The sequence below is a fragment of the Heterodontus francisci genome, unplaced genomic scaffold (genome assembly GCF_036365525.1).
Source record: "Heterodontus francisci isolate sHetFra1 unplaced genomic scaffold, sHetFra1.hap1 HAP1_SCAFFOLD_52, whole genome shotgun sequence".
Taxonomy (NCBI): domain Eukaryota; kingdom Metazoa; phylum Chordata; class Chondrichthyes; order Heterodontiformes; family Heterodontidae; genus Heterodontus; species Heterodontus francisci.
In genome coordinates, this window is record NW_027141175.1 from 4,163,572 (window position 1) to 4,235,660 (window position 72,089).

General features: G+C 45.5%; 3 non-coding genes across 3 annotated transcripts; all 3 read right to left on the bottom strand.

Moving 5' to 3' along the window:
* Positions 1 to 3,257: 3,257 nt before the first annotated feature.
* Positions 3,258 to 3,339, bottom strand: trnas-gcu (transfer RNA serine (anticodon GCU)). Its single transcript has one exon. It is a non-coding gene; the product is annotated as a tRNA-Ser (tRNA).
* Positions 3,340 to 29,130: 25,791 nt separating this feature from the next.
* On the bottom strand, positions 29,131 to 29,203 carry trnaf-gaa (transfer RNA phenylalanine (anticodon GAA)). Its single transcript has one exon. It is a non-coding gene; the product is annotated as a tRNA-Phe (tRNA).
* A 37,498-nt stretch (positions 29,204 to 66,701) lies between these two features.
* On the bottom strand, positions 66,702 to 66,775 carry trnat-agu (transfer RNA threonine (anticodon AGU)). Its single transcript has one exon. It is a non-coding gene; the product is annotated as a tRNA-Thr (tRNA).
* Between the last annotated feature and the right edge of the window lie 5,314 nt (positions 66,776 to 72,089).

The window sequence follows — 72,089 nt, forward strand, 5'->3', positions numbered from 1 at the left end:
TATCTCTATTAGGTGTACGTTCCTGAGTGTTTCGTGCAGTCTGCAGCTACATCAAGTAGTAGCAGTTCACGAAGATAAGAGGGGCCGAGCACTCCTTATCACTCACACAGGGATGGACATCATTTGATTCACAGGGGTCCATTTGTTCCAAACCACAGGGAGTCACACAATCAGGCCATAAAGAACAGATATCTTTGCAATTACCAGTGTCGGCTAGTCTTTACAGTCTCACTCGCTCTGCCTTTACTTTTAACTATTTCATTGTGGTTTCTGCCACTTAAAATCAAAGCTCAGCAAAGCTACTATTCCTAACTTGGCTATATTTCCCATTAAGCATCGTGCCATGCCTTTCTGCTCACTTCCACACTCGTACTGAAGACTTGTGCTCCAGAACTAGCTGCGCTCTCAGCCAAGCTGTTCCAGTAGAGCTACAACACGGGCATCTACTTGACAATGTGGAAAATTACCCAAGTGTGCCCTCTCCATAAAAAAAATGCAGGACAAATCCAATCTGACCAATTGCCGCCCCATCAGTCTACTATCAATCATCAGCAAAGTGATGGAAGATGTCACCAACAGTGCTATCAAGCACCACACACTTAGCAATAATCTGCTCATCGATGCTCAATTTAGGTTCTACCAGGGTCTCTCAACTCCAGGAAATAATTTGGCAGATAGAGTAGAATGTGGGAAAATGTGAGGTTATCCACTTTGGTAGGAAGAATAGAAAAGGAAAATATTATTTAAATTGTGAGAGATTACAGAATGCTGCGGTGTAGAAGGATCTGGGTGTCCTCGTACATGAATCACAAAACGTTACCATGCAGGTACACCAAATAATTAGGAAGGCAAATGGAATGTTAACCTTTATTGCAAAGGGGATGGAGTATAAAAGTAGAGAAGTCTTGCGACAAATGTACATGGTGCTGGTGAAACCACACCTAGAGTACTGTGTACAGTTTTGGTCTCCTTATTTAAGGAGGGGTATACATGCATTGGAGGCAGTTCAGAGAAGGTTCATTGGATTAATTCCTGTGATGAAGGTGTTGTCTCATGAGGAAAGTTGAGCAGGTTGGACCGATACTCATTGGAGTTGAGAAAAATGAAAGGAGAACGTATTGAGACATATAAGATTCTGAGGGAGCTTGACAGGGTAGATGCTGAGAGGATGTTTTCTCTCGTGGTGGAATCTAGAACTAGGGGACACAGTTTCAGATTTAGGGGGTTTTCATTTAAGAAGGAATTTCTTCTCTCAGAGGGTCATTAATCTTTGGAATTCTTTACCGCAGAGAGCAGTGGAGGCTGGGTCATTGAATGGCTTCAAGATTTTTATCTACAAGAGAGCCAAGGGTTATGTGGGCAGGCAAGAAAGTGGGGTTGAGGTCATGATCAGGTCAGCCATGATCCTATTGAATGGCGGAGCAAGCTCGAGGGGCCAAATGGCCTACTCCTGCTACTAGTTCATCTGATCTTATGTTCGTATGACCTCATTGCAGCTTGGTCCAAACAGAGATGAAAGACTGGAATTCCAGAGGAGAGGTGAGAGTGATTGCCCTTGAGTGAGTGTGGCATCAAGGATCCCGAGCAAAATTGAAGTCAATGGGAATCAGGGGGAAACTCTCCACTTGTTGAAGTCATACCTCGCACAAAACAAGATGTTGTGGTTAGTGGAGGCCAATCATCTCAGCCCAGGACATTGCCTCAGGAGTTTCTCAGGGTAGTGTCGCAGACCCAAACATCCCAGCTGTTTCATTGACGACTTTCTCTTCAACATCAGTCAGAAGTGGGAATGTTAGATGATGACTCACAACTCTTCAGATACTGAAGCAGTCTGTGCCTGCAAGCAGCAAGACCTGAACAACATTCAGGCTTGAGCTGATAAGTGACAAGCAACCTTCTGGCCACACAAGTGCCAAGCAGTGAACATCTCCAATGAGAGAGAAAAAAAATCTACCTTTGGATATTCAGAAGCATTATCATCGTTAAATCCCCCACCATCAACATCTTGACCAGAAACGTAACTGGACCAGTCACATCTATGCTGTGGCTATAAGCGCAGGTCAGAGATTACGAATTCTGCAGCAAGTATCTCACCTCCTGACACCCCAAATCCTGTCCACCATCTACAAGGCACAAGTCAGGAGTGTGATGGAATACATCCCACTCAACAACACTCAAGAAGCTCAACACCATCCAGGACAAAGCAGCACACTTGATCGGCACCTAACCCGCCACCTTAAACATTCAATCCCTCCACAACCAGTAAACAGCGGCTGCAGTGTGTACCATCTCCATATGCACTGCAGCAACTCGCCAAGTATCCTTCAACAGCACCTTCCAAACTCGTGACCACTATCACCTCGAAGGACAAGGGCAGCAGATGCATGGGAACTCACTACCTGCAGGTTCCCCTCCAAGTCACTCACCATCCTGACTTGGAACGATATCGCCATTTCTTCACTGTTGTTGGGTCACAATCCTGGAACTCCCTCCCCAATAGCACTGTGGGTGTTCCTGCACCATATGGACTGCATCAGTTCAAGAAGGCAGCTCTCCACCACTTTCTCAACGGCAATAGGAATGGGGAATAAATGCTCGCCTTATCAGCGATACTCACACCCAAGAATGAATAAAAACCAAATCACTCTCCACAGATTCCCCACAATCTGGGCTTGGACATTTACTTCAGGAGCACAGAGCTTTATATCACTGCAACATGAGTTCCAATCTTCATATTCTGTTCACTTTTTACATTATTTTCTACCAGTCCACTAGCTTTTATTAATTCAGTATTCGGGTCTCTGCTCCTCCGCCGTTTCTAACATCTCACCTCTTCCAAAAAAACACTCTGATCTATCTTTCGTAGGTCCTAGATGACCCCTCATTTCAAACTCCATCTGCCAAAGCATTGCTCACTCAATTAATCTATCAAGAAGATATGAAAATAAATTTCTTGCCAAAGGATAATTTTCTGCATCTGCTCCCTCGCCATTTGCTTTTCCCATTTGTCTTTCACTTGGTGCAAAGCCAGAGAAAGTAAAGATGGAAGGAAGGAGGGGAAGAAAAATCCTGCTCCGTTTCGTGATCCCTATTTGATCTTCATTCCAGTGCAGTTTGGGTGAAGAATTCCAATTGTCTGTCTCAATTTTAATAAAGTATAACCAATTCTGGAATCACTGTCTGGACACAGACAAAAACGGGTTTTGAGGCTGACTTGACACATAAACTCCCCCAAAAATAAATAGTTCATAAACTAGCAACAAGTATGGGATTTGAACCCACGCATGCAAAGCTCAATGGATTAGCAGTCCATCGCCTTAACCTCTCAGCCACCTTGTCAGTTGCATAAGCATGGCTGTCACCTTCAGCACAGCTTCTAGCTGTGCAGCGAGCTGTGTCATGATGGAAATATATCTTCTGCAAGTAAATGAAGTTGGGAATGGAGCGGTGTGAAACATTTTCAGACCATGTCCAACACATTTCTACTCAGTGTGAAAACCCACCACGGAAAGACTGGAACATACAATCATTTCATCACATCATGATTAACATCACTCAGACACCTGAACCATGAGGTCACTGACGAAGTCATGATGACCGAATTTCTCATGAAATGACAACTGAACGAACTGACTGGAAGAATTGCTTTAACTCCACATGATCAGAGAGACACAGCCTCAGACCAACTTGTCGTGTGGTGTAAACAGATATCACTGCTTCTGATCTTCACCAGAACAGAGAGTGAGCTGTAACATTGATCATCAAACAGACTGTGAGAGAATACAACAGAATAAAACACATGGAGAGACACTGTGGAATAACAAATAGATTTGATTGGAATGTTGAATTCTGGTTGGAATGGATAAAACACCAGAAACAGCAGATTAAAGTGGGATTCTCATCATTATATTGATCTGGGACAGAAAAGAGAAACTGATGGAAAGAAGAGAAGAAGGAAGAAAAGAAAGGATGGAACAGTTCCATTTTTTCAGTTTTTTCACTCGCCCATCAAAGCTGATAAAAAAAGTTGCAAATAACAGAGAATTTCACCAAAAAGGGAGATTAAATGTTGCTGAAACCTTGGATCGAAGGATGCCCCAACAGATCACCTGTTTAACTGTCTCCTCACGGGGGGATTTCAATCAGTGAGCAATATTATTCTCTACTTTTTTTGTTAATTGGTCCCAGAACTGTCACTTGGAATTAATATCTGTGTTCTGACTCCTGAATAATAAAATTGTGAGTTTCTCGATATTTTCTGGACACAGTTCCTGCTGAAAGAACTAAGAACTCTTTCTAATTTACACAGTACTATATACACACTCATCAAGCCTGCTAAGCTAGCATCCTTGGTGCTGCTCTCTCTTCTCCCAAACCTCATCTCATGTGACTGTTACATCATCACTCTGACAGTGGGAGGGGTTGATCCCACTATCTTCAGCATTAACCCTTCACATCCTTCTGCCACACTGTCCAAAAAAAATGGGTGGAGGGAACTTCCTTCATTTATCAAAGCACCAACAGCAGCACAGTGGCGCAATGGTTAGCACCACAGCCTCACAGCTCCAGTGACCAGGATTCAGTTCTGGGTACTGCCTGTGTGGGGTTTGCAAGTTCTCCCTGTGTCTGTGTGGGTTTCCGCCGGGTGCTCTGGTTTCCTCCCACCTCCAAAAGACTTGCAGGTTGATAGGTAAATTGGCCATTGTAAATTGTCCCCAGTGTAGGTACGTGGTTGGAGAATGGTGGGGATGTGGTAGAGAATTTGGGATTAATGTAGGATTAGTATAAATGGGTGGTTGCTGGTTGGCACAGACTCGGTGGGCCGAAGGGCCTGTTTCAGTGCTGTATCTCTAAATAAGAAAAGTAAAATAAAAGCTACCAGTCGTAAATCAACTCAAACCCATTAGAGAGATAGAGGGAGACTGTCAGAGAACTTCCTGCATCCAGTCCTGACCCTGTCACACTCAGCAGCTTCTCACCCAGACCCCACTCTCATCAACACTGAACATTGTTACCGAGACCCTTCAAATACTGTTTATAAAAGGTCGAAAAATTCAAACTTCATCACAGCTAGATTGAATAGAACAAAGTTTAATATCTTCTCGTCGTCACTCGGTAACCACATGAGACAGTCCTTAAATCAGTAGCATAAATTATCAGCTGTAAGAATGTTTGTCATTGGGTTGAATCATTTCTGTGTGAGGAATGTTCCAGCATCATAAACCAGGGGAACGTGTTGACTGAGCTGTGTCTTCATCTCTTCTGGACAGTTCACCCTTCATTCTGCTCTGATTCACTTTCCCAAAGCGAATCTACAGATTCTCAAATCTGGAGACTGGGTTTTCTTATTTGGTTCCTGTTGATTTTTCTAAGTCCTGAATGATAATATATTCCAACCTCGGATCAACCTTGCCCTGTGTCCCAGTCTCAGTTAAAAGCGACAAATAACGTCACCAACATTCTGAAACATACAACACGGTCACATTCTGCTTCAGTGAGATGAATGCTGAGGCAGTTTCCGTGTCGAATGCGATTGTGAACAAATTTCTCTCAAGGAACTTGTAAGTGATCAAGTATTTGCACTGAATTTCTGTGCAAGAAGGGACAGTTTCAAACAACCATTCCCAAATCACTTCCTTCACAAAGACAAAGATTGTGCTGTCTTAACGTGTGAATCAACTTCACAAACAAATTTGAACTCGAAGTTCAGGAGAAGACAGAGATGTGAATGAATGACAGTGTAATCTTTAAATCATAATTTTCCGTTTCTTTGTTGAAGTGAGGCTCAACCCGAATCCACTAGAGATCGCGGAAAGCTACAAACTTGGATCCAGAAATCAGAAAAGTAGTGAAACAGTTGGTGAGTGCATTGTGACACTGAAGAATTTATCACCACATTGCAACATTGGCACATTCTTAGACCGTACATTATGAGACAGATTTGTGCTTATATTGGTGGATGAGGAAAGATACCAAACACACAAAATCCCAAATTGAGCTCGTGTGTAAGATTGCTCTTTCCACGGAGATAGCATCAAAGAATGCTCGTGAATTTCGTCCTATGCCAGTGACAGTAACACACTTCAGAGGAACTTAAACACACTGGTAAAATGGGCTTTCACACAACAGATAAAATTTTACACAGAGAATTGTGAAGTGATACAGTTTGGGAGGAAGAATGAGACAATGTACATCAATCTTTTTTGATCAAGGTTTGAAAAGGTTGCTAAGAGCAAACAGGACACTTGGCTTTATTAATAGAGGCATAGAGTAAAAGCAAATAAGTTATGCTAAAAATTTATAAAACACTGGGGCTGAATGCCTACTCCTGCACCTCCACAGAAAGCTTCCACTCCAGGCTCGGTCACCCTCTTCATGATCACTCTCCATACATCCCGTCACTCCACACATGGATATCTCCCTCAGGATCAGATCACAGCTCCACAGTCCTGCCACATCCAGTCGTGAATGGCGGTGGATAATTAAATAACTAACAAGATGAGGAGGCTCCAAAAACATTCACATCCTCAATGATGGTGGTGCTGAGCACGTCAGTGCAAAAGATGAAGCTGAAGCATTTGCAACCATCTTCAGTCAGAAAAATTAAGTGGATTTGATCTGTGCTAATTTCAGCTCTTCATGCTCGCTGGTGCCTTGGTTCTCTGGTGCTAATTTCAGAGTAAATCATGCAGCTTGACAATTGGAGCCAAAGAAAAAGACACAGGAGAGGTTGAAAGTACCAAAACCTGGTATTGAACCAAGAACTGTTGAACTGTTAGTACAGCACGAACTCCACAAAGCTCTTTCAACAACACACTGAAGCCACCATTCTGTCACTGCTTTGGAAGACAATATATACATTAAAGTGTTCGTAAAAAGTTACAGAACACAACATGTGAGTAATATTCCCCATTGTTTTCTTAGTACTGATGGACTGTGAAGTGGGAGACAGCCAGAAGTCCCACTGTGCCACACTGACCCTGAGTTGTGAGTGAAATGAGATAAAGTTCAATCTTTAGCAGAGAGATTCTGGAGAGAGGTATGAGTCCTGAATCAAGGAAAGACTTTCTGACACAATAAAAGCAAAATACTGCAGATGCTGGAAAGCCGAAATAAAAACAAAAAGTGCTGGAAATACTCAATAGCTCTGGCAGCATCTGTGGTGAGAGAAACGGAGTTAACGTTTCTGGTCTGTGACCTTTCATCAGAACTGACACAGGTTAGAAAAGAATTAGGTTTTAAACAAGTGAAGGGGAGGGGCATGTGGGAGAGAACAAAGGGGAATTTGTTTGATAGTGCAGAGGGCAGGAGAGATTAAATAACAAAGCTGTCCTGGGACAAAGGCAAAGAGTGTGTTAATGCTTGTGGTTGCCTGACACCAGTCATGCTCTGATGTTATTGAACACAATGTTCAATCCACAAGGCTGTAGAGTGCCGAATCAAAAGGTCAGGTGCTGCTCCTCAAGCTTGGGTTGATTTTCACTGGAACACTGGAACACTGGAACAGGCCAAAGACAGAAATGTTGACATGAGAGCAGGGGGGAGTGTTGAAATGGCAAGCAACCAGAAGCTCAGGATCATGCTTTTGGCCTGAACAGAGGTGTTCCACCTAATCTGCGTTTGGTCTCCCCAGTTTAGAGGAGACCGCATTGTGAGCAGTGAATACAGTATACATAATTGAAAGAAGTACAAGTAAATCGCTGCTTTACCTAAAAGGAGTGTTTGGGGCTTTAGATAATGAGCAGAGAGGAGGGAAAAGGGCAAGTATTATTTCCCCTGCGATTGCATGGGAAGGTGCCTTGGGAAGGGGACAAGGTATCGGGGGTAATGGAGGAGTGGACCAGGGTGTCGCGGAGGGAACAATCCCTTCAGAATGTTGACAGGGGAGGGGAGGATGCGTTTGGTGGTGGCATCACGCTGGAGGTGGCGGAAATGGTGGAGGATGATCCTTTGGATGTGGAGGCAGGTGGGGTGGAAAGTGAGGACAAGGGGAACCCTGTCGCAGTTCTGGGAGGGAGGGGAAGGGGGAAGGCAGAGGTTGAGAGTCCTGTCAACTACACTGGGAGGGGGGCGGGGGGGGAGTAGTTGAAATCTGGTGATGTTGTTGAATTTAATTTCAAACACTCCTTGAACTCTCTGCTGATGAAGACTGAAAAACGGAAGAACAACCACACAACAAGGGTCTCAAATCCAAGACCCTGAGATTAAAAGTCTCATGCTCTACCAACTGAGCTAACAAGGCCTGAAACAGTACTTCTCCTCTGCCTGTTATTGGACAGATGCAGCTGTTGGCTCCTCCCAAAGGGCAGGAATTTGTTCCACCAACCATGAAGCAGTTTCCTATCAATTCCCCAGATTATCAGTAAATCCACTTCCAGAAGCCCCAAAGTGTGATATATTCCTCTCACTCATCAATAATAAAACTGAAATCTTTTTACCTTCCAAATGCTGCCATCTATTTTGTCAGTATTTATTTCTCTCTCCTTTTTATTTAGTTCATGCATTTCTTCAGAATTTTTTTTTCAATTATATCTGAGGGAAGAAATGAACAGATCTGGCAGCTCAAAACTGGGCATCCATGAGGCACTGTGGGCCATCAGCAGCAGCAGAATTGTATTTAAACACAATATGTTACCTCATGGCCTGACATATCCCTCACTCTACCATTACCATCAAGCCAAGGGAGCAATAGTGGTTCAATGAAGTGTGCAGGAGGGCATGTCAGGAGCAGCACCAAGCAGACCTAAAAATGAGTGAAGCTACAACACAGGATTACTTGCATGTCAAATAGCGGAAGCAGCATGCAATAGACAAAGCTGAGTGATCTCACAACCAACAGATCAGATCAAAGCTCTGCAGTCCTGCCACATCCAGTCCTGAATGGTGGTGGATAATTAAACAATTAACAGGAGGACGAGGCTCCACAAATATCCCCATCATTAATGATAAGGGAGACCAGTATATCAGTGCAAAATACAAGGTTGAATCATTTGCAACCATCTTCAGCCAGAACTGCCAAGTAGATGATCAATCTCGGCCTCCTCCTGAGGTCCCCAGCATCACAGGTGCCAATCTTCAGCTAAATCCACTTCACTCCACATGATATCAAGAAATGGCTGAAGGCTCTGGATACTGACAACATCCTGGCTGCAGTGCTGAAGACTTGTGCTCCAGAACTAGCCACACTGCCCGCCAAGCTACAACACTGGCATCTACCCAGCAATGTAGAAAATTTCCCAGGTATGTTCTGTGTACAAAAGGCAGGACAAATCCAACCCGGTCAATTCCTGCCCGATCAGCCTCCTCTTGATCATCAGTAAAGTGATGGAAGGTGTCTTTGACAGTGCCATCAAGCAGCACTTACACAGTCATAACCTACTCACCAATGCTCATTTTGGGTTCTGCCAGGGCCACTTAGTTCCTGACCTCATTATGGCCTTGGCCCAAATATGGACAGAAGAGCTGAATTCAGGAGGTGAGGTGAGGTGACAGTGACTGCTCTTGCCAAGGGCATCAAGGAGCCCTTGCAAAATTGAAGTCAATGGCAATCAAGGAGAAAAATCACCACTGGTTGGAGTCATACCTTGCGCAAAGGAATATGGTGCTGGTTGTTGGTGGCCAATCATCTCAGTACCAGACATCGCTCAGGGTAGTGTCCTTGGTCCCAACCATCTTCAGTTGCTTCATCAATAAACTTTCTTCCATCATAAGGTCAGAAGTGGAAATGTTCACCGATGATTGCAAAATGTTCAGTTGCATTAGTAACTCCTCAGATACTGAAGCAGTCCGTGTCCACATGTAGAGAGACCTGGGCAAGATTGGGCTTGGACTGATAAGTGGCAAGTCACATGCACGCCACAAAAATGCCAGGCAATGACCATTTCCAACACGAGTGAATCTAACCATCTTCCCTTGACAGTCAATGACATTACCATTGCTGAATCCTTCACTATCAACATCCGGGGGGTTACCAATGAGCAGAAACTGAATTGGATCAGTCATATAAATACCGTAGCTACAAGAGCAGGTCAGAGGCTGGGAATTCTGCTGCAAGTAACTCACCTCCTGTCCACCATCTACAAGGCACAAGTCAGGAGTGTGATGCAATAGTCCCCACTTGCCTGGATGAGTGGAGCTCCAACAACACCAAAGAAACTCAACATCATCCAGGACAAAGCAGATCATTTGATCAGCACTCCATTCACTACTTTAAATATTCACTTCCTGCACCACCAGTGAACAGTGGCAGCAGTGTGTACCATCTACAAGATGCACTGCAGCAACTCACCAAGCCTCCTTCGACAGCACCTTCCAAACCCCCAATCTCGACCACCTAGAAGGACATTGGATCAATGGGAACACCACCATCTGCAAGCTCCCCTCCAAGTTATACACTGTCCTGACTGGGAATTATATCACCATTCCTTCACTGTCACTGGATCAAAATCTTGGAACTCACTTCCTAACAGCATTGTGGGTTTACGAACAACACATGGACTTCAGCAGCTCCAAAAAGGCGACTCACCACCACCTTCTCAAGGGCAATTAAGGATGGTCAATAAAGGCTGCGTTTGCTGACAACGCAACCACTAGGTGGCACAACTCGCTTTCTCCTCCTTTTTGCCGTTTGGATTTTTGCCGGGTGCTCCGGTTTCCTGCCTTGCAGGTGATAGGTAAATTGGCTGTTGTAAATTGCTGTTGATTTTTCAAAGATAAGGTTAATCAAGTCTTTCTTTATGAAATCCATGCTGACTGTGTTTTATTATTTTTCATTTCCATCTGTATTTTCTACTTTGGAGGATTACAGGATATTATCATTTTTTTTATTCATTCATGGGGGGTGGGTGTCGCTGGCTAGGCCAGCATTTATTATCCATCCCTAATTGCCTTGAGAGGTGGTGCTGAGCTGCCTTCTTGAACCACTGCAGTCCATGTGCTGCTGTTATGAACAGAGTTCCAGGATTTTGACCCAGCAACAGTGAAGGAACGGTGATACAGTTACAATTCAGGATGGTGTGTGGCTTGGAGGGGAACTTGCAGGTTGTGGTGTTCCCATGCATCTGCTGCCCTTGTCCTTCGAGGTGATAAAGGTCATGGGTTTGGAAGGTGCTGTCTCAGGAGCCTTGGCACATTGCTGCAGTGCATCTTGTGGATGGTACACACTGCTGCCACTGTGTGCCAGTGATGGAGGGCATGAATGTTGTAAATGGGGTGCCAATCAAGCGGGCTGCTTTGTCCTGTTGAGTTTCTTGAGTATTGTTGGAGCTGCACCCAGCCAGACAAGTGGAGAGTATTCCATCACACTCCTGACTTGTGGTCAGGCTTTGGGGAGTCAGGAGGTGAGTTACTTGCCGCAGGATTCCAAGTCTCTGACCTGCTCTTGTAGCCATAATATTTATATGGCTACTGCAGTTCAGTTTCTGTTCAATGGTAACCCCCAGGTTGTTGATAGTGGGGGATTCAGCGATGGTAATGCCATTGTATGTCAAAGGGAGATGGTTAGATTCTCTCTTGTTTGGGATGGTCATCGTCTGGCAGTTGTGTGGTGGGAATCTTATACATCTTTATTGTAGAGTACTCTATTGTACTGTTGAGTGACTACACTTGAAAAGTCATGAAATGAAAGTCTTGCTTTTTACATTGTTATCAGTGTCATTGTGATCAAAAGATAGGATTCATGAGCACAAAGTATAAATCAATTTTGATTAAAATAATGTAAAAGCATCTATATTTTTGCACTGTACTTAATAATCTCCATTTTCCTATTCTTACCAAGTACAATGTCTTTGACCCTGAAATTGATTCCACAATCTCAGTCCCTCAGACAATTTCAGCTCAGTTCTGATGAAAGGTCACAGATCTGAAACGTTAACTCTGTCTCTCTCTCCACAGATGCTGCCAGACCTGCTGAATATTTGCAGCATTTTCTGTTTTTATTTCAGATTTCCAGTATCTGCAGTATTTTGCTTCTGTGTTACTTTGAAAGTTAAAACTGGCCCACCTGTCGACAATTCACACTGGGGTCTCCCATGAAATGATTCTGTATAATGTTGATGTAATGAATACAGACTCCGAGCACAAAGGTTCCTGTGGGGAATTGGGGATATGAAAAACAGCAGACTCTGCAGGAATTTCCACTGGGAGCACAAATTCACAAAATCTACCTTTTATATATGAATTCATTTTGATTGTCCTTCTGGAAAATCATTTTGAAACAATTTAAACATCAACCCACAGCTCCATGACTGTGTCAATTATGAGGTCATCCTCTGACAGGTCATGTGACAGCTGGAGCCGCAAGACATCAGAACCAAATTTGTGACTGGATTAAAACCCGGAATCCTGTCCCAATGGCTTTTCAAATAAAGCTGTTGCTGTTTGATAACACAGCAGTTAAACTTTCTGCCTGACCATGAGGGGAGCTGGGGAGAAATTTACAAAACTAAATCCTTTTACAAAATAGTTCAAGAACCATTCACTGAGAAATCATGTGAGGATTCATCTGCAGTAGAGAAACAAGCAGAATACAGAAAGTACAGAGCAGAGCTGAAAAAGGAAATGAGATCAGCAAGATGTATGAGAAAAGATTAGCAGGTCACATAACTGGGAACACTGAAGTCTTTTACCAAACATATGGACAGTCAATGAAAGGGTGGGTCAATTAGGAGATCCTGTGGAGGCAGAGGGTGTGGCTGAAGTACTAATTAAGTACATTTCATCTGTCATCACAAAACAAACGGATGCTGCAAATGTCACAGTAAAGGAGGAGGAAGTGGAGAATTTGGAGGGGATGAAAATAGATAAAGAGGAGACAATTACAAGGTTAGCAGTGCTCACAGTAGAAAGGTCACCCGGTCTGGATGGGCTGCATCCTGGGTTGCTGAGGGAAGTCAGGGTGGAAATAGCGGAGACTCGAACCACAATCTTTCAATCCTCCTTGAATATGGGAATGATGCCAGAGGACTGGAGGATGGAGGTAAGCTTGGGTAGTTCGATCTTAGTTTAACTTGACCATTTTTATAATGTATCCATTGTCATATAACAACGTTACGAAAGCCATTTTATAATGAACACATGACCAAAGGAACCATTTTGTGTTCAATACTAACGTTTGTATCCTGCATAATTAATGAGTAGCTACCCATCATGAAACAGATGCTTGTAAAAGTAATGAACCTTGATTGAGTTATAATTAATGAATCAATAAACATTTTAGAGAGAATGGGTTTTCATTTAAAGTTTGTTCAATCTAATTACTGTGAGTTTCTGTGTCTTTGTGGGAAAGGGCAGTTTCAGCTAAATTTATTCAAACAATGGACCTTTCTAGGACACCTGATAAAACCCATGGTCTGGTACATCGTGACCTTCAAGAGTCTCGATTTAATGAATAGGAAACTTGTTTCAGATCAGATTGGGAGACAGTGTGAAACCACTCCATTGTACTCATGTCTGAGATTCTGAGGACAGGTGACTGTTCGTGGAAGACATCATTAAGAACTAATTAAATGTACCTAGCAACAGCTGGGACCAATTATTATTTTACATGGTGGTGTGATGGCCATCCAGGGGTTAAAAGTAGGGATCTTGTAAGGTTTCAGTGTGCAGGAACACTAGAAGATCTCAGGGGTAAAGGCTCAGATCATCAACCAAGTTCTCCACCTGATGAGGGATCTAGACTGGACAAAGAGGACCGTGACACTCTGAGACCAAGCTCGACCAGTCCCCAGAGCTGTAAAGTTATATTCCCCAAGTTTGTTAAGTATAATTTTACTTTCAATTATTAAGTACTATTTTACTCTCAATAAAAGTTCTGGACTTATTAATCAAGTATCCTGTTGCTTTAATTGGTTCATGTCATTCCCAAAGTGATTGTCTGCAATAGACTTTCCAGAATTAAAAGATAAGTCTGCAAGGGTTGTGAATATTACAGCCCTGTTTAAAAAGAGAGATAAACCCAGGAACTACAGACCAATTAGTCTAATGTCGGTGGTGGGGAAACTTTTAGAGACAATTATCCAGGAGGAAATTAACTGTCACTTGGTAGAACATGGGCTAATAAACGACAGCCAGTACAGATTGGTTAACAGAAGATTGTGTCTGAAATAATTAATGAATTAATTTCTTTGATGAAGTTTCAGAGAGAGTTGACGAGGGTGGTGAGGTTGATGGTACGTGTCTGGACATCAAAATTGTGTTTGAAAAGGTACCATAAACTAGACTTGGGGCAGCACAATGGCACAGTAGTTGGCACTGCAACCTCACAGCTCTCGCAACCCAGGTTCAGTTCTGGGTGCTGCCTGTGCAGAGTTTGCAAGTTCTCCCTGTGACTGGGTGTGTTTCTGCTGGGTGCTCCGGTTTCCTCCCACAAGCAAAGACTGCAGGTTGATAGGTAAATTGGCTGTTGTAAATTGCTCCTAGTGTAGGTAAGAGAATGGTGGGGATGTGGTAGGGAATATGGGATTGGTGTAGGATTACTAAAAATGTGTGGTGGTTTGTCAGCACAGACTCAGTGGGCCGGATGGCCTGTTTCAGTTTTGCATCTCTCTATGACTTGTTAACAAAATTCAAACAGAAGGGATTAAAGGGGCAGTGGCAGTGTGGATCCAAAATTGGCTGCAGGGTAAAAAGTAGGGTGAATGCTTGTTTTTCAGAATGGAGGGAGTTATACAGTAATGTCCTTGTTGTTGCAATATGTTCAATGTCAGACCCCGAGCTGTCCGAGGGATGGGGCAATTTGTGACGTTCCTGTGGTTGCAATATTTGCAGTGTCTGACCTTGATCTGTCACAGGGACGTGGCATTTCTGAGGTCCCTGTGGGGTGCTGTTTGTTTGGTGTATCACACTGACCTGTCCCAGAGAGCGGGAAGGTTGTGATGTCCTTGTGTGTTGCAATCTGTTCAGTGCCTGACTCTGATCTGTACCAGGGATGGGGCAGTGTGTGATATCCTTGTGCATGTCATACAGGCCCACTGGTGTGTGGTTCCATCCTGATGCCAAGAAACAGAGCCCCATCTCTGGGCAAAAGGTCTCACTTCTCAATGGGTGTCTCGAGAAGACACAGTGGCGCAGTGGTTAGCACCGCAGCCTCACACCTCCAGTGACCCGCGTTCGATTCTGGGTACTACCTGTGCGGAGTTTGCAAGTTCTCCCTGTGACCGCGTGGGTTTTCGCTGGGTGCTCCGGTTTCCTCCCACAGCCAAAGACTTGCAGGTTGATAGGTAAATTGGCCATTGTAAATTGCCCCTAGTGTAGGTAGGTGGTAGGGGAATTGAGGGGATGTGGTAGGAATATGGGATTAATGTAGGATTAATATAAATGGGTGGTTGATGGTCGGTACAGACTCGGTGGGCTGGAAGGGCCTGCTTCGGTACTGAATCTCTAAATAAATAAATAAGAAGGCTGAGGGAGTAAACCTGGACAGTATATCCGGAGTGGAGTCCTGGAGGCGGTTACCTGTGACTTATCAGGCAGTTTTCCAGCAACTCCTACATCAGAGCTGGTAACAAACAGTACTGGTTTTTCCTTTCCTTTGGACAATACGAGCAATGCTGAGAGGGGGTCCTGATGCTCAGGGTCTCCATACTGTTTGCCCAGGCCTGTGCCCCAGAGAGGACACTCCAGCTTCGTGGTTAAACATGAGCACAACCCGGGAATAAACAGTTACTGATTATAAGCTCTCATTCAATTGGTGTAGAGTATGAGCGCTAGGGGTTACTTCGGACAATGGGAGAGCTGTTAGTGTCTCATTGGATAGCTACCATTCACTCCAAGCTGGGCAGCCCCCAGTCAGTTAGGTGCTGTGAAGCCATGACCTGCTTGCTTCAATGGGTGCTTGGAGCTTAGAGAGTCATCTCTCAACAGGCGCATTGATAATCTATGCACCAAGAAAAACAAACTCAACACAGAAGACACCAGTCCTTCGCATCACAAGCTGGAATGTGAGGACCATGTGTCCTGGCCTTACCGACAACCTTCTGCAGGTTGATGACACACACAAGACAGCTGTGACCGACAAGGAACTCACAAGACTCAATGTGGACATTGCTGTGCTGCAAGAAACTAGACTCGTTCAAAGTGGATCCCTCAAAGAGAAACACTACACCTTCTTCTGGCAGGGGAAAGCCCAAGAGGCAACTCATGAGCATGGAGTGGGTTTCACAGTAAAATACACGCTACTTGAGATGAGTGAACCACCCACAGTAGGCTCAGGGAGACTTCTTACCCTTCACTTGTCAACAAGCGTGGGCCCAGTTAATCTCATGTGCATCTATGTCCCGACACTCACCTCCACCCCAGATGTCAAGGATCAATTCTATGTGACACTTGACACTGCCATCAGTAGAATTCCCAGCACTGAGGGACTGTACCTTCTCGGAGACTTCAACACAAGCTTGGATACTGACTACACAGCTTTGCCAATGTGCATAGAGCACCAGGGGATTTGCAAGATGAACAAAAATGTACAGAGGTTGCTGGAGCTATGCTGTCACCATGGATTCTGTGTGATGAACAGCTACTTCCAGGTCAAGCAGTGCCACAAGGTGTCCTGGAGACGTCCGAGATCATGCCATTGGCACCAGCTAGACCTTATCATCACCAGACATACCACCCTCAGCAGTGTCCTCATCACTCGCAGCTATCACAGCGCTGACTGTGACACTGACCACTCCCTGGTGTGTAACAAGGTCAGGCTTCAGCCAAGGAAGCTTCATCCATCCATGAAGTAAGGTCGTCTTCTGATCAACACTTGCCGAACCACTGACCCAGAAAGGACCCAGGAGTTCCTCAACATCCTCGATCAGGCTCTTTCAGACAACAATGCTCAAGGTCTTAGTGCAGTGTCAAAGTGGAATCATCTGCACGCCACCATCTATAACTCTGCACTCACTGTGTATGGGAAAAGAGATGGGAGGAATGCTGACTGGTTTGAGGCTTATCGGACTGAAATGGAGTCAGTTACTGCAACTAAGAGGAGAGCTCTCATGAACTACAAACAAGTCTCCAGCAAACAGCATCTAGACCGTCGATCCTCACAGCGGAGCCGCTCTTCATGCTTCCGTCACAACGGGACCGGGTGGTGACGATTCACCTCTACAACCCCCATGTTCCGGTGGTGGATGTACTCACCTTTCTCGCCAGGTCCGTCGAGGTGGCCGGCAGCAGCACTGATGTCAAGGACCCCTTTGGGATCTGGACCAGCAAGCGGCAGGTCAAGGTGACCTTGAAGGTAGATCCCAGTGGAGCCATCATCCACCCTCCCTCCAGCTTCGCTATCGGGGGAAGTCGAGGCTTCTTGGTCTACGCTGGGCAGCCCAGAGTTTGCCGCACCTGTGGCAAATCTGGTCACATGGCAGCCAACTGCAGCACGGTTGTTTGCAAGAACTGCAAAGAGGAAGGCCATCAGACCAAGGACTGTTAGCAGACTAAGTGTTGCAACTTGTGCGGTGCGGCAGGCCATCTCTACAAGACCTGCCCCAAACGTTGCCTCAGCTATGCTCAGGCGGCAAGGTCCAAGGAGAGGCCGGGAGAAGGTTCGACGAAGGCGTCCGCTGTTCGAAAGGAGACCAGCAACCTTCTCTGCAGTGAGGAACTTCAACCTGAGAAGGAAGGGGAGGCGGCTGAAACCAACGACCCAGCACCTACCCAGCGCCCGGAAACCCCGACTCCACAGACAGAATCAATGGAGGAGGAGGCAGCAGATGGACAAACAGGTCAGTGGCAAGTTGTCCAGAGGAAAACCACAAAGAAAAAACATCCCAAAGCCACCACCCAAACCAGTGGCAAGAGGATGCTCTCTTCTGCATCAGACTGCAACAACTCCTCTTCACTGGACGGGGAAATGCTGGAACGACAGCCCCTTCAAAAGAGGCGGCAGAACTCCGAGATGGATGATAAAGCATCCCAGCCCCCGAGCACTGGAAACTGTGATGGGCCCGGCGTGCCCCAACCCCAATGCCCCACACGTAACGAAGTGGCCAACGCATCTCAGCTCTGCGACACCGGGAGCAAAGACACGTCTGGCGCACCTGGGCTCCGGGAGACCGGGAGCTGTGATGTTTTCGAGGAGGAACAGATGGAAGCAGCTGAGGACAACCCAATCCTCTCTGCCTACAAGACCCCCCCGATGTCACCCGAGCGGCACAAACCCTGCATGAAAAATCAGGAGGGGTTTTTGAGCCCAACCAACGTGAAACTGCTTGCGCATACGATGGGTATGCAGGAACATCAAACCTTCAGAAAACCTGCAGACGGAGCGCAGCGCAGATACACATGGTCAAGATCGGACGGGTCTGCCCATTCCAGGATTGACTTCCTGTTTGTGTCCCGTGCTGTCACGGTCGGATCCACCGACGTCAAGCCGGTGTTCTTCTCCGACCACTGCCTCTTACTGGCCGACTGTCACTTACAGGACGACCAGCGAGTTGGCAGAGGGACGTGGAAGCTCAATGCGACACTGCTGACCCCAGAGAACGTTGAGGAACTCAAAAGGGATTACAATGGTTGGAGGACCGTGAAACCCCTCTTTGAGTCTCCAGTTCACTGGTGGGAAGCGATTAAGGAGAACATCAAGAGGTTCTTCATCCACAAAGGTGTTCAGAAGGCGAGAGAGAGACAGAGGGAAGTGTCCCGACTCCAGAAAATTATGCAAAATCTACTCCGGTTGCAGTCAATGGGGGTCGAGGTCAAGGAGGACCTCCAAGAGGTGAAGAGCCAGCAGGCCTCGCTCTTTGCCAAGGAGGCCTCCAAGATCATCTTCCGGTCCAGAGTCCGCTCCATCGAGCAGGATGAGACGTGCTCGCGTTACTTCTTCCAAAAGGTACACAGAGAGAGCTCTGTTATCAGCAGCCTGAAGGAAGAAGATGGCTCGGTAACGTCTTCGCAGTCCGACATACTCAGGATCAGCAAATCCTTTTATGCTGGACTGTATGACGCGAAGCCCACAGACAGCAGAGCCTCCCAGTCCTTCCTGTCATCTATCACAGAGGTCCAAGACGACAGCAGGAGGGAGAGACTGGACAAGCCGCTAACTCTGGACGAGCTGATAAAGGCCATAGAGTCTTTCGAGACGAGTAAAACTCCCGGGAGCGACGGCTTACCGGTCGAGTTGTACTCGGCCCTGTGGGACTGGGTCGGCCCGGACCTGCTGGAAGTATACGAGAGTATGCTCCTGGCCGGCAGCATGTCAGAATCCATGAGAAAAGGCATCATCACCCTCATTTACAAGCAGAAGGGGGAGAGGGCAGAAATCAGAAATTGGCGGCCCATCTCACTGCTCAATGTTGATTACAAGATTCTGTCCAAAGTCATAGCCAGTCGAGTCAAGTCTGCTCTGGAGTTGGTGATTCACCCCGATCAGACCTGTACTGTACCCGGCAGGAAGATCTCTGATAGTCTCGCGCTACTCAGGGATACGATCACCTACGTACGGGACAGGAGGGTGGACACCTGCCTCATCAGCCTGGACCAGGAGAAGGCTTTTGACAGGATATCGCACACCTACATGATGGACGTGCTTTCCAAAATGGGGTTTGGGGAGGGAATCTGCAATTGGATCCAACTGCTCTACACAAACATCAGTAGCGCAGTCTCAATCAAAGGGTGGGAATCTGAAAGTTTCCCGATCAAATCTGGAGTCAGACAGGGCTGTCGTCTGTCCGGGGTCTTGTTTGTTTGCTGTATTGAACCCTTTGCTGAGTCTATTAGGAAGGATGCGAGCATAAGAGGGGTGACAATCACAGGCAGCGGAGGCACTCAGGTCAAAACCTCCCTGTACATGGATGACGTCGCCGTTTTCTGCTCGGATCCGCTGTCCGTGCGCAGACTGATGAGCATCTGCGACCAGTTCGAACTGGCCTCGGGAGCCAAAGTTAACCACGGCAAGAGCGAGGCCACGTTCTTTGGGAACTGGGCTGACCGATCCTTTGTCCCCTTCACCGTCAGGTCAGACTACCTGAAGGTGCTGGGGGTATGGTTCGGAAGGGCCGGGGCGTGCACCAAAACATGGGAGGAGCGAGTAGCCAAGGTACGACAAAAGTTGGGCATGTGGGGGCAGCGATCTCTCTCCATTGTGGGTAAGAACCTGGTCATCAGGTGCGAGGCGCTCACGTTGTTGCTCTACGTGGCGCAGGTCTGGCCCAAACCCCACTCCTGCACTGTGGCAGTCACCCGAGCCATTTTCCGCTTCGTCTGGGGATGTAAAATGAACCGGGTCCGGAGGGACACGATGTTCAAATCTCTGGACAAGGGCGGGAAAAATGTACCCAACGCGGCCCTCATCCTGATGACCACCTTCGTGTGCGGCTGCATCAAGCTGTGTGTAGATCCCCAATACGCAAACTCCAAGTGTCACTACGTGCTGAGGTTCTATCTGTCCCCGGTGTTGCGAAGGATGGGCCTGGTCACATTGCCGCGGAACGCTCCGTGCAGTTGGGCGGTGCCGTACCACCTATCCTTCGTGGAGCAGTTTCAGCGGGAAAACACCTTTGACCACCAGTCCATCAGGCAGTGGTCTGCACGGAATGTCCTCAAGGCCCTACGGGAAAAGGAAACGGTGGATCCTGTCGGATGGTTCCCCGAGCAGACCGTCAAAGTCATTTGGCGGAATGCCTCATCACCAGAACTTTCAAACAAGCACCAAGACGTAGCTTGGCTGGTGGTGAGAAGGGCCCCCCCCCGTCCGATCCTTCATGCACACCCGAAGTCTCGCCCCCTCCGCACAGTGCCCCCGCGTTGGCTGTGGTGGGGAAGAGACGGTCGCCCACCTCCTCCTGGAATGTGCCTTTGCAAAGCAGGTGTGGAAAGAGATGCAGTGGTTTTTGTCAAGGTTCATCCCAAGCAGCTCTGTAACACAGGAGTCTGTGCTCTACGGGCTGTTCCCAGGGACGCACACCGAGACAAACATCAACTGCTGCTGGAGGGCTATCAATTCGGTGAAAGACGCCCTTTGGTCTGCCCGAAACTTGCTGGTCTTCCAGCGCAAAGAGTTGTCCACCGCCGAATGTTGCAGACTGGCACATTCCAGGGTCCAGGACTACGTGCTGAGGGACGCACTAAGGCTTGGGGCAGCCGCAGCAAAGGCTCAATGGGGAAAGACCACAGTGTAAGGTTCCCCCACCAAGCTGGACTGAGGGGCTGGATCCATGGGAAACCCCTCGAACTGTATCGTTAATATTCTCAATTGCTGTAAATGTAAAACTGTAATTGACATGACAATTGTGAAACAGAAGGGTTGGGAAGAAACTCATGACAGTATTGAAAGAAACTGATCTCTTTTGCAATGTTTGTATTTTTTGGTGTGGTTTGGAAACTGTTTGGCAATGTAATTTTTACAGATTTTTATGAATAAAGTATATTTTCGAAATAAAAAATAAAAAAACTGCTCAGCACCTCACCAATCAATACTGGTTAAAACTCTGCTGCTGAATCTGGGGATGCTAGAGGGATGTATGAAGGAATTCAGAAAGCAATGGGCCCAGTAGTAACTAAATCAGCACCTTTTGAAGACAAAGACAGGGACGATCATCACTGAACCTAACAAGCAGATGCAAAGGTGAGTGGAGCATTACCTTGAACTCAGCATAACGGAGAACATTGTCATTGAAGTAGCTCTCAGTGCCATTCCAGACTTCCCTGTCATGGAGGAACTGGACAGTGAGCCCTCCATAGTCGAGCTCAACAAGGGCTCAAAACATGCGTGAAGCAAACATTGTCACCTTGTGCAAAATTAAGGGGGATCGCAGTGACTGCAGCAATTATCGGAGCCAGATACTCAGTTCCACTCACCTGCTCGATCCCTTTCCTCCTGCAAGTTCCTTTGCTTCAAGTATCCATCCAATTTCTTTTTCAAATCATTGATTGTCTCTACTTCCACCACACTCGTGGGTCAGGACATTACCACTCACAGCATTAAAAAATTCCACCTCACCCAAGGATGGGAAATATTTACATCTTCTCTATTTAGCTTATTCTCTATCTCTACGAGAATAGAATGGCAGTCAACATGAAAGGGAACCCAAAAATCTTCGGGCAGTATATAAATAATAAGCAGGTAGTAAGCGGTGGAGTGGGCCCCATTAGGGACCAAGATGGTAATATATACTGAGAGCTGCAGGGCAATGTTAATCTAGTTAATAAGTACCTTGTATCAATGATCACTAAGGAAGTGGAATTTGACAAAATATCAGTAGAAGTGGAGAGTGTAGAGGCAACGGAGAGGGTACAAATTGAGAGAGGGAGGTACTGAAAAGGCTGGTTATGCTTCAGGAAGATAAATTACCTGGTCCGGATGGCTTTCATCCCAGATTGCAAAAGGAAATGTGGATGCAGATAACAGAAGGGCTTGCTATAATCTTCCAATCTTCCCTGGATACGGGGGAGGTGTCAGAGGATTAAACAGTGGCAAATGTGACACCCTTATTCAAGAAAGGGTGTAAGGACAGTCCGGTTCACTGCAGGCCAGTTAGATTAACAGCAGTGGTGGGTAAGGTTTTAGAAAGAACAATCAGGGAAAAAAATCAACAGTCACTTGTAGAGGTTTGAGTTAATTAAGGAGAGTGAGCATGGATTTATACATGGGAGTTCATGCTTGACTAATCTAACTGCATGTTTTGATGAACTAACAGAGAAGGTTTATGAAGGGCATGCAGTGGATGTTGTTTATGTGGATTTTAAGAAACGACACATAAAAGGGTGATTAACAACATTGAGGTTCATGGAATAGGAGGGTCAGTGTCCAATTGGATAGAAAATTGGCTTAAGGACAGAAAACAGCAAGTCGTAATAAATGGTTCATTCTCAGACTGGAAGGTTGTCGACAGTGCTGCTCCCCAAGGGTCACTGCTGGAACCACTGCTTTTTATTTGCTACAGATAAATGACTTGGATCTTGGAATATAGAGTAGAATCTCAAAATATGCCGATAACACCAAACGTGGAGAAGTGGCAAACAGTGAGGATGAAATGAACCACCTGCAGATAGGCTAGCAGAATGGGCAGACAGGTGCAGATGGATTTTAATAGTGACGAGTGTGAGGTGATGCATTTTAGCAGAAGGAATAGGGAGAGGCAATATATACTTAATGGCACAGTTCTAAAGAGTGTACAGAAATAGAGGGACCTGTTCACTGTCACGTGAACAGTTACTTCTTCTTGTGTGCTCTCAGATTTGCAACCTTCACTCTACTGGAGTGAGGTGACATCTGCTGGCAGGAAGCAAGAACTGCAATCAAGCAGCAGAAACTCCATGATCTGTCAGGGTGAAAGAAACATTGCAATGTGAGGAAATTTTGAATGGGTTTGATTGGGTTGATGGAGACATGATTCCACTTGTGGTGGAGTCCAAAGCAAAGGCCAGAAATATAAAATTGTCATTAATAAAAGAAATGAGGAATTCATGAAAAATGTAGAAACGTAGTGAATGGTTGGAATGTGGATAGAATAGAAAGTGAGATTGGATGGACGAAGCAGTCTGAAAGGATGGCTGAAACAAAAGGTGAGTGCCGTGAAACGTTAACTGTGTTTCTCTCTCCACAGATGCTGCCAGAGCTTCTGAACATTTCCAACACTTTCTGTTTTTATTTCAGAATTTGCAGGATGTTGCTTTGCTCTGAAAAAAAAATGGATGGTCGGCTTTGGCTGCCAGTGAAATTCCACAGGAGCTAAAAGGAAGTTCTGATATCAGTGGCATGTTGATCTAGGGGTATGATTCTTGCTTAGGGTGAGTGATTAATTAATGTGTGAGAGATCCTGGGTTCAAATCCTGGACAAGCCCTTCTTCTTTGGCATTTTTAGTTTAAGGTCATTGGTTGGTTTCAGCCTTGCAGAAGGCGGAATTGATTTCCATATGGAGCCTGCTTGAGGACCAGAGAGCTGGATTCAAAGAGCTTGATTAACTAAATGTGCAGATAGCCAAGTGGGAATATAAAGTTGTTGCAGTAATTGTGAAATGACCCCAAAAACAACAGGACTGGGTTCTGGACTGGAATGGAATGGAATTCTTCAGTGTTTCTGTTGTTTGGCTTGCATTGACTCATCGATTTTCTTGTTTTTCACTTTGTCGATGCCTTTGAATAATTGTGGATCCTTCTTCAGAGTGTCTTCTTTCACCAGGTAGTTCTGACCTCTGATGATGATGATCGTAATGAGCTTCAACTCACTGATAATTTTGGAACTGAACAGATTTCCTTTGCTTGAGTCTACAACATGGAACTCAGTCTGACATGTGGACCCATGGGAGAATTTGAATGCCACCCCTGCGTTGAAGAATACAGTTGCATCCATCCAATAAGAGAGCGAGTAGAAGTGACAGTTCAGTCAGTCAAACATTAAACTTTTAATTTCAGGGTGGTGAGTTTGAGTGCCATTTTGTTTTTCCCTTTTTTAAGGCTTCATTAGCAGAGAGTACAAGGAGTGTTTGAAATGAAATTCAGCAAAAGTATGAGAAAGTCTCACTTTGATTCGGGACTCTTATCTCTCTGCAGTGTCTCGCTGTGAAAGATTGAACTTCATCTCATTTCATTCCCAGCTCGGGGTCAGTGCGGCTCAGTGGGACTTCTGGCTGTCTCCTGCTTCACAATCCATCAGTGCTGAGAAAGCAATGGGGAATATTATTCATGGCTCTGTAACCAGAGGACACCGATTTAAGGTGAATGGCAAAAGAACCAAAGGCAACATGAGGAAAAACTTCTTTTGCACAGCGAGTGGTTGAGATCTGATGTGCACTGCTTGAGAGTGTGATGGAGGCTGATTCAACCATGGCTTTCAAAATGGTATAAGATAATTATCTGAAGTGGAAAAAATTGCATGTTTTCATGGAAGACATGAGTCTGTGGCATGAGCTGAGTTGCTCGTGCAGAGAAGCAGCACAAGCACAATGAGCTGAATGGCTTCCTTTTGTTCTGTAACTATTCTATGATCTATGATTCTTTTCAGAGTGAAATCAACACTCACATACAAGAAACTGACAGGGACAATGTAAACCCCACACTAACATACCAGCGAATGCTAGGGACAGAGTAAAACCAACTCAGTCCCAGACTAGAAACTGACAGGTACACTGTAAACTTCGCATTACCAGACAAGAAATTGACAGATACAGTGTGAAACCCACAGTCACGTAGCAGCAGCTGGCAGGTAACGTGTAAAAATCTTTCTTTCATATCCCAACTGCATGGTACAAAGGAAATTAGGTACAAACCCAGGCTCACACTTCAAAGACTGAGAGATACAAAGCAAAACACATATTCACCTACAAGTACAGAGACGAAGACACACTCAGAGGAGGTGCAGATTAAAGACACATGCATGTAACAGAAACTGATAGGGATAAAATCAAACCCTTTCTCACTTCTCAGAAACTGATAGATATCGACAAAAGCTGATGCTCACATACAAGTTGTTGAAAGATATATGGTGAAACTCACAGAGCAATAGCAGAAACAAACAGGTACTGAATAATACCCACAGTCACAGACCAAAAACTGAAATATACTGAGTTAAACACCACTTTCTCACACCAGAAGCTCATGGCTACAAAGTGAAGCTGACTCTATCCTCCCAGGCATTGACAGGTGCAAAAGAAAACACTCACGACGATACCAGGTCATGAAATGCACGCAATAAAACCTATCAGCTGAAAGAATAGAATTAATGACAGGTGTGGTACCCAGAATGCTCAGCGGCCTAGAATCCGCCCTATCTGTGACAGGAGTGGGGCGCGCAGGCGCAGTAGAGACAGCTCGGTCAGCAGCTGAAGCTGCGGGTTCGGAGTTGGAGCGGGATATTCACAAAGTGCGAGAAGACTTTGCGGGCTCACACAGCTGGAGCAGGGCCTCAGGCCACAATAACATGGAACACTCCCATCTGTATCACTGCGGATGGCGGTGGTGAAGCTTTTCCCGGTGAGGCTTCCCGAAACCGCGTCCATAAATGGATAAGAATTGGGGACTGGGCAGGGAGCGTCTCTAAATGAATAAAATTTGGGTACTGGTCAGGGAGCGTCTGTAAATGGATAAGAACTGGGGACTGGGCAGGGGGTGTCTATAATTGAATACGAGTTGGAGACTGGGCAGGGAGCGTTTCTAAATGAATAAGATTTGGGGACTGGGCAGGGAGCGTCTATAAATGCTTAAGAATTGGGGATTGGTAAGGGAGCGTTTTTTTATTCGTTCGTGGGATGTGGGCGTCGCTGGCTCGATCTCAGCTCGAGTAATGTGTCCAGTTCTGGGCACCAGGCTTCAGAAAGGACATCAAAGCTTCTGAGACAGTTCAGAGGAGATTTACTAGAATGATACCAGAGATGCGGGGTGTCAGTTCTCTGGACAGGCTGGTGAAGCTGGGATTGTTCTCCTCAGAGTAGAGAATGTTCAGGGAAGATTTAATAGAGGTGTTCAGTATCATGAAGGATTTTCATAGGGTAGAGAGGGAGAAACTGTTTCCACTGTCCTGGGGGTCAGTAACCAGAGGACACAGGTTTAAAATAATTGGCCAAAAATGTCAAGGGGAGGTGAGGAGAGATCTTTTTACCCAGTAACTGATTCGGATTTGGAATGAATTGTCTGACAGGGTGGTGGAAACAGATTCAATTATAACTTTCATAAAGGAATTGGACAAATATTTCAAAGTGAAATTCTCCAGGATTATGGGGAAATAGGCAGGGGGTTGGACTAATTGCATATTTTTGTCAGAGAGTCAGCAGATGCACAATGGGGCTGAATGGCCTCCTTCTGTGCTGCATGATTCTATGAACATAAGAACGAGGAGCCGGAGTCGGCAAGTCAGCCACTCGAGCCTGCTCTGCCATTCAATACAATCATGGCTGATCTCATCACGGCAGTACTTGTTTCTTGCCAGTAGATGTCACCTCACTCCAATACAGTGAAGTTTACAAATCGGAGAGAGACACAACAGGAAATAATTGTTCACATTATATTGAATGTGTGGGATTTAGAAATACTAGGAATGGAGACGAGTTATGACTTGTCTGCTCGATCTCCATAGCCCTGTAAAATTATTTCCTTCAAGTGCCCATTCAAATTCCTTTTGTAATCCTCAATTGTCTCCATTTCCACCGCCCTCGTGGGCAGCGAGTTACAGATCATCACCAATCAGTGTAAAAAAGTTCTTGCGCACATTCCCCCTGTACCTCCTGTCCAAAACCTTCAATCTGTGTCCCCTAGTCCTTGTGCCAATAGTTAACGGGAACAATGTTTCCTTGCCAACTTATTTTAAACTGTCATCGCCTAAAACACATCTATCAATTCTCCCCTCACTCTCCTTTGACACAGGCAGAACAACCCTAGCTTTTCCAACCTAACCTTGTAACTAAAATCCTCCATCCCTGGATCCATTCTGGTGAATTTCCTCTGCATCCTCTCAAGGACCCTCACATGCTTTCTTAGGTGTGGCAAGCAAAACTGGAAGCAACACGCCAACTGGGGCCTAACCAGAGCTTTATAATGGTTCAGCATAACTTCCCTGCTTTGTACTCAATGCCTCTATTTATAAAGCCCAAGATCCCATATGCTTTGCTAACCACTCTCGCAATATGTCTTGCCACCTTCAAAGATTGATGCACATGAACCCCAAGTCCCTCTATTCCAGCACACTCTTTAGAACTGTGCCATTAAGTATATATTGCCTCTCCCTATTCCTTATGCCAAAATACATCACCTCACACTTGTCACTATTAAATTCCATCTGCCACCTGTCTGCCCATTCTGCTAGCCTATCATTGTCCTGTTGCAGGCAGTTCATATCATCCTCACTGTTTGCCACTCCTCCAAGTCTGGTGTCATCGGCATATTTTGAGATTCTACTCTGTATTGCAAGATCCAAGTCACTTACCTTTAGCAAAAAAAGCAGTGGTTCTAGCACTGACCCTTGGGGAACACCACTGTCGACTATCCTCCAGTCTGACCAAGAACCATTTAATAAGACTCGCTGTTTTCTCTCCTTAAACCAATTTTCTATCCAATTGGACACTGACCCTCCTATACCACGAACCTCAATTTTGTTAACCGCCCTTTTATGTGGTACCTTGTCAAACGCTTCCGTAAAATCCATATAAACAACATCCATTGCATTCCCTTCATCAAGCTGCTCTGTTAGTTCATCAAAAAATGCAGTTAGATTTGTCAAGCATGAACTCCCATTTATAAATCCATGCTCACTCTCCTTAATTAACTCGAACCTCTCCAAGTGACTGTTGATTTTTTTTACCCTGATGATTCTTTCTAAAACCTTACCCACCGCTGCTGTTAATCTAACTGGCCTGTAGTTACCCAAACTGTCCTTACACCCTTTCTTGAATAAGGGCGTCGCATTTGCCACTGTTTACTCCTGGCACCTCCCCCGTATCCAGGGAAGATTGTAAGATTATGGCAAACTCTTCCATTATCTGCATCCGCATTTCCTTTCGCAACCTGGGATGTGAGCCATCCAGACCAGGTGATTTATCTACCCTAAGCACAGCCAGCCTTTTTAGTACCTCCCTCTCTCAATTTGTACCCTCTCCATTGCCTCTACTCTCTTCACTTCGACTGATATTTTGTCAAATTCCACTTCCTTAGTGATCACTGATACAAAGTACTCATTAAGTAGATTAACATTGCCCTGCACCTCTAAGCATACATTATCCTCTTTGTTCCTAATCGGCCCGACTCAACCTCTTACTACCCACTTATCATTTACATGATGCTCGAAGATTTTTGGGTTTCCTTTCATATTGTCTGCCAGTCTATTCTCATAGAAATAGAGAATAAGCTAAATATAGAAGGTGTAAGTATTTCCCATCCTTGATGAGGTGGAATTTTTTATGCTGTGGGTAGTAATGTCTTGGCCCACGAGTGTGGTGGAAGCAGAGACAATCAATGATTTGAAAAGGAAATTGGATGGATACCTGAAGGAAAGAAACTTGCAGGAGGAAAGGGATCGAGCTGGTGAGTGGAACTGACTAGATTGCTCCGGGGAGAGCCAGCATGGACATGATAGGCCAAACGACCACCTTCTGTGCTGGAAATGACTCTGTGTTGTTTCTCAAATTCAATCCACTGGTGCTTGGTAAATAATTTCAAAGTAAATTATGCAGCCGGAAAATCAGAACCAAGGCAAGGGACGCATGAGGAAGCAAAATTGCTGAAACCTGGGATTGAACCAGGGACCTTTAGATCTTCAGTCTAACGCTCTCCCAACTGAGCTATTTCAGCCCTACATTAACAGTGGCTTGGTGTCCTTGTTTTGGAAGAAAATACATACATTCAAGTTTTCCAAAAAATTAAAGAACACAACATGTGAGTAATATTCCCCATTGCTTTCTCAGTACTGATGGATTGTGAAGCGGGAGACAGCCAGAAGTGTCACTGAGCCGCACAGACCCCGAGCTGAGAATGAAATGAGATCAAATTCAATCTTTCATCGTGAGATGCTGCTGAGAGGTAAGAGTCCTGAATCAAAGCGAGACTTGCTCATTTCAAACACTCCCTGTACTCTCTGCTCATGAAGCCTTAAAAAAGGGAAAAACAGAATGGCACTCAAACTCACAACCCTGCCATTAAAAGTCTCATATTCGACTGACAGAACTGTCACTTCTACTCGGTGTCATATTGGATGGATGCAACTCCAACGCAGGGGTGGCATTCAAATCCTCCCATGGGTCCACATGTCAGACTGAGTTCCATGTTGTAGACTCAAGCAAATGAAATCTGCTCACTTCCAAAACTATCAGCGAATTGAAGCTGATTTCAATCAACATCATCAGAGGTCAGAACTACCTGGTGAAAGAAGACACTCTGAAGAAGGATCCACAATTATTCAAAGGCATCGACAAAGTGAAAAACAAGAAAATCGATGAGTCAATGCAAGCCAAACAACAGAAACACTGAAGAATTCCATTCCATTCCAGTCCAGAACCCAGTCCTGTTGTTTTTGGACTCAGGTCTCAATTACTGCAACAACTTTATATTCCCACTTGGCTATCTGTACATTTAGTTAATTACAATTTTGTCGACAAGCTCTTTGAATCCAGTTGTCTGGTCCTCAAGCCAGCTCCGTATGGAAGTCAATTCCACCTTCTGCAAGGCTGAAACCAATAGATAACCTTAATCTAAAAATGCCAGCAGACCAGGGCTCGTCCGGGACTTAAACCCCGATCCCTCGCATGTTAATTAACCATACTTCTTAAGCAAGAATCATACCCCTAGACCAACGAGCCACTGACAGGCCAAGTTTTATTCGCTGCTGTGGAATTTCACTGGAACCCCCCAGCCAATCATCCATTTTTTTTCAGATCAAAGCAACATCCTGCAAATGCTGAAATAAAAACAGAGAGTGCTGGAAATGTTCAGCAGCTCTGGCAGCATCTGTGCTGAGAAAAACACGGTTAACGTTTCAGGGCACTCACCTTTTGTTTCAGCCATCCTTTCAGACTGCTTCTGTCCATCCAATCTCACTTTCTATTCTATCCACATTCTAACCATTCACTACGTTACTACATTTTTCATGAATTCCTCATTTCTTTTATTAATGACAATTTTGTATTTCTGGCCTTTGCTTCAGACACCACCACAAGTGGAATCATGTCTCCATCTACCCAATCAAACCACTTCGCTATTTCCTCACATTGCAATCTTTCTTTCACCCTGACAGACAGTGGAGTTTCTGCTGCTAGGTTGCAGTTCTTGCTTCCCGCCAGTAGATGTCACCTCACTCCAATAGAGTGAAGTTTACAAATCTGAGAGAGACACAACAGGAAATAATTGTTCACATTCTAGTGAATGTGTGGGATTTAGAAATACTCGGAGTGGAGACGAGTTATTATTGCACTCTGCTATTACATCTTTTATAATGGACTCCAGCATTTTCCCCACGACTGATGTCAGGCTAACCGGTATATAATTCGCTGTTTTCTTTCTGCCTCTTTTTTTAAATAATGGAGTTGCATTAACTACCGTCCACTCCATTGGAACTGTTCCAGAGTCGATAGAATTTTGAAAAAAGACCAGAAATGCATCTGCTATTTCAAGGGCCACTTCCTTAAGTACTCTGGGATGTAGATTATCAGGCCCTGGGGATTTATCGGCCTTCAATCCCATCAATTTCCCAAACATTCCCCACTAATACTGATTTCATACAGTTCCTCCTTCTCACTAGACCCTATGTTCCCCAACATTTCTGGGAGGTAATTTGTATCCTCCTTTGTGAAGACAGATCCAAAGTATGTATTTAATTGGTCTGCCTTCTTTGTTCCCCATTATAAATTCCCCCGTTTCTGACTGTAAGGGACCCACATTTGTCTTCACTACTCTTTTTCTCTACACATATCTAAAGAAGCTTTTACAGTCAGTTTTTATGTTCTCTGCTAGCTTACTCTCATACTCTATTTCCCCCTTCTTAATCAATCCTTTTGTCCTCCTCTGCTAAATTCCAAACTGCTCACAATCGTCAGGTTTGCTGCTTGTTCTGACCATTTTATATTTCTCCTCCTTGGATCTAATACTTTCCTTAATTTCTTTTGTAAGCCACAGTTGAGCCACCCTTCCTGTTTTACTTTTGCACAGACAGGAATGAACAATTGTTGTAATTCATCCATGCGCTCTTTAAATGCTAGCCATTGCCGATATACTGTCAACCCTTTAAGTAACGTTCCCCAATCTATCATAGCCAACTCCCGCCTCATACCTTCATAGTTTCCTTTGTTTAGATTCAGGACCCGAGTCTCGGAATCAACTCTCTCACTCTCCATCTTCATGAAGAATTTTATCATATTATGGGCGCACTTCCCCAAGGGACCCCACACATCAAGATTGTTAACTAATCCTTTCTCATTACACAATACCCAGTCCAGGATGGCCTGTTCTCTGAAGGTGCTATACACCTCTATCAATTCTCCACTCAATCTCCTTTGAGATAGGCAGAATAATCCTAGCTTTTCCAACCTAACCTTGTAACTAAAATCCCCCAGCCCTTGATCCATTCTGGTAAATCGCCTCTGCGTCCTCGCAAGGACCCTCACATTCTTTCTAAAGTCTGCTGAGCAGAACTGGAAGCAACACTCCAATTGGGGCTTAACCAGAGTTTCATAATGGTTCAGCATAACTTCCCTGCTTTTGTACTCAATGCCTCTATTTATCAAGCCCAAGATCCCATATGCTTTGCGAACCACTCTCGCAATATGTCTTGCCACCTTCAAAGATTGATGCACATGAACCCCAAGTCCCTCTATTCCAGCACACGCTTTAGAACTGTGCCATTAAGTATATATTGCCTCTCCCTATTCCTTATGCCAAAATACATCACCTCACACTTGTCACTATTAAATTCCATCTGCCACCTGTCTGCCCATTCTGCTAGCCTATCACTGTCCTGTTGCAGGCAGTTCATATCATCCTCACTGTTTGCCGCTCCTCCAAGTTTGGTGATGGGATTTCTGTACAGTCAGAGCAGGGAACAGCAGTGAGACCAGTGTTAATGTGCAGCTATGGGAGGGGATTTTTGTACAGTCAGTGCAGGGAACAGCAGTGAGACCTGTGTTAATGTGCAGCTATGAGAGGGGATTTCTGTACAGTCAGGGAATGGAACAGCAGTGAGACAGTGTTAATGTGCAGCTTTGAGAGGGGATTTCTGTACAGTCAGGGAATGAAACAGCAGTGAGACCAGTGTTAATGTGCAGCTATGAGAGGGGACTTTTGTACAGTCAGGGCAGGGAACAGCAGTGAGACCAGTGTTAATGTGCAGCTATGGGAGGGGATTTTTGTACAGTCAGGGCAGGGAACAGCAGTGAGACCAGTGTTAATGTGCAGTTATGAGATTGGATTTCTGTACAGTCAGGGAATGGAACAGCAGTGAGACCAGTGTTAATGTGTAGCTATGAGAGGGGATTTCTGTCCAGTCAGGGAATGAAACAGCAGTGAGACCAGTGTTAATGTGCAGCTATGAGAGGGGATTTCTGTACAGTCAGGGCAGGGAACAGCAGTGAGACCAGTGTTAATGTGCCTCTATGAGAGGGGATTTCTGCACAGTCAGGGAATGAAACAGCAGTGAGACCAGTGTTAATGTGCAGCTATGAGAGGGGATTTATGTACAGTCAGGGCAGGGAACAGCAGTGAGACCAGTGTTAATGTGCAGCTATGAGAGGGGATTTCTGTACCGTCAGGGCAGGGAACAGCAGTGAGACCAGTGTTAATGTGCAGCTATGAGAGGGGATTTCTGTACCGTCAGGGCAGGGAACAGCAGTGAGACCAGTGTTAATGTGCAGTTATGAGAGGGGATTTATGTACCGTCAGGGCAGGGAACAGCAGTGAGACCAGTGTTAATGTGCAGCTATGGGAGGGGATTTTTGTACAGTCAGGGCAGGGAACAGCAGTGAGACCAGTGTTAATGTGTAGCTATGAGAGGGGATTTCTGTACAGTCAGGGAATGAAACAGCAGTGAGACCAGTGTTAATGTGCAGCTATGAGAGGGGATTTCTGTACAGTCAGGGCAGGGAACAGCAGTGAGACCAGTGTTAATGTGCCTCTATGAGAGGGGATTTCTGCACAGTCAGGGAATGAAACAGCAGTGCGACCAGTGTTAATGTGCAGCTATGAGAGGGGATTTCTGTACAGTCATGGAATGAAACAGCAGTGAGACCAGTGTTAAGGTGCAGCTATGAGAGGGGATTTCTGTGCAGTCAGGGAATGAAACAGCAGTGAGACCAGTGTTAATGTGCAGCTATGAGAGGGGATTTCTGCACCATCAGGGCAGGGAAAAGCAGTGAGACCAGTGTTAATGTGCAGCTTTGAGAGGGGATTTCTGTACAGTCAGGGCGGGGAACAGCAGTGAGGGAGAGAAGCTGTCGGTATCTGGGCAGGGTCTGAGTTTATCGAATAGTATCAAGAAAGAGCAATTATATTGGGACTGGGTTGTGTTCTCTCTCACACACAGTCAGTTACTCTCCCTCCCTCTGTCTTGCTCTCTCTCACAGACACATACCCATTTTTTTCTCTCTCTTGTGAACTCTGTCTCATACTCTTTCTCTCTGCCCATTTTCCAGTAGAAATAGAAAGCCTTCTACTATTTTGGAGAATCTGGAGTTGTTCTTCTTTGGGAAGAGAAGGTTGAGATGAGATTTGATAGAGGTGTTCAAAATCATGAAGGGTTTGGACAGAGTAGATAGGGAGATACTATTCTCATTGGCAGAAGTGTCAAGAACCAGAGGGCACAGATTTAAGGTGAAAGGCCAAAGAACCAGAGGCAACATGAGGAAAAACTTTTTTATGCAGCGACTGGTTAGGATCTGGATTGCACTGCCTGACAGTGTGGTGGAGGCAGATTCAATCATGACTTTTGAAAGAGAATTTAATAATTATCTGAAGAAAAGAAAATGCAGGGTTACAGGCAAAGGCGGGGGAGTGTGACTAGCTGGCTTGTTCTTGCAGAGAGCTGGCATGGACACAAAGGGCTGAATGGCCTCCTTCTGTGCTGTAACCTGTCTATGATTCTATGACTCTAAGCCTAGAGATTACCAGTGCCTGTGAGTGTCTCAAATGTCTACAGGTGGTGAACCAGCCCACAAACCAAGGAATGAAGCAGTAATTAAAGTTCAGAAATCCTAAGGTATCAGGATGTGGGAGGGACTATTGCTCTCAGTTTAAAGTACTGATTTCATTAATTGAATATCCTTAGTGTCCCAGCTGAGTGTAATCCTGAGCAATAATTGCCAGCAGGTTTTTGAAGTGACAATTAAATGAGGCCCTGTTGGTGGATGTTAAAGATTCCCCAGCGTTATTGAAAGAATCACAGGGAATTCTCGCACTGTCCTGACCAACATTCCTGACTCAGTAACATCACCTGAAACAGCTGAACACAAAGAACTAACTGAAGGGTCAAAGTTTAAGGGAGAAAAACCAAACCCGTGTCAACTTCACACAGGAACCCATCGACCATCAGAAAACACACTTCATGAGCTGCAATGTCTGATCATTGAGTCACAGGTATCTCCTCCTGCCTGGCTTCGTTCCGTGTGGGAATGGGAATTAGAATGTTTCAGCAACTCATGAAGGTATCCCCGGAGCAGTTGAAACAGCATTCCCCGTGTTTCAATAAGAAATTCTGATCTGAAATGAAGAAAAAACAGAAAATGCTGGTAATACTCAGCAGATCTTTCCATCACAGGACTGATACAAGCTCAATTCTCAATCGAAACAGTGAGAGATCCAAACACTGAGACAGAATATGAACAGAGAGAGAAAAAACAGGTTAACTGTGCTATGAGAGTAAAAGCAGGATATGCTGGAAATACTCAGCAGGTTTTGGCAGCATCTGTGTAGAGAGAGAAGTAGAGTTAACATTTCAAGTCAGTTACCCTTCATCACAGCTGACAAATATTATAAATGAAAAGGTTTTAAGCAAGTAAAGCTGGGGGTGGGGCAAGAGATAACAAAAGAGGTGTTGATTGGACAAGGTCACAGAGAATAACTGACCAGAAGGGCATGGAACAAAGGCGAACAGTGCTGAACAGTGCTCAATGGTGTGCTGAAAGACAAAGCGTTACGACAGAGAAGGTGTGAATTGACTGTAATGCACAAAGCACTCCGAGCACACACATTAAACATTTTTTTAAAACAGAAACAATGGGTAGACACAGTAGAAACAAACTAACCAAACTAAAAAAAACTGAAATAAAATAACCAAATAAAAAAGAAAAAAAACTAAACAAAAAAAAGTGTGTTTGGGGGGTGTGGGGGGTGGGGGGGGGCGTCCGTCATGCTCTGAAATGATTGAATTTAATGTTCAGTCCGGCAGGTTGTAGTGTGCCTAATCACTGACCTGAAACGTTAATTCTGTTTCTCTCTCCACAGATGCTGCCAGACCTGCTGAGTGCTTCCAGCAATTTTTGTTTTTGTTTCAGATTTCCAGCATCTGCAGTATTTTGCTTTTATGTTATGAGAGTACTTCTACTGTTTTTGTAAACATGTTTTAAATATGTAAAGTTGAATTATGGACACTGATTCATGTGGAATCTTGAGGAGATTCCTCCAGTCCTCTGGCAACATTCCCATATTCAAGGAGGATTGAAAGATTGTGGTTCGAGTCTCCGCTATTTCCAACCTTACCTCCCTCAACAACCCAGGATGCAGCCCATTCAAACTGGGTGACTTTTCTACTGTGAGAGCTGCCAACCTTATAATTGTCTCCTCTTTATCTATTTTCATTCCGTCCAATTTTCTCACTTCCTCCTCCTTTACTGTGACATTGGCAACATCCGCTCATTTTGTGATGACAGATGAAATGTACTTAATTAGTACCACAGCCACACCCTCTGCCTCCACAGGATCTCCTAATTGACCCACCCTTTCATTGACTGTCCATATGTTGGTAAAATACTTCAGTGTTCCCAGTTATGTGACCCGCTAATCTTTTCTCATACATTCTCTTGCTGATATCATTTCCTTTTTCAGCTCTCCTCTGTACTTTCTGTATTCTGCTTGTTTCTCTACTGCATATAAAACCTCACATGATTTCGATATTAATGATTTTTGAACTATTTTGTTGAAGGATTGAGTTTTGTAAATTTCTCCCTCGCTCCCCTCATGGTCAGGCAGAAAGTTTAACTGCTGTGTTTTCAAACAGCAACAGCTTTATTTGAAAAGCCATTGGGACAGGATTCCGGGTTTTAATCCAGTCACAAATCTGGTTCTGATGTCTTGTGGCTCCAGCTGTCACATGACCTGTCAGAGGATGACCTCATAATTGACCCAGTCATGGAGCTGTGGGTTAATGTTTAAATTGCTTCAAAATAATTTTCCAGAAGGACAATTAAAATGAATCGATATATAAAAGGTAGATTTTGTGAATTTGTGCTCCCAGTGGAAATTCCTGCAGTCTGCTGGTTTTCATATCCCCAATTCCCCACAGGAAGCTCTATGCTCGGAGTCTGCATTCATTCTAACAACATTACACAGAATCATTTCATGGGAGACCCCAGTGTGAATTGTAGACAGGTGGGTCAGTTTTAACTTTCAAAGTAACACAGAAGCAAAATACTGCAGATACTGGAAATCTGAAATAAAAACAGAAAATGCTGGAAATACTCAGCAGGTCTGGCAGCATCTGTGGAGAGAGAAACAGAGTTAACGTTTCTGGTCTGTGACCTTTCATCAGAACTCGGCTGAAATTGTTTGTGGAACAGACACGATGGGCCAAGTGGCCTCTTTCTGTGCCTTAAACTTTCTCTGACTCTGTGATTCCATGAGATTGTGGAATCAATTTCAGGGTCGATGACATTGCACTCTGTAAGGATAGGAAGATGGAGATTATTAAGTACAGTGCAAGAATATAGATGCTTTTACATTATTTTAATCAAAATTGATTTAAACTTTGTGTTCACGCATCCGATCTTTTGATCACAATGACACTGATAACAATGGAAAAAGCAAGACTTGCATTTCACGACCACAGGACGTTGCAAAGCCTTTTACAGCCAATGAAGGACTTTCCAAATGTAGTCACTGTAGTCATGTAGGAAACATGGTGGCCAATGTGCGCACAGCAAGCTCCCAGAAACAACAATGTGATAAAAAGGAGATAATCTGTTTTTAAGTGATGTTGATTCAGGGTTAAACAATGACCAGCACCCCAGAAATAATTCCCCTTCTATTCTCTGAAATAGTGCCATGGTACCTTTAACATCCACCTGAGAGTGCAGAGGGATCCTCAGTTTTCTGTCTCACCTGAAAAACAGCACTGCCTTGGTACTCTACTGGAGTGTCAGCCATTTTTAAAGGGCTGTTAGTCCTACTGGAAAATATTTAAAGGAAGATTAAATGAAATGAAATAAATACATTGCTTTTGCCTCTCTCCCATCCCCCCAATAACAGTTAAATTAATTATTTGCCCTTTCCCTCCCAAAACCTACCTTTACCATCTGACCTTCCGCCCAAAACTGCACAAACTGTAAACTAGAACCCTTCCCACCATCCCCTACACCCATGACATTCATTTGACTCCGTCTCCCCACCCCCACACTGAGAAACGTACCTTCTCCCCCCTCCCCACCAGTGTTGCACCTCATTTGCCCGGATGGGGCTCCGAAGGCACGGCAGTGCCGGCCACTGGGCTGAAGATCGCAGCTGGATATCAGGAAGTGATGGGATAATAATTAATGCAGGTTTGTGGTCCCGTTGCCGAGCGGTGGGGGTCCCCCCACAAGGCCTCGCCGTCGCCGGCAATATCGAGCCAGGCCCTGCCGGCGTTGAGGTCCGTGGCGGGCCTCATCCGGGGCCATCCTCAGGCGGCTCCCACCCCACCCCCACCACAGATCTCGACGTCGAGGGCGCTATAGAATCCAGCCCATTGTGTCTGTCAATATCAACTCCACAAGGATTTGCCTGTTAATTGTAGAAAAATTAAAGCTCTATAACCTTTTGATAAAAGGGGGTTCAAATCCATTTCCAAACAAATGATAGTTCTCATTGTATCTAGAACATGTTTTCTTACATACAAACATACCAATTAGGAGCAGGAGTAGACCACTCGGCCCCTCGAGCCTGCTCCACCATTCAATAGTATCATGGCTGATCTGATTGTAACCTCAACTCCACATTCCCACCTGCCCCCGATAACCTTTCACCCCCTTGTTTATCAAGAATCTATCTACCTCTATCTTAAAATATTTCAGAATTTCTGTCGTCCAGCAACTCTCACTTTATTTCCTGGATTTCACCTAAAAAATGTATTTCCACACTTTGGATATCCTGTACTTCATTAATGTTTTTGCTCTCTGGGGATTTCCCTTTAATTATATTCAGGGCTGGTATTTTACTGCCATACACTGACTGAAAGTGTCCCATCTTTCTGCAGGAAAAACACTCAGCTTCTTTGGCGAGGCAGTTTTCCCACTTGTGTCTCTCTCGGCCACACCTACTGCAATTGGTTGCAGCTACCACTAGATGTTCTTCTCGTCTTTCTTGTCTTTTACCACTAATTTTTCCTTTTGTTTTCTTAACAAATTCAATTGAGTCTGCAACTCTCGAGATCAGACTCTCCCTGTTCCCTCGGACAACGGATTGGTTAAACTTTCTAACCTCTGCTTGTCTGCTCAATTGAAATTCTTTCGTTAATGTGAGATCAGCCCTGGACTGTAGATAATCTGAAAGGGTGTTGTCTAATACCCCGAACACAATCCTGTCTCCATTCAGCTCTTCTCTTAAGTTGCGGTATTCACAAACCTCCGTGAGATTGTACAAGTCATTGATAAATGAATGAATACTCTCCCCTTTCTGTTTTGTACGCTTATTAAATTCAAAGTGATTCCTGACAATGCAGCAGCCAGCCGACGTCATCAGAGCGCTCCAAGCTGCGCACATGCACAAACACACTCCTGCGCTCTGAGATGCTGCGCATGCTCAGCCTCCGTCTTCCAGGACTAACTGGCGCATGCGCAGGAAAACGCACTACCCCTTCGGCCACTCACTCCAGGCCGCTCGCTGCCCGCTCCTCGCTACCCCGCTCCCCCGCCCTCCGGCCGCTTGCTACCCCCCCACCCCCGCACTGCCCTCTCTCCGTCCACTCACGCCCCGCTTCCCCCCCACGTCCCTCCAGACACTAGCTCTAAGCCATGCTGCTTCCCTCCTCTAGGCCTCTCGCTCCAACATTCGATCATTCTTCACCGCACCACCCGATAAAGCAAGGCGAGCCTCGAGGGGTGATGGGGCAATGTTGGAGCGAGTGGCCGAGAGGAGGGAAGCGGCAGAGCCCATGGCCTGGAGTGTGAGCAGCCAGAGAGCAGGATGGGGGTGGTGGTGGGTGAAGCGGGGAGTGAGCAGTCAGAGAGTGGGATGGGGGGAAGCGGGGAATGATCGTCCGGAGAATGGGATGGCACTGTTTCGAGGGGATTTGAGGAAAAAATGTTTCACCTCGAGGGTGGTTCGAATCTGGAACACATTGCCTGAAGGAGTGGTAGAGGCAGGAACCCTCACAACATTTAAGAAGTATCTAGATGAGCACTCAAAACGCCACAGAATACAAGGCTACGGCCACGTGCTGGAAAATGGAATTAGAATAGATAGGTACTTGATGGCCGGCACGGACATGATGGCCGAAGGGCCTGTTTCTGTGCTGCATAACTCTATGACTCTATGAAACCTCACTGAATTACAGAGGGTGTGCAGCACTGTCAGAGGTGCTGTCCTTCTAATGAGACTTCAAATAGCGCAACGTTCTCCGAGTATCAACCAAAACATGTCCATTGTGTAGATATGTGCCATATTTGCTTATGAAATGACAGTCACTGCTCCGAAAGTAATTCACTTTAGGTGAATTAAGATGACTTGGTACTATATAATTGGCGAATGCGCAAGAGGTAGCGGGGGACTGTTGGGGGTGGGACGGAGGCGGCGATGGCAACCTTTGAGGGGATTTTTGGGTCGAAGTTGTTTTCTGTGATAAATTGAGTAGCTCCATCTTTCATCCTGGCGGCTGCCTGAATGTCACAGACAGTGACGTTTCAGTGGAAGAGGCTGCATTTGCACATGTGCTAGTACAGCGTCACCTGGTGGTTGCGTTGTCAGCAAATGCAGCGTTTTAACTTTGGCTCCACGATGACATTTATTTCCTCAATTAAAATAGGTCTTGAGTGCCTTAATAACTTCTTCACACGTAGCCTACCCACTCCCTCCATTGCAGACAATAGCGTACTGACCTGCTCCATGTCTGGCTTCTGCACGAGACCCGATGCAGTACGATACCTTGCAAACCTCTGGAACCATCTCGGTCACTCCTCGGCTTGCTTCAGTCCAGTGACCTTTTCAAAGGTACAGGCAAAGATTTCTCCATCATTGCTTTGGTTTACTGTGGCCCCCATATAATATTCTGATATCTGTCAAGGCTTAGTACACAATTTATAAGAATCTGACGGTTAAAATAACCTGAGTTTACTCTACACATCTTGCATTGAAGGTTTCATCTACAACTCTCCATGAGGTGCCGCACAGATTATATTACATCACTTCCTGTGATGATGCACATAGTCTATTTATATAATCTGCCCAGTAACAACCCAATGTCCACTCTTATATTATTGTACAGATGTGAGAAAAGCTGAGGATGGGAATGGAACGTCTGAATGAAGATTTCATGATGCTGATGATGTAAATGAGGCTGATCTGTTTCCCATTCCACAATCCCTCTTTATTTCTGTGCATGTTTCTCGATGCTGTTTCAACCAAATTGAAAAAGAATCACAAATCCTCCTCTGGAGCCTCAGGTGTCCATTAGCAAAAGGCATGGTGGCCAAGTGGTAAAGCGTCAGTCTCGTAAACTGAAGATCACTGGTTCAATCCCTGTCAGTGCCTGATGATTAGTTACTCACTTTAAATGTGATGTTTCCACAAAAGATGTCCGTTGCATTTGTTTCATCCATCTGGAAATCAGTGTCATGTTGCACTTTTTCCTGGACACTGGGAAGAACATGAGGAGCAGCCACATGGTCCCTCGAGCCTTCTCTGCCATTGATAGAGTGAAAATAACTGAGGTCCAAGCACTGAACCTTATTACTGTGCATTTGCTTGATATTTAACAGAGCTATTCTATTAATCCCACATCCCACACTCCTGTCCTTTCCCCCATTGCCCTGTTATATTTTCCATGTCAGGTATATATCCAATTCCATTCAGAGTTAACATTGAATCTGCTTCCACTGACCTTTCAGGATTGCATTCCAGACCAGAACAACACACTGCTGAAAAAACAATCTCCTCATCACAACTCGAATTCTTTTGTCAATTACTTTAAATGTGTTTCCTCTGGTTACTGACCCTTCTGTCACTGGCAACACTTTCTCCTTCTTCACTCTATCAAAACTCTTCAGGATTTGCATTTCCTGCTGCCTTTGCTGATATAACAAGGCTGAGCACACATCACCAAAAGGAATATGATTGGCTTTGAATCACATTTATCCTTCCTGTCAATCTGATGTGGACCTTGTATTTTCCCGGAACCAAACAATCTGAGCAGCAAGTGTGGGTTCCAGTGATTCCCACCGCTCTGAGAGAGAGAGGATGTGATAATGAGCCAGATAGAAGAAAGGAGTGAGATAGAGAGTAAAATAGCCCTGGTCTGTTTCTACTAACCCCCGGCCCCCTACTTAAAATGGCATCATTTTCTCCTGCCTCTCCACATTCTAATCCATTGATTAATGCAATCATTTCATCTGTAACATAGAACATAGAACAGTACAGCACAGTACAGGCCCGTCGGCCCACGATGTTGTGCCGAACCTTTAACCTACTCTACTATCATCCATGTACCTATCCAAGAGTCGCTTAAATGTCCCTAATGTATCTGCTTCTACTACCACCGCTGGCAGTGCATTCCACGCACCCACCACTCTCTGTGTAAAGAACCGACATCTGACATCTCCCCAAAACCTTCCTCCATCACCTTAAAATTATGCCCCCTGGTGATAGCCCTTTCTGCCCTGGGAAAAAGTCTCTGGCTATCCACTCTATCTATGCCTCTCATCATCTTGTACCCCTCTATCAAGTCACCTCTCATCCTTCTTCGTTCCAATGAGAAAAGCCCTAGCACCCTCAACCTTTCTTCGTAAAACATACCCTCCAGTCCAGGCAGCATCCTGGTAAATCTCCTCTGCACCTTCTCTAAAGCTTCCACATCCTTCCTATAATGAGGCGACCAGAACTGAACACAATATTCCAAGTGTGGTCTAACCAGGGCTTTATAGAGCTGCAGCATAACCTCGCGGCTCTTAAACTCAATCCCCCTGTTAATGAAAGCCAACACACCATATGCCTTCTTAACAATCCTATCAACTTGGGTGGCAACTTTGAGCGATCTATGGACATGGACCCCAAGATCCCTCTGTTCCTCCACACTCCCAAGCATCCTGTCTTTAAGCCTGTATTCTGCATTCAAATTCGACCTTCCAAAATGAATCACTTCACACTTTTCCAGGTTGAACTCCATCTGTCCCTTTAATTCCTGTTTCCTAATCCATTGATGTTTCACAATGTACTGAACTGTCCCAATCCATTGATATAACTCAGTCTATAGAATTTCCCAATCCACTGTTATTTTCCAGTCCATTGACTATCTCAATCCATTAATGGTTCCTGACCATTGACATTCCCAATCCATTTATATTGCCTGTGATTTCAAAGCAACTGTGGAATACAAATAGTATCAGTATTATCAGATACATCGAGACGAGGTGCAATAGCCAAGTGGACAGATGTCAGGTTTATAAAGAAAAAAGCACTGGCTCGATATTTGTCCAGTCTATCACTGGATCTGAACTCTCAACCTACTGTTTTTCTGTGGGTCTGCTGACTTGTAGATGTGAAGAACCATTGGATGTTTCTCAATCCTCTGACTTTTCTCATTCTTGTGCCATATTTGTTCCTTTGGGTTCACCAGTGAAGAAAATTATTCCCTATTACATTTGGTGAAGACTTTAATAACCTCACATCCTTGTGTCTCACCATCTCAGGTCAAACTCCCTACAGAAACTTTAAACATTTAACTTATTCTGCTGGAAACATTTTCAAGAGCACAGCCATTCCTTCATTACGCTTCCTTCTTTGACATGTGATTGACAAATATGTGTGTAATGGAGAGAGAGAGAGTGAAAAAAAAGAGAGAGAGAGTGCGATAGAAAGTTAGAGGACCAGCTAAAGACAGATAGAGAGAGAAAGGCAGAGAGAGGTAAAGCGATAGACAGAGAGAGAGAGAGAAGGAGAGAGAGAGTCATTGAGTCATGGAGTCACTACAGTACAGTAAGTCATTTTGCCCATCAAGCCCATGTAAATCAATCCATTCAGTCCCATTCCCCCGCTCTATCCCCATCGCCCTGTAAGTTATCTAAACCTGTCATATTTATTATAATCTTGTACATGTCTATCAAATCTCCCCTCAATCTCCTTTGCTCCAAGGAGAACAACCCCAGCTTCTCCAACCTAACCTTACAGCTAAAATCCCTCATGTCTGGAACCATTCTGATAAATCTTCTCCACCCTCTCAAGGACACTCACATCCCTCCAAACGTGTGTTGACTAGAACTGGCTGCAATTCTGTGGTTGTGGCCCAACTAGAGATTTATACAGGTTCAGCATAACTTCCCTACTTTTGTACTCAGTACCTCTATTTATGAAGCCCAAGATCCCATATGCTTTGCTAACTACTTTCTCAATGTGTCCTGCCACCTTCAAAGAACTATGCATATGAATCCCCAGGATTTTATTCCTAAAAATATGCTTTCTTCATATAAATCTGTAAAAACTGCATTACACAACAGTTCAAAACAGCACCAAGTTGACATTCCAAAAAGTGCAAAGGAAATCAGTTTTCTTCAATACAGGAGTGAGTTGCCTCACAACCCTTCCATTCCATTTTACCTGACATGGACATTTTACAGCAAACCCATACCTGGTGTATGCAGCACGTGGGGTTTCCAATGGGTCCAGCTGCCCAGTTCACTATGGCGGGGGGACCTTACACAGTGGTCTTTCCCCATTGAGCCTTTGCAGTGGCTACCCCAAGCTTTAGTGCGTCCCTCAGCACGTAGTCCTGGACCTTGGAATGTGCCAGTCTGCAAAACTCGGTCGTGGACAACTCTTTGCGCTGCAACACCAGCAGGTTTCGGGCAGACCAAAGAGTGTCTATCACCAAATTGATGGTCCTCCAGCAGCAGTTAATGTTTATCTCGGTGTGCATCCCTGGGAACAGCCCGGAGAGCACAGACTCCTGTGTTGCAGAGCTGCTTGGGATGAACCTCGACAAAAACCACTGCATCTCTTTCCACACCTGCTTTGCAAAGACACATTCCAGAAGGAGGTGGGAAACTGTCTCTTCCCCACCGCAGCCACCTCGAGGGCCGCGTGTGGAGGGGGCGAGACTTCGGGCATGCAGGAAGGATCTGACAGGAAGGGCTCTTCTTACCACCAGCCAAGCTACATCTTGGTGCTTGTTTGAAAGTTCTGGTGATGAGGCATTCTGCCAAATGACTTTGGCAGTCTGCTCGGGGAACCATCCGACCGGATCCACCATCTCCTTTTCCCGTAGGGCCTTGAGGACATTCCGTGCAGACCACTGCCTGATGGATTGGTGGTCAAAGGTGTTTTCCCGCAGAAACTTTCCCACGAAGGATAGCTGGTACGGTATGGTCCAACTGGATGAAGCGATCCTCGGCAATGTGACCAGACCCATCCTTCGCAACACCTCAGCACATAGTGACACTTGGTGTTTGTGTACTGGGGCTCCACACACAGCTTGGTGCAGCTGCACACGAAGGTGGTCATCAGGATGAGGGCGACGTTGGGTACATTTTTCCCGCCCTTGTCCAGAGGTTTGAACATCGTGTCCCTCCCGCCCTGGTCCATTTTAGATCTCCAGATGATGCAGTTGAAGTCACCGCCTAGGATGACCAGCCTGGACGTCGCCAGCAGCAGTGGGAGCTGCTGGAAGACGGTCAGCCGCTCGCTGCGTTGTACCGGGGCGTACACGTTGATCAACCGGAGCGGAGCGTTGTTGTACATCACGTCTGCTACGAGGAGGCGGCCGCCCACCACCTCCTTAACTTCGGAGATGGTGAAGTTACCTCCCCGCAGCAGAATACCCAGGCCGGAGGAACGGCAGTCATTACCCCCCGACCAGATCGATGGCCCGTGGGACCACCATCGCGACCACTGCCTGTAGGTGCTGAGGTGTGGTATTCCACACTCCTGCAGAAACAGTAGGTCAGCTTTGACCTTGGCAAGGTCATCCAAGGTTGAAACACATCGCGTAGTAGATTTAATGCTACGCACATTAATGGAAGCAATTCTTACACCCATTTTGTAATGAAAATTAGTTGTTACTTCCCATGCCATTTGTCCTCGCCTCCTTGATGAAGGGTCACTGACCCGAAACGTTAACTCTGCTTCTCTTTCCACAGATGCTGCCAGACCTGCTGAGTGGTTCCAGCATTTCTTGTTTTTATTTCAGATTTCCAGCATCCGCAGTATTTTGCTTTTATCTCGCTGTCTCTTGCTGGTTTGCTCAGTACCTTTCTCTGTCTGTTCCTTTCTGAGTCCTGATAATATCTTCCCGGTTTTCTGTGTGTCTTTCTCTGCCTGCCTCATTGTCGGTGCTGTTACTCAGTGTCCTTGTGTCATTGTGCAGTGAGGGTGAGTCCGTCAGCGTGTGTGTTGCTGAGTCCGGGATTCTTGAGAAATCCGACTCCAATCCTATTTTTATAAAAACATTGGGGAATGAACATATTTCACTAACGGGCAGCTGAAATTGAAGACAGTAGTTAGCAAAGTGGTGCAGCGGAAGCGTGCTGGGCCCATAACCCAGAAGTCGATGGGTCGAAACCATTCTCTGCTATTTATGTTTGGTAATCATACAAACAGTTCACTTTCAAAACATCAAGTATTTCCCCAAAATAACAAGATGCTTCCAAAGGCACTCTATTGCAATCAGCTTCTTCTTTCTAGTGAACACATCAATCAGTAACAAATCACTTTTGCTCACACGAACACAAGCTGCAAACACGGACCAGCCGAGTCTCTCCCACTTTGTCAACCCCTTCCTGCAGAGCCTCCTCTCCACCACCAGATGGTGATGTTGGCCACAATAAAACCAGGACAAATGGTCACAGTGAGGAGACGGTCAGTAACAGAAAATAAAACAATAACAGGGAAAACCTTTACACAACAACAGGGTACATCTTTACACAACAGAAAACTTATTTACACAACAGGAAATACCTTCAGATAACAGGGAGAACACAATCATACAAATGCCTTGTTTCTCCATCTCAGTCTCGTTGCCTCTCTCTCTGTCCCTCACTTTTGCTTCCTCACAGTCTATTCTTGGTTTTCTGTGTGTTTTTCTCTCTGTCCCGTTGTCGATGGTGTTACTCAGCGTCCTTGTAACATTGTGTAGCCAGGCTAAGCCTCCCAACACCTGTGTTGCTGTAATAAAAACAGAAAATGCTGGAAATGCTCAGTAGGTCTGGCAGCATCTGTGCAGAGAGAAACAGTTAACAGTTCAGGTCTGTTTCCTTAGCTCACATTAACTTTGTTCTCTCTCCACAGATGCTGCCAGACCTGCTGATTATTTCAAGCATTTTCTGTTTATGTTTCAGATTTCCAGCATCTGCAGTATTTTGCTTTTGTACGTGTGTTGCTGTGTCTGGGACTGTTTGAGTGCAATGCTATTGCTTTATAAACAGCGTTGAAACAAACATTTATCCAGTTAACACACAGCACTAATACACAGCTGCATATAAACAGCAGCCTGCAGCAGAGGGCGCAGTGGAAGTTTATTAACACAAATAATTCACCAACACTATATTTACTGCTATCCACAATCACACCACGCTTCATCTTAACACGTTTTACTCTTTATTTACATCAACTTCTTCCTTCCAGTAAACACTTAAATTTGGAACACAGCTTCCAAATCACCTTTATTCACAAACCCGAACACACACCAGCCCAGACTTTCCCCTTTCTGTCAACCCATTCCTGCATCACTGCCTCTCCACCAACAGTTGTTGCGAGAATCATACAATCATAGAATGGCTACAGCACAGAAGGAGGCCATTCAGCCTGTCGAACCCGTGCTGGCTCTCTGTTAGAGCAACTCACCTCATTTCACTCCCTAGTCAGTTCAATTTTGGAGGTGGGAAAACTTCTCGAAAGAATAATTCGGGACAAAATTAATAGTCCCATGGACAAATGTGGGTTAATTCAAGAAAGCCAGCATGGATATCTTAAGGGAAAATCATGTTTAACTGTCCTGCTGTAGTTTTTTGATGAGGTTACAGAGAGGGATGATGAGGGCAATGCTGTTGATGTGGTGTCCATGGACTTTCAAAAGGTCTGGCAGCATCTGTAAGGTCACTGACCTGAAACGTTAACTTTGCTTCTCTCTGCACAGATGCTGCCTGACCTGCTGAGTATTTCCAGCATTTCTTGTTTTCATTATGGCACAGAGTTCCCTTTTCAAACTTACAGAATTAACTACAATAATGTACTCTGAGATTCAAGTGAAATATCAGCCCAATATTTACACACATTATGAGTTTATAAGTTTCAGTATTAATTCCCATAGTGCATCCTGACATATACATTAGATATAACATAACATAAGAACAGAAGAAATAGGAGCAGGAGTAGGCCATTCGGCCCCTCAAGCATGCCCTGCCATTCAGTAAGATCATGGCTGATCTGCCCCAGACCTCAACTCCTCTTTCATGGCAGCTCTTCATGGACCTCAACTCTCCAATATTTCAAAAATCTATTTACATCCTCTTTAAATACTTTCAGTGATTTAGCCTCCAATACTGTCTGGGGTAGAGAATTCCAGACATTCACTACCCTCTGAGAGAAGAAATACCTTTGCATCTCAGTTTAAATGAGTGTTCCCTTATTCTGTAACTATGTCGCCTAGTTTGAGATTCCCCCACTAGTGGAAACATTTTCTCAACATCTACCCTGTTAATAAAAACAAGAAATGCTGGAAATACTCAGCAGGTCTGGCAGCATCTGTGAAGAGAGAAGCAGAGTTAATGTTTCAGGTCAGAGACCCTTCTTCACCCTGTTAAGCCCCCTCAGAATCTTGTACGTTTCAAAAAGATCACCCCTCATTCTTCTAAACACGAATGAATAACCTGTTTAGCCGTTCTTCATAAGTCAACCCCTTCATCTCAGGAATCAGCTGAGTGAATCGCTTTTGAACTCCTCCAATGCCAGTACATCCTTTCTTAAGTCTAAATCTCAAGTGTGATATCAGATTGAGAGAATCTGAAAGATAGTATAACCTGAGATACAAACTGAGAATTCAGTTTAAAACTCCCCCGGATTGTGAAACCAAAAGATACAATAGCAATTCAATTTGAAAGACTGTGCGTTGGATCACATTCCAGCCCTCATCCAGTATCAGACTGGAAGATACTGTAGCAATTCCATTAGTGCAGACGCAGCTCTACATTACAGAGCAGGGAACATATTTAAACAACCGGGAACACTTTTACACAAGATGGATCATATTTACACAACTGAGAAGATCTTTACCCAACAGGGAACCATTTTACATAATAACAGAGAACATCTTCACACAACAGCGAATACAGTAACACAACAGAGAACATATTACACAGCAGGAAATATCTTTAAAAGAACACAGGGAACATCTTTACACAACAGAGAACTCAATTACATAAATCATCAGTCTTTCGCTGTCTCTTGCTGGTTTGCTCTGTACCTTTCTCTGTCTGTTCCCTTCTGGGTCCTGATAATCTCTTCCTGGTTTTCTGTGTGTCTTTCTCTGCCTGCCTCATTGTCGGTGCTGTTACTCAGTGTCCTTGTGTCATTGTGCAGTGAGGGTGAGTCCGTCAGCACGTGTGTTGCTGAGTCCGGGATTCTTGAGAAATCCGACCACAATCCTATTTTTATAAAAACATTGGAGAAATGAACATATTTCACTAACAGGCAGCTAAAATTTACGATAGTAGTTAGCAGAGTGGCGCAGCGGAAGCGTGCTGGGCCCATAACCCAGAGTTCGATAGATCGAAACCATTCTCTGCTATTTATGTTTGGTAGTAACACAAACAGTTCACTTTCAAAACATCGAGTGTTTCCCCAAAATAACAAGATGCGCTCGATTGCAATCAGCTTTTTCCTTCGAGAGAACAGATCAATCAGTAACAAATCACTTTTGCTCACACGAACACAAACTGCAAACACGGACCAGCCGAGTCTCTCCCACTTTGTCAACCCCTTCCTGCAGAGTCTCCTCTCCACCACCAGATGGTGATTTTGGCCACAATAATACCAGGACAAATGGTCACAGTGAGGAGACGGTCAGCAACAGAAAATAAAACAATAACAGGGAAAACCTTTACACAACAACAGGGTACATCTTTACACAACAGAAAACATATTTACACAACAGGAAATACCTTTAGACAACAGGGAGAGCACAATCGTACAAATGCCTTGTTTCTCCATCTCAGTTTCGTTGTCTGTCTCTCTCTCTCCGTTCCTCACTTTTGCTTCCTCACAGTCTATTCGTTTTCTGTATGTTTTTCTCTCTGTCCCGTTGTCGATGGTGTCACTCAGCGTCCTTGTAACATTGCGTAGCCAGGCTGAGCCTCCCAACACCTGTGTTATAGAACAAAGAACATAGAACAGTGCAGCACAGTACAGGCCCTTCGGCCCACGATGATGTGCCGAACCTTTAACCTACTCTAAGATCAAAACTACCTACATACCCTTCATTCTACTGTCATCCATGTACCTATCCAAGAGACGCTTAAATGTCCCTAATGTATCTGCTTCTACTACCACCGCTGGCAGTGCATTCCACGCACCCACCACTCTCTGTGTAAAGAACCTACCTCTGACATCTCACCGAAACCTTCCTCCATCACCTTAAAATGATGCCCCCTGGTGATAGCCCTTTCCACCCTGGGAAAAAGTCTCTGGCTATCCACTCGATATATGCCTCTCATCATCTTGTACCCCTCTATCAAATCACCTCTCATCCTTCTTCGTTCCAATGAGAAAAGTCCCAGCTCCCTCAATCTTTCTTCGGAAGACATGCCCTCCAGTCCAGGCAGCATCCTGATAAATCTCCTCTGCACCCTCTCTAAAGCTTCCACATCCTTCCTATAATGAGACGACCAGAACTGAACACAATATTCCAAGTGTGGTCTGACCAGGGCTTTATAGAGCTGCAGCATAACCTCGCGGCTCTTAAACTCAATCCCCCTGTTAATGAAAGCCAACACACCATACGCCTTCTTAACAACCCTATCAACTTGGGTGGCAACTTTGAGCGATCTATGGACATGGGCCCCAAGATCCCTCTGTTCCTCCACACTACCAAGAATCCTGTCTTTTCGCCTGTATTCTGCATTCAAATTCAACCCTCCAAAATGAATCACTTCACACTTTTCCAGGTTGAACTCCATCTGCCACTTCTCAGCCCAGCTCTGCAGCCTGTCAATGTCCTGTTGCAACCTACAACAGCCTTCCACACTATCCACAACTCCAGCAACCTTCGTGTCATCGGCAAACTTGCTAACCCAGACTTCCACTTCCTCATCCAAGTCATTTATAAAAATCACAAAGAGCAGAGGTCCCAGAACAGATCCCTGCGGAACACCACTGGTCACCGAGCTCCAGGCTGAATACTTTCCATCTACTACCACCCTCTGTCTTCTATGGGCCAGCCAATTCTGTATCCAGACAGCCAACTTTCCCTGTATCCCATGCCTCCTTACTTTCTGAATGAGCCTGCCATGGGGAACCTTATCAAACGCCTTGCTGAAATCCATATACACCACATCCACTGCTTTTCCTTCATCAATGTGTTTTGTCACATCTTCAAAGAATGCAATAAGGCTTGTGAGGCATGACCTGCCCCTCACAATGCCATGCTGACTGTCTTTAATCAAACTATGCTTTTCCAACTAATCATAAATCCTGTCTCTCAGAATCCTCTCCAATAATTTGCCCACTACCGACGTAAGACTGACTGGTCTATAATTCCCAGGGTTATCCCTATTCCCTTTCTTGAACAAGGGAATAACATTTGCCACCCTCCAATCATCTGGTACTACTCCAGTGGACAGTGAGGACGCAAAGATCATCGCCAAAGGCGCGGCAATCTCTTCCCTCGCTTCCCGTAATATCCTTGGGTATATCCTGTCTGGCCCCAGGGACTTATCTGTCCTCATGTCTTTCAAAATTTCCAGCACATCCTCCCTCCTAACATCAACCTGTTCGAGCATATCAGCCTGTTTCACGCTGTCCTCACAAACGACCAGGTCCCTCTCACTAGTGAATACTGAAGCAAAGTATTCATTTAGGACCTCCCCTACCTCCTCCGACTCCAGGCACAAGTTCCCTCCACTATCCTTGATCGGCCCTACCCTCACTCTGGCCATCCTCTTGTTCCTCACATAAGTGTAGAACGCATTGGGATTTTCCTTAATCCTACCCGCCAAAGACTTTTTCATGTCCCCTTCTAGCTCTCCTAAGTCCATTCTTCAGTTCCTTCCTGGCTACCTTGTAACCCTCTAGAGCCCTGTCTGATCCTTGCTTCCTCAACCTTAAGTAAGCTTCCTTCTTCCTCTTGACTAGCTGTTCCACATTTCTTGTCATCCAAGGTTCCTTCACCCTACCATCCCTTCCTTGCCTCATCGGGACAAACCTATCCAGCAGTCGCAGCAAGTGCTCCCTAAACAACCTCCACATTTCTGTCGTGCATTTCCCTGAGAACATCTGTTCCCAATTTATGCACCCCAGTTCCTGCCTAATAGCATTGTAATTCCCCCTCCCCCAATTAAATACTTTCCCATCCCGTCTGCTCCTGTCCCTCTCCATGACGATAGTAAAGGTCAGGGAGTTGTGATCACTATCACCGAAATGCTCTCCCACCGAGAGATCTGCCACCTGGCCTTGTTCGTTGCCAAGCACCAAATCCAACATAGCTTCCCCTCCAGTCAGCCTATCCACACAAACAGGTCAGTGGCAAGTGGTCCAGAGGAAAACCACAAAGAAAAAACATCCCAAAGCCACCACCCAAACCAGTGGCAAGAGGAGGCTCTCTTCTGAATCAGACTGCAACAACTCCTCTTCACTGGACGGGGAAATGCTGGAACGACAGCCCCTTCAAAAGCGGCGGCAGAACTCCGAGATGGATGATAAAGCATCCCAGCTCCCGGGCACTGGAAGCTGTGATGGGCCCGGCGTGGCCCAACCCCAATGCCCCACACGTAACGACGTGGCCAACGCATCTCAGCTCTGGGACACCGGGAGCAAAGACACGTCTGGCGCACCTGAGCTCCGGGAGACCGGGAGCTGTGATGTTTTCGAGGAGGAACAGATGGAAGCAGCTGAGGACAACCCAATGCTCTCTGCCTACAAGACCCCCCCGATGTCACCCGAGCGGCACAAACCCTGCATGAAAAATCAGGAGGGGTTTCTGAGCCCAACCAACGTGAAACTGCTTGCGCACAAGATGGGTATGCAGGAACATCCCGAAGGACTGGGACTAGCAAGGACAAATGGTATGGGAAGCAACAACTAATTTTTAGTAAAACATGGGTGTAAGAATTGCTTCCATTGATGTGCGTAGCATTAAATCTACTGCGCTATGTGTTTCAACCTTGCATTACCTTGCCAAGGTCAAAGCTGACCTACTGTTTCTGCAGGAGTGTGGAATACCACACCTCAGCACCTACAGGCAGTGGTCGCAATTGTGGTCCCACGGGCCATCGATCTGGTCGGGGGGTAATGACTGCCGTTCCTCCGGCCTGGGTATTCTGCTGCGGGGAGGTAACTTCACCATCTCCGAAGGTAAGGAGGTGGTGGGCGGCCGCCTCCTCGTAGCAGACATGATGGACAACAACGCTCCGCTCCGGTTGATCAACGTGTACGCCCCGGTACAACGCAGCGAGCGGCTGACCGTCTTCCAGCAGCTCCCACTGCTGCTGGCGACATCCAGGCCGGTCATCCTAGGCGGTGACTTCAACTGCATCATCGATGCGGCTGGACGATCCGGCAGTGACGACAGCAAACTGGACGCTACGTTCAGATTCCTAATAGAAACAGTCAAGGATGCCAAACTGCACGACGTCTTCAGCAAACCTGCAGACGGAGCGCAGCGCAGATACACATGGTCAAGATCGGACGGGTCTGCCCGTTCCAGGATTGACTTCCTGTTTGTGTCCCGTGCTGTCACGGTCGGATCCACCGACGTCAAGCCGGTGTTCTTCTCCGACCACTGCCTCTTACTGGCCGACTGTCACTTGCAGGACGACCAGCGGGTTGGCAGAGGGACGTGGAAGCTCAATGCGACACTGCTGACCCCAGAGAACGTTGAGGAACTCAAAAGGGATTACAATGGTTGGAGGACCGTGAAACCCCTCTTTGAGTCTCCAGTTCACTGGTGGGAAGCGATTAAGGAGAACATCAAGAGGTTCTTCATCCACAAAGGTGTTCAAAAGGCGAGAGAGAGACAGAGGGAACTGTCCCGACTCCAGAAAATTATGCAAAATCTACTCCGGTTGCAGTCAATAGGGGTCGAGGTCAAGGAGGACCTCCAAGAGGTGAAGAGCCAGCAGGCCTCGCTCTTTGCCAAGGAGGCCTCCAAGATCATCTTCCGATCCAGAGTCCGTTCCATCGAGCAGGATGAGACGTGCTCGCGTTACTTCTTCCAAAAGGGACACAGAGAGACCTCTGTTATCAGCAGCCTGAAGGAAGAAGATGGCTCGGTAACGTCTTCGCAGTCCGACATACTAAGGATCAGCAAATCCTTTTATGCTGGGCTGCATGACGCGAAGCACACAGACAGCAGAGCCTCCCAGTCCTTCCTGTCATCTATCACAGAGGTCTAAGATGTCAGCAGGAGGGAGAGACTGGACAAGCCGCTAACTCTGGACGAGCTGACAAAGGCCGTCCAGTCTTTCGAGACGAGTAAAACTCCCGGGAGCGACGGTTTACCGGTCGAGTTGTACTCGGCCCTGTGGGACTGGGTCGGCCCGGACCTGCTGGAAGTATACGAGAGTATGATCCTGGCCGGCAGCATGTCAGAATCCATGAGAAAAGGCATCATCACCCTCATTTACAAGCAGAAGGGGGAGAGGGCAGAAATCAGAAATTGGCGGCCCATCTCACTGCTTAATGTTGATTACAAGATTCTGTCCAAAGTCATAGCCAGTCGAGTCAAGTCTGCTCTGGAGTTGGTGATTCACCCCGATCAGACCTGTACTGTACCCGGCAGGAAGATCTCTGATAGTCTCGCGCTACTCAGGGATACGATCGCCTACGTACGGGACAGGAGGGTGGACACCTGCCTCATCAGCCTGGACCAGGAGAAGGCTTTTGACAGGATATCGCACACCTACATGATGGACGTGCTTTCCAAAATGGGGTTTGGGGAGGGAATCTGCAATTGGATCCAACTGCTCTACACAAACATCAGTAGCACAGTCTCAATCAACGGGTGGCAATCGGAATGTTTCCCGATCAAATCTGGAGTCAGACAGGGCTGCCCTCTGTCCCCGGTCTTGTTTGTTTGCTGTATTGAACCCTTTGCTGAGTCTATTAGGAAGGATGCGAGCATAAGAGGGGTGACAATCCCAGGCAGCAGAGGCATTCAGGTCAAAACCTCCCTGTACATGGATGACGTCGCCGTCTTCTGCTCGGATCCGCTGTCCGTGCGCAGACTGATGAGCATCTGCGACCAGTTCGAACTGGCCTCGGGAGCCAAAGTTAACCACGGCAAGAGCGAGGCCATGTTCTTTGGCAACTGGGCTGACCGATCCTTTGTCCCCTTCACCGTCAGGTCAGATTACCTGAAGGTGCTGGGGATATGGTTCGAAAGGGCCGGGGCGTGCACCAAAACATGGGAGGAGCGAGTAGCCAAGGTGCGACAAAAGTTGGGCATGTGGGGGCAGCGATCTCTCTCCATTGTGGGTAAGAACCTGGTCATCAGGTGCGAGGCGCTCACGTTGTTGCTCGACGTGGCGCAGGTCTGGCCCATACCCCACTCCTGCGCCGTGGCAGTCACCCGAGCCATTTTCCGCTTCGTCTGGGGATCTAAAATGGACCGGGTCCGGAGGGACACGATGTTCAAATCTCTGGACAAGGGCGGGAAAAATGTACCCAACGCGGCCCTCATCCTGATGACCACCTTCGTGTGCGGCTGCATCAATCTGTGTGTAGATCCCCAGTACGCAAACTCCAAGTGTCACTACGTGCTGAGGTTCTATCTGTCCCCGGTGTTGCGAAGGATGGGCCTGGTCACATTGCCGCGGAACGCTCCATGCAGTTGGGCGGAGCCGTACCACCTATCCTTCGTGGAGCAGTTTCTGCGGGGAAACACCTTTGACCACCGGTCCATCAGGCAGTGGTCTGCACGGAATGTCCTCAAGGCCCTACGGGAAAAGGAAACGGTGGATCCTGTCGGATGGTTCCCCGAGCAGACCGTCAAAGTCATTTGGCGGAATGCCTCATCACCAGAACTTTCAAACAAGCACCAAGATGCAGCTTGGCTTGTGGTGAGAAGGGCCCTCCCCGTCAGATCATTCATGCACACCCGAAGTCTCGCCCCCTCCGCACAGTGCCCCCGCGTTGGCTGTGGTGGGGAAGAGACGGTCGCCCACCTCCTCCTGGACTGTGCCTTTGCAAAGCAGGTATGGAAAGAGATGCAGTGGTTTTTGTCAAGGTTCATCCCAAGCAGCTCTGTAACACAGGAGTCTGTGCTCTACGGGCTGTTCCCAGGGACGCACACCGAGACAAACATCAACTGCTGCTGGAGGACTATCAATTCGGTGAAAGACGCCCTTTGGTCTGCCCGAAACTTGCTGGTCTTCCAGCGCAAAGAGTTGTCCACCACCGAATGTTGCAGACTGGCACATTCCAAGGTCCAGGACTACGTGCTGAGGGACGCACTAAAGCTTGGGGCAGCCGCAGCAAAGGCTCAATGGGGAAAGACCACAGTGTAAGGTTCCCCCAATAAGCTGGACTGAGGGGCTGGATCCATGGGAAACCCCTCGAACTGTATCGTTAATATTCTCAATTGCTGTAAATGTAAAACTGTAATTGACATGACAATTGTGAAACGGAAGGGTTGGGAAGAAACTCATGACAGTATTGAAGGAAACTGGTCCCCCTGGCAATGTTTATATTTTTGGTGCTGTTTGGAAACTGTTTGGCAATGTAATTTTTACAGATCTTTATGAATAAAGTATATTTTGGAAATATATTTTGCCCTGTCAACTGTCTAACCTTGTTCACAGACCCTCTGCACTCGGTATCTGCCTGTTCAACAGCTACCCCATCCACTGATCCATAGCTCCGGTTCCCATCCCCCTGCCAAACTAGTTTAAACCCTCCCGAAGAGCTCTAGCAAACCTCCCGCCCAGGATATTGTTGCCCCTCCAGTTCAGATGCAACCCGTCCTTCTTGTACAGGTCCCACCTTCCCCAGAAGGTATCCCAATGATCCACATAACTGAAGCCCTCCCTGCTACACCAGCTCTGTAGCCACGTGTTCAGCTGCACTCGCTCTCTGTTTCTAGCCTCACTAGCACGTGGCACCGGTATCAATCCTGAGATTACTACTCTGCTCGTCCTGCCTTTTAGCTTCCAACCTAACTCCTATATTCGCTTTTCAGGTCCTCATCCCTTTTCCCAGCTATGTCATTGGTACCGATATGTACCACGACTTCTGGCTGCTCCCCCTCCCCCTTAGGAATCCTGTAGACTCGATCTGAGACATCCCTGACCCTGGCACCCAGGAGGCAACATACCATCCGGGAGTCTCGTTCGCGACCACAGAATCTCCTGTCTGTTCCTCTAACCAATGAATCTCCTATCACTGTCGCTCTCCTATTCTCCACCCTTCCCTTCTGAGCCGCAGAGCCAGGCTCAGTGCCAGAGACCTGGCCGCTGTGGCTTTCCCCTGGTAGGTCCCCCCCCGCAACCGTATCCAAAACGGTATACTTATCATTGAGGGGAACGGCCACAGGGGATCCCTGCACTGTGCGCCTATTCCCTTTCCCTCCCCTGAAGGTCACCCAGCTACCTTTATCCTGTGACTGAGGTGTCAGTACTTCCCTATAACTGCTCTCTATCATCCCCTCTGCCTCCCGCATGATCCGAAGTTCATCCAGCTCCAGCTCCGGTTCCCTAACGCGGTCTGTGAGGAGCTGGAGTTGGGTGCACTTCTCACAGGTGAAGTCAGCAGGGACACAAGTGGTGACCCTTACCTCCCACATCCTGCAAGAGGAGCATGCAACTGCCCTAGCTTCCATCCCCTCTGCTCGAAATTGACAACAGAGAATAAAAAAATATAAAGGAAAACCTTACCTTACCAAACCCTCCACACAAGAGTCCTTTTTTTTGGTTGGAGGAGGAGGATGGGTGGGAGACACGACACATGTAGTGTTTCGGGTTTAGCCACTGCCCGAATATATAAGTTCACTTACCCAACAGTCCCCGTGTCCGCGTCCGCCGAATCGTCAGGTAAGTACTTCATAGTGAAACGTACCTTCCCGGCTGCCCCCTGGCTCGCACTATCACCGCTACTGCTGATCAAAGGTGTTGCTGTAATAAAAACAGAAAATGCTGGAAATGCTCAGTAGGTCTGGCAGCATCTGTGCAGAGAGAAACAGTTAACAGTTCAGGTCTGTTTCCTTAGCTCACATTAACTTTGTTTCTCTCTCCACAGATGCTGCCAGAACTGCCGACTATTTCAAGCATTTTCTGTTTATGTTTCAGATTTCCAGCATCCGCAGTATTTTGCTTTTGTACGTGTGTTGCTATGTCTGGGACTGTTTGAGTGCAATGCTATTGCTTTATAAACAGCGTTGAAACAAACATTTATCTCGCTAACACACAGCACTAATACACAGCTGGATATAAACAGCAGCCTGCAGCAGAGGGTGCAGTGGAAGTTTATTAACACAAATAATTCACCAACACTATATTTACTGCTATCCACAATCACACCACGCTTCATCTTAACACGTTTTACTCTTTATTTACATCAACTTCTTCCTTCCAGTAAACACTTCAATTTGGAACACAGCTTCCAAATCACCTTTATTCACAAACCCGAACATAAGCTGCAAATGCTGCAAACACATACCAGCCCAGACTTTCCCCTTTCTGTCAACCCATTCCTGCATCACTGCCTCTCCACCAACAGTTGTCGCTAGAATCATACAATCATAGAATGGCGAAAGCACAGAAGGAAGCCATTCGGCCTGACGAACCCATGTTGGCTCTCTGCTAAAGCAACTCACCTCGTCTCACTCCCCAGTCAGTTCAATTTCGGTGGTGGGAAAACTTCTCGAAAGAAGAATTCGGGACAAAATTAATAGTCCCATGGACAAATGTGGGTTAATTCAGGAAAGACAGCATGGATTTCTTCAGGGAAAATCATGTTTAACTGTCCTGCTGGAGTTTTTTGATGAGGTAACAGAGAGGGTTGATGAGGGCAATGCTGTTGATGTGGTGTACATGGACTTTCAAAAGGTCTGGCAGCATCTGAATGGTCACTGACCTGAAACATTAACTCTGTTTCTCTCTCCACAGATGCTGCCAGACCTGCTGAGTATTTCCAGCACTTTTTGTTTATACTTCAGATTTCTAGCATCTGCAGTATTTTGCTTTTATTGACTTTCAAAAGGAGTTTGATACAGTGCAACACAACAGACTTGTGAGCAAAGTTATAACTCATGGAATAAAAGGGACAGCAGTAACATGGATATGGAATTGGCTGAGTGACAGGAAACAAAGAGTAGTGAGCAATGGATGTTCTTCGGGCTGGAGGAAGGTTTGTAGTGGAGTTCCCCAGGAGTCAGTTTTGGGACCCTTGCCTTTCCTGATATATATTAATGACCTAGACCTTGGTGTACAGGGCAGAATTTCAAAGTTTATGGATGATACGAAAATTGGAAGCATTGTGAACTGGAAGGATGATAGTGTAGAACTTCAAAAGGACATAGACAAGTTGGTGGAATGGGAGGACAGATGACAGGTGAAGTTCAATGCAGAGAAATGTGAATTGATTCATTTTGGTCAGAAGAACATGGAGTGACAATATAGAATAAAGGGTACAATTCTAAAGGGGGTGCAGGAGCAGAGGGACCTGGGGGGGTATAAGTCATTGGTTGAGAGAGCGGTTAATAAAGCATACAGTATCCTCGGCTTTAGTAATAGAGGCATAGAGTACAAGAACAAGGAGGTCATGTTGAACTTGTATAAGACACTAGCCTCAGCTGAAGTACTGCGTCCAGTTCTGGGTGCCACACTTTAGGAAAGATGTGAAGGCATTGGAGACATTATGGAAAAGATTCATGAGAATGGTTCCAGGGATGAGGAACTTCAGTTATGAAGATAGATTGGAGAAGTTAGGACTGTTTTCCTTGGAGAAAAGAAGGCTAAGAGGAGATTTCATAGTGGTATTCAAAATGATGAGGGGTGTGGACAGAGTGGATAGGGAGAAACTGTTCCCACTTGTGAAAGGATCGAGAATGAGAGGGCACAGATTTAAAGTAATTGGTAAAAGAAGCAAAAGCGACATGGGGTAAAACTTTTTCACGCAGCGAGTGGTTAAAGTATGAACTGCCTGAGAATGTGATGGAGGCAGGTTTAATTGAAGCATTCATCGGGGAATTAGACTGTTATCTGAAAAGGAAGAATGTGCAGGATAATGGGGAGAGGACGGGGAAGTGACATGAGATGAATTGCTCATTTGGAGAGTCAGTGCAGACACGATGGGCCAAATGGCCTCCTTCTGTGCAGTAACAATTCTGTGATTCCAATATTCAAGTCATTTATATATATGGTGGTCCTGACACTGACCCTTGTGGACATCACTGTTCACCATCTTCCATTCTGAAAAACAACCAAATACCACAACTCGCTTTTCTTGATATTTCATACATTTTTTAATCTAAGCAGATACTGACCCTCCTATTCCAGGAGCCTCAGTTTTGTTACCCAGCCTTTTATGTGGTAGCTTGTCAAACGCTTTCTGAAAATCCATATAGACAACATCCATTGCTTTCCCTTCATCAACCTTTTCTGTTATTTCATCAAAAAAATCAGTTATTTATTAATAGATGCAGCACTGAAACAGGCCCTTCGGCCCACCAAGTCTCTGCCGACTAACAACCACCCATTTATGCGAATCCAACATTATTCCCATATTCCCGACCACATCCCCCACCACCTACCTCCACTGGGGGCAATTCACAATGGTCAATTTACCAATCAATCTGCAAGTCTTTGGCTGTGCGAGGAAACACACGCAGTTGCAGGGAGAACTCGAACTGCACACAGACATTAGCCAGAACTGAACACGGGTCGCTGGAGCTGTGAGGCTGCGGTGCCAAACACTGTTCGCCCAAAATGACCGTAGCAGGACTCGTACCTACAATCTTCTGATAACCTCGTTAAATACACGGAAGTCAGACGCCTTATCCATTAGGCCACACAGCCAATAGTGAAGGATTGGAGAGGTGCTGAACCTCTCAGTTTTCGGTCTACCCAAACCAAGTTCAAGGCCTGAATAATGAACCGATTGCCTCTCATTAGTTCTGTGAATAATACAATGATTTAATAGACAAAGTTTTGAAACATTCCTGCCCATAAATCTTGATAACAGAGAGTGTGTGGATCTCCTGACTCAGAATGTTTAGTGGATACAGTCCTCAGATCCGACAAGGAATCCCTGAACATCCACAGTGAAGACAGTGTGGATGAGGAAATGGAAGAGCCGGGAGCTGAAACTCAGGGACGTCCGAGCTCTCCTGTCATTGAGCTTGTGTGTCTGCTCTGCTCGCCGCACTTCCGGCTCTACTTTGTTTCCAATGAAAAGATGAAAAGGGCCGTTCGGTTTTCCTCTCACTGACAGCGTGTTTCACTCGGGTGAATATAACCCGGGACTTTTGCTGCTGAAATGAATTCTGCAAGGTCCCAGCTAACACACCGGCTCCCTCCTTTCTCCCCTCTTTCTATCGGATTGTTTTACCAGGAGGGGCTCAATAATAACAAACCCCCTGCAGGGAATGACCGCAAATTGAGCATCTAAATGGGGCAAGTGGGCAGCTTTCTGGGTTCTAGGTTCCCCCTACCCCGCCCCTCCCTCCCTCCAGTCCAAGCCCCTCTTCACTTTCTTTGAAACTTTGATGAGGGTGAAATGGGGAAAGTTCCCATTGATGTTTGAATGCTGAATTGCTGCAAAGATCTGTGCACGCGCGGTGTTGCCCCGCCCCCAGTGGGACGTCACAATGAGGAGTGGAGCGCATGCGCAGCCTTTCCCCAACCCAATCTGTGAGGCCATTCACTCAATCAGGGGAAGATGGTTTAAATCAGCTGCTAATGGAGACTTCCCGGGCCCGGGGGAAGGGAACAAACACCATCTGCTTCCAGCAGCCACTGCTTTGGCAGCGTGTCCGCAGATGTGCTCAGAGATTCGCATTGAGTGGTGGGAAGTTGAGGGGGAGTCGGGGAGTGTTTGAAACAGACACTGTGGAGCAGGAGCTGCTCCCGGAACATGGAGTGAGCCGGGGACACGGGGAAGGGAGAGTTCATTCTCGGACAGTGTCTGTACAGGCTCAGGGAGACACAATGGGAAGAAATCACTATTGAAAATCACTGACAATTTCACCACCCAAAGGAGAGGGAATTTTCCTGCTTTAGTTCCAGTCTCTCACTGTTTGTTGGATTGTGAACAGTGGGGGAGAAATAGCCGCAAAATAACCATGTGGAGAGTTAGACAAAGAGCATTTATTGCAGACACCAGGTGAGAAGTGTGAAAGGCACATTTTAAATAGTGGCTGCTTGTTTTCCGTTGAAATAGAAATGTGACTGTGTAAAGGTCACTGCTCTATCGGACAGTCCCTGTCATTGAGCAGTGCAGGGCTTGTGTTGTTTCTGAATGTCACAAACTTGTTGTAAAACCACTGCAAACACCTGGTAAACAGAAGCTGAATACTGCAGTACTGCAGTGGAGTCAGACACTGACACTGTTTGTGTTCCTGATTTTCATTTCGCGATTGTTCATAATGATTATTATTGGGACGATTACATTGATCGCTTTTGTATCTTCTATCTCACCAGTTCTTTCATTCCTGCAGGAAAATACATGAAGGAACCTGACTGGATGTGGTGATTCTTGGACAAAAGGAAAAGCGCAGCGAGCTCGTTCCAACACACAGTCGGTATAGGATCACTCCCAAAGCACAGAGATACTGCCAGCTCATCAGTTCCACTGGAACAAACAAAAGAAGCAGTCAGACAGACACTGATCCCAAAGTCGAGAGACACATTTTCAATCCAACAGTCAAACAACAGCAGGAGAGACAGAAGTTGTTTCCATTTCACTCCAATTCAGTACAGCTGACAGGTTGATACATCAATCACAGTCCAAAAACAAACCCATCATCAGATCTAAATAAACTCTGTCACCATGGTTACATTTTAAATATAAACCTTGAAACAGAACAGACAAAATTTGCATGATTGAAAGGTACAGAATGAATGCAAGGATGCTTCAAGGGGATTTGGACAGGGTACGTGAATGGGCAAGAACATGGCAGATGGAATATAATGTGAAAAAGTGTGAATTTCTCCACTTTGGGAGAATAAACAGAAAGACAGAGTATTTCTTAACTGGTGAGAGGTTGAGAAGTGTCGATGTCCAAAGGTACCTGGGTGTCCTTGTTCATGAGACACTAAAAGCTCGTGTGCAGGTGCAGAAAGCAATTAGGAAGGCAAATGGTATGTTGGCTTCATTGAAAGGGGATTTGAGTACATGGTTAAAGATGTATTGCTTCAATTGTATAAAGTCTGGCTGAGACTGCACCTGGAATATTCTGTACTATTTTGGTTTCCTTATTGAAGGAAGGATAGACTTGTCACAGAGGGAGTGCAACAGAGATTCACCGGACTAATCCCCTGGGATGGTGGGATTGTCTTATGATGAGAGACTGCAGAAACTGGGCCGAAATTCTCTGGAGTTTCGAAGAATGAAAGGTGATCTCATTGAAACTTACAAAATTCTTACAGGGTAGTTATGGAGAGGATGTTTCCTCTGTCTGGTGAGTCTAGAACAAGGGGACACAGACTCAGAATAAGGGCAGGCCATTTGAGACTGAGATCAGCAGGAATTTCTTTACTCAGAGGGTGGGAAATCTGTGGAATTCTTTATCCCAGTGGGCTGTGGAAGATCAATCATTGAACATATTCAAGACAGAAATCGATAGATTTCTAAATACTAACAGGATCAAGGGATATGGAGATAGCAGGAAAAATGGCGTAGAGGTAGATGATCAGTCACGATCTGTTTGAATGTTGGAGCAGGCTTCATGGGCTGAAATACCTAATGCCCCTATTCCCTATCATCCTTTGAATCCCAATAATGTACATCAGAACGTTAGACCAAGTTATGCATTACATACCAGTTCAAAAATCCCACAGAGATTAAGACTGAAAGATACAGTATCAATTCCATTACTACAAAATGAAGGACTTGGAGCTTGCAGACCAGCCCATGTATAAGATTGAAAGTTATATTTCCATTCACAATCGTTTTCACAGAGCTAAATATTGAATACCAATCCACAACTTGTACAGGACTACCAAATAAAACCTACAACTGTAAAATACAGTTAATCCATATTTTAAATTAAACACAAGGCAAACAAATATTGATACATTAAGAGAGTGGGAAACAGTGAGAGCAGAGTGGAGCATCAAGAGCCCAGGAGAGAGAGGGAGCAAGAGTTCACTCGGAGAGCAGGGAACAGCGAGAGCACGCGTCAAAAAAGGCAAAGGAATCCACAATTAATGGGAAAACACTGAATGGTGTAGAGGAAGTGAGGGACGTTGGAGTGAATGTCCACAGCTTCCTGAAGTAGCAGTACAGGTCAATAAGGTGGTTCAGCAGGTATATGGAATCCTTTCCTTTATTAACTGAGTTATGGAATATAAGGGTGATCTGGGTGTCCATGTCAATAAGTCACTGACAGCTAACATGCAGGTGCAGCAAGCAATTAGGAAGGCTAATAGTATGTTAGCCTTTATCACAAGAGGATTTGAGTACAGGAGTAGTGAATTCTTGCTTCAATTGTACAGAACCCTGGTTAGACCGCACTTGGAGTACTGTGTACAGTTTTGGTCTCCTTACCTTAGGCAGGATATTATTGCCATGGAGGGAGTTCAACGAAGGTTCATCAGACTTGTTCCTGGGATGGTGGGATTGTCCTATGAAGAGAGATTGGGGAAACTGGGGCTGTCTTCTCTAGAGTTTTGAAGAATGAGAGGTGATCCCATTGAAACCCACAAAATACTTAAAGGACAGTCAGGGTAGATGCAGCTAAGATGTTTCCCCTGGTTGGGGAGTCGAAAATCAGGGGACACAATTTCAAAATAAGGGGGAAGCCACTTAGGACAGAGATGAGGAGAAATGTTGTTACTCAGAGGGTTGTGAATCTTTGGAATTCTCTACCCCAGAGGGCTGTGGAAGCTCAGTCGTTGAGTATGTTTAAAGCAGAGATTGACAGATTTGTAAATACAAATGACATAAGGGAATATGAGGAAAGTGTGGGAAAAAGGGCATTGAAGTGGATGTTCAGCCAAGATCATATTGAATGGTGGGGCAGTCTCGATGGGCTGAATGGCCGACTCCTATGTTTCGATGTTCCTAACTCCACATTGTCGATGAGACACAGCCTCAGGCCGACTTGTCGGGTGGTGCAAACAGATAACACTGCTTCTGATCTTCACCAGAACAGAGACTGAGATGTAACATTGATCATCAAACAGACTGTGAGAGAATACAACAGAATAAAACACATGGAGAGACACTGTGGAATAACAAATTGATTTGATTGGAATGTTGAATTTTGATTGGAATGGATAAAACACCAGAAACAGCAGATTAAATTGGGATTCTCATCATTATATTGATCTGAGACAGAAAAGAGAAACTGATGGGAAGAAGGAAGAATGGAGTTTTTCACTCACCCATGAAAGCTGATTTAAAAAAGATGCAAATAACAGAGAATTTCACCAAAAAGGGAGATTAAATGCTGCCGAAACCTTGGATCGAAGGATGCCCCAACAGATCACCTGTTTAACTGTCTCCTCACTGGGGGATTTCAATCAGTCAGCAATATTATTCGCTACCTTTTTTTTGTTAAATGAACCCAGAACTGTCACTTGGAGTTAATATCTGCATTCCGACTCCTGAATATTTTCTGGACACATTTCCTGCTGAAAGAACTAAGAACTCTTTTCTAATTTACACAATACTATATACACATTCATCAAACCTCTGAAGCTAGCATCCTTGGTGCTGCTCTCTCTTCTCCCAAACCTCATCTCATGTGACTGTTACATCATCACTCTGACAGTGGGAGGGGTTGATCCCACTCTCTTCAGCATTAACCCTTTACATCCTTATACTACACTGTCTGTCCAAACAAATGGGTGGAGGGAACTTCCTTCATTTATTCAAACACTTGAAAGTCAACTCAAAGCCATCAGAGAGAGAGGGAGAGAGAGTGTCAGAGAACTTCCTGCATCCAGTCCTGACCCTGTCACACTCAGCAGCTGCTCACCCAGACCCCACTCTCATCAACACTGAACATTGTTACAGAGACCCTTCAAATAATGTTTATAAAAGGCGGAAAAATTCAAAGTTCATCGCAGCCGGATTGAATGGAACAAAGATTAATATCTTCTCACCGTCTCTCAACACCCACGAGACATAGGTTTTCTTATTTGGTTCCTTTGATTTTTCTTGTTCCTGATTGAAAAATATTCCAAACCTCGGATCAACCCTCCCACTTGCGTCATGTCCCCAGTCTCGGTTAAAAGCAACACATAACGACACAAACACTCTGAAACAAACAACGCAGTCACACTTTCCTTCAGTGAGATTAATGTCGAGCTGCTTTCCAGATTGAATGTCACCGTGAACAAATTTGTATCAAAGAAGTTGCCTTTGGCGTCTCAGCACTGAATTTCTGGACAAGGAGGAACAGCCATTCCCAACTCACATCCTTCACAACGGCTGTTTTCTCCTGTGACTGAAATTCATCATGTAATTTGAATTCCAAGTTCAAGTTCACAAAACAGAGATATAAATGATTGATAAGGAAACTTCTAAAGCATATCACAAATGTGACATAAGGCTCTGCTGGGAGTTGAACCCAGGCTCTTCTGTTTACTGGACAGGTGCTTTTACCAACTAAGCTACAGAGCCAAATCACAAATGCTTGTGTAGTTGAAATCAGAGGAGGATCTGTTTATTCTCATCACACGTCTCCACTGGTCACAACATATTTTAACTTTTCCTACTTACTGATACAGTCATATACTCTATTTTTCCCAAAACTGAGAATGGAGGTGGAGGGGCGACATGATAGAGGTTGACAAAGTTATGAGTGGCAGAGACAGAGTGGATAGTCAGAAGCTTTTTCACAGGGTGGCAGAGTCAGTTACGAGGGGACATAGGTTTAAGGCAAGAGGGGCAAAGTTTAGAGGGGATGTGCGAGGCAAGTTCTTTACACAGAGGGTGGTGAGTGCCTGGAACTTGCTGCCGGGGAAGGTGGTGGAAGCAGGGAAGATAGCGACGTTTAAGAGGCATCTTGACAAATACATGAATAGGATGGGAAGAGAGGGATACGGTCCCCTGAAGTGCAGAAGGTTTTAGTTTAGACAGGCATCAAGATCGGCGCGGGCTTGGAGGGCCGAATGGCCTGTTCCTGTGCTGTACTGTTGTTTGTTCTTTGTACATAGATAACACGTTTATAGATGTGGTCACCCCACAGCTTAAGAGTATGCAGGGAGAGAGGGAATGGGTGACCACCAGGCAGTCAAAAAGAATCAGGCAGGTAGTGCAGGACACCCCGAGTGCGTCTCACTCTCCAGCAGGTATTCAGTTCTGAATACAGAGGACAATGATGCTTCACCTGGGTAGTGCAGCCGGAGCCAAGTCCATGACACCATGGGTGACTCAGCAGCAAAGGGGAGTACAGGGAAGACTGGAAAAGCCATAGTGATAGGTGATTCAATCGTCAAGGGAACAATCAGGTGTTTCTATGGCCACAGACGTGAATCCAGGAATGGAGTGTTGGCTCCCTGGTGCCAGGGTCAAGGATGTCATTGAGCAGTTGCAGAGCACCCTGAAGCGGAAGGGTGAACAGCCAGCAGTGGTAGTCCACATCAGAACCAACAACATAGGTAGATATAAGGATGTTGTGCTGCAGTCAGAACATAGGGAGTGAGGGAAGAAATTAGCAAGCAGGACATCAAAAGTAATAATCTCCGGATTACTCCCAGTGCCACGTGCAAGTGAGTACAGGAATAGATGGATAAGACAGATGAATGTACAGGAATAGATGGATAAGACAGATGAACGTGTGGCTGGAAAGATGGTGCAGGAGGGAGGACTTTAGATTTTTGGGACAGGTTGGATGGGTTGCACCTGAACCGAGCCAGGACGGAGTTCCTTGCAGGATGTTTTGCTAGTGCTGTTGGGGAGGGTTTAAACTAGTTTGGCAGGGAGATGGGGACTGGAAGGTAGAGTCAGATCAGAAATGAAAATGGAAGGCAGAAAATTAATGGAGTCTGGAAGAGAGAGGAAACACTGATTAGAAAATTCAAAACAAAAAATGTTGGCAGTGCTCAAGGATATCTAAATCAATGCAAGGAGTATAGCAAATGAAGCAGATGAGCTCAGGGCACAGTTAGACACATGGCAGTATGATATCATAGCTATTACACAAACATGGCTAAAGGAGGGACAGGCATGGCAGCTCAATCTTCCTGGTTACAGGATTTTCAGACGTGAGAGGGAAGGGGATAAAAAAGGAGGGGGAGTGGCAATTTTGGTCAAAGAAACTATTGCAGCTGTGAGGAGGGATGATATGTTGTAAGGTTTATCAAATGAGACCGTATAGATTGAGCTGAGGAACAAAAAAGAGGCAATCACACTGCTGGGAGTGTACTATAGACCCCTAAACAGTCAGAGGGAGATGGAAGAGCAGATATGTAGGCAAATATCTGAGAAGTGCAAGAACAATAGGGCAGTAACATTGGGGGATTTGTACCACCCAAACATTAACTGGGATACTTTTTGTGTAGAGGGAATTGAGGGAGCAGAATTCTTGAGGTGCATTCAGGAGTACTTTTTTAGCCAATATGTAGCAAGTCCAACAAGAGAGGGTGAAGTTTTAGACTTAGTTTTAGGAAATGAAGAGGGGCAGGTGGAAGGAGCGGCAGTGGGACAGCAATTTGGTGGTAGTGATCATAATTCAGTCAGTTTTAATATAATTATGGAAAGGACAAGGACAGAACAGGAGTTCGAGTTCTCAATTGGGGTAAGACCAACTTTACTAAGGTGAAGATTGATTTACCGAAAGTGGACTGAAAACAGGTAGTTGAAGGTAAATCAGTGTCAGAGCAGTGGGAAGAATTCAAAGGGGAGATTCCAGGGGTTCAGAGTCAACATGTTCCCACAAAGAAAAAGGGTGGGAAGGCCAAATCTAGAGCCCCATGGATGTCAAGGAGTTTACGGGTATAATAAGGCAGTAAAGGAAAGTTTATGCCCAACACAGAGAACTGAATACTACAGAAAGCCGAGAGGAGTATAGAATGTGGAGGGGGGAAATAAACATTGAAATTAGGAAAGTTAAGCGAGAGCATAAAAGAATATTGGCAATCAAAATTATGGTGAACCCAAAGATGTTTTATCAATACATTGAGAGTAAAATGATAAATAAGGAAAGAGTAGGGCACAGAAAAGACCAAAAAGGTAACCTATGTGTAGAGCAGAAGATGCTGGCATTGTTCTGAATAAATACTTTGCATCTGTCTTCACAAAAGAGGGGGAAGATGCATATATTGTAGATAAGGAAGAGGGGTGTGAAGTATGGATGTGATCCATACAGAGGGAGAGAGGACACATTAATGGGATTAGTGTATATGAAAGTTGATAAATCACCAGCGCCGGATGGAATGCACCTCAGGCTGTTAAAAAGAAGCAAGAGAGGAAATAGCAGAAGAGCTGATCATCATTTTCCAGACCTCACTGGATACAGGTGTGGTGATGGAGGATTGGAGGACTGCTAACGTTGTACCTTTGTTTAAAAAGGGAGTGAGGGAGACCAAATAATTACAGGCCAGTCAGTCTAACATCAGTAGTGGGCAAATTATTGGAATCTATTCTGAGAGACAGGATAAAATGTTACTTCGAAAGGCACAGATTAATCAAGGATAGTCAGCATGGATTTGTTAAGGGAAGATCTTGTCTAACCAACTTGATCGAAATTTTGAAGAATTAAGAAGGAAGATAGATGAGGGTAGTGCAGTTGATGTAGTCTTCACGGATGTAAATGTAGGGGGTATGAGTTTGCAGATGGCACAAAGATTGGCTGTGTGGTAAATAGCAAGGAGGATAGCTGCAGACTGCAGGAAGATCTTCATGGTCTGGTCAGATGGACAGAAAAATGGCAAATGGAATTCAATTCAGAAGTGTGAGTTGATGCACTTGGGGAGGTTAAATAAGGCAAAGGAATACACAATTAATTGGAGAAGACTGAGAGGTGTAGAGGAAGTGAGGGACCTTGGAGTAAATGTCCACAGATCCCTGAAGGTAGCAGGACAGGTCGTTAAGGTGGTAAGAAGGCACATGGAATCCTTTCCTTTATTAGCCGAGGTACAGATTTAAGAGCAGGGAGGTTATGCTGGAACTGTATAAATCATTAGTCAGTCCACAACGAATACTGTATGCAGTTCTGATCACCTTATTACAGAAAGGATGTAATTGCACTAGAGAGGGTGCAGAGGAGATTCACGAGGATGTTGCCGGGATTGGAAAAATGCAGCTATGAGGAAAGACTGGATAGGCTGGGGCTGTTCTCCTTGGCACAGAGAAGGCTGAGGGGAAATCTCATTGAAACATACAAAATTTTGAGGTGCCTGGATAGAGTTGTAGTGAAGGGCCTATTTACCTTAGCAGAGAGGTCAGTGACTGGGGGAAACAGATTTAAAGTGATCTACACTAATGGAATTGATTCTGTATCTTTCCATTTCACAGTGTGGGTGAGTTCTGAACTGGTATCTAATTTGTGTCTCAGGTTACAATATCTTTCAGCACCTTAGAAACTTTCTCTGTAATGAATGTTGAACTTGTATGTAACTTGTATCTCAGGGTACACTATGGGGATGTTTAAACATCCTTTATCATGAATGGATGTGAGCTTTGAGTATGGTATTTAATTTAAATCTCAGGGTACAGCATTACGTTAGATTCTGTGCCATTCAATCAATACTGTGTGCCAATTCTATCTGATATTTAATTGATAGCTAAGTCTGCATTATATTTAGATTGACACATTGTATTTCAATATGTTAATGTGTGTGACTTTGACCTGGGATTGAGGTATCTGACTGTCAATGGGACTGAATTGGGGTGAAATGGAAACAACTTATTTCTCTCCTGCTTTGTTTGATTGTTGGATTGAAAATGTGTTTCTGGAACTCTGGATCAATGTGGGCCTGACTACTTCTGCAGTCTGAGACCAGGGAACTGATGAACTGTCTATCCCTCTGTACTCTGAGTGATAATGTACCTACTGTGTGTGAGAGGAGCTGGCTGCACTGTTCCTTGTGCCTCGAGTGCAGCAACCATCACATTCATCACGATACCTTCAAGTATTTGCCTGTATGAAGAAAAAATATGTCTTAACTCAAGAACAGGGGAGGTGCAAAATATCAAAGAGGTGAATTTAATTTCGCAATTAATAATCATTAAAAACACCCACAAATGAAAACCAGTGTCAGTATCTGTCTCCACTGAAGTACTGAAGCTCCCAGCTCCTGCATCACAAGTATTCTGGGCAGATCCATCGAGACAAAACACTGCACTGGGATCATCCCAACTGCTCGATGCTCTACACATATTTCCAGCCACCCTGCTTCATATGCACAAATAAAGAAAAATAAAGCCCCATATGTATATCCCTCAATTCCTTTCTTCCCATACAGTTGTTCCACCTCCCCTTAAATGCATCAATATTATCGCCTCGACCTCTCCCTGTGGTTGCAAATTCCAGATTCTAACCACTCACTACATAAATACCTTTTTCATGAATTCCTCATTGGTTTTATGAATGTCGATTTTATATTTTTGGCTCTTGTTTCAGACAACACCACAAGAGGAAACATATCTGCATGTATTCTATAGAAGCCCTTCACTATTTCCTCACTTTTTTCATTTGTTCATGTGATGTCGGCATCACTGGCTATGCCAGCATTTATTGCCCATTCCAAATTGCCCTTGACAAAATGGTGGTGAGCTGCCTTCTTGAGCTGCTGCAGTCCTTGAGATGTAGGAATTCCAACGGTGCTGTTTGGAAGGGAGTTCCAGGATTTTGACCCAGCGACAGTGCAGGAATGGTGATATAGTTCCAAGTCAGGATGGTGTGTGGCTTGGAGGGGAACTTGCAGGTGGTAGTGTTCCCATGTATCTGCTGCCCTTGTCCTTGTTGGTGGTAGAGGTTCCAGGTTTGGAA